Source organism: Nomascus leucogenys, chromosome X (assembly GCF_006542625.1).
Source record: "Nomascus leucogenys isolate Asia chromosome X, Asia_NLE_v1, whole genome shotgun sequence".
Taxonomy (NCBI): Eukaryota; Metazoa; Chordata; class Mammalia; order Primates; family Hylobatidae; genus Nomascus; species Nomascus leucogenys.
In genome coordinates, this window is record NC_044406.1 from 127828187 (window position 1) to 127900275 (window position 72089).

Sequence of the window (72089 nt, forward strand, 5' to 3'; positions counted from 1 at the left end):
AATTAACATACAAATGATCTTACGTAGTTACTCTGATTTTGTGTGTATGACAAAAGCACTTAAAATCTACTCTTAGCAAAAGTAGAGTCCAAAGCAATATTATTATAGTTCTCATGTTGTATATTAGATCTCTAAACTTATTCATCCTATATATCTGCCACATTGTATCCTTCAACCTATGTCTCCCCTTTCTCCCCATCTGCCAGCCCTATCCCTGGTAATCACCTTTTTATCTTTTCCTATCTGGCTTATTTCACTAATCATAATGCCTGCAGGTTCATCTATGTTGTTGCACATGGCAGGGTTTTCTTCTTTTCAAAGTTGAGCAATATTGTCCTAAAAAGATAAAGAAAGTGTAAAAGAAACTTTATCTTAAAAAGACAGAGAAACTGTGGTGCTGTACATAGCACAATGTCTTTACCCATTCATCCTTTGACAGACACTTCAATTGACTTCATAGCTTAGCTATTGTGAAAAATGCTGCAGTGAGCAGAGGAGTGCATATATCTTTAGGAGGTGGTAATTTCAATTCCTTTCCATATATGCTCAGAAAAGGGCTTGCTTAGTCATGTGGTAGTCATATTTTTAACTTCTTTCGGACCCTCCAAAAAGTTTTGCACAATGGCTGCAACAATCTCTACATTCCTAAAAACAGTGGGCAATGATTTCCTTTTATTCACGTCTTGGTCGACACTTACTATCTCTTGTCTTTTGATAATAGCAATCCTAACAGGTGTCAAGTGATGTCTCATTGTGAGGTTGATAGCAATCCTTCATTTCCCTGATGTTTAGTGATGTTTAGCATCTTTACATATGTCTGTTGGCCATTTTTACAACTTTTTTAAAGAAACGTCTACTGAGGTCCTTTTACACGTTTTTAATTGGATTATTTATTTATTTTTTTGCTATTGAGTTTGTAAAATATATTTTGGCATTAATCCCGTACCAAATATAGAGTCTGCACATTTTTCTCCAATCTGTAGGCTGCCTTTGCATACTGTTGATTGTTTCCTTTGTTGTGCAGATGCTAATAAGTTTCACATAATCCTATGTTTTTAATTTTTGCTTCCTTAGCTTGAGTTTTTAGTGTGATATCCAATCATTGCCAATGCCTCTGTCAAGGAGATTTTCCCCTAGGAATTTTATGGTTTCATATTTTCCATTAGGTTTTTTTAAAATCCATTTTAAGTTGACTTTTCTTTGTTTTATAAGTGTCCAAATTCATTCTTTTGCGTGTGGAAATTTAGCTGTTTCAGCATCATTTATTGAAGATACTATTCTCTATCCATTGTGCCTTCATAGTGCACTTGTCAAAAATTAGTTGACCATATATATTCCAGCTTATTTCTGAGCACTCATGGTCTGTGTGTCTGTTTTTATGCCAATACCGTACTTTTTTGATTGCTATAGCTATGAAATATTATTTTAAATCAGGAAATATAATGACCGTAACTTTAAAAAAATATGCTTTTATTATTTTGGGTCTTTTATGGTTCTATAACAATTTTAGAAGTATTTTTTTCAAATTTGTGAAGAATGGCATTGGAATTTTGATAGAGATTGCTGAATCTGTGTATTGCTTTGGGTAGTATGAATGTTTTAACAATGTTGATTCTTCCAATTCATGAACACAAACTATCTATTCATTTATTTGTGTCATTTTTCAATTTCTTTACTTAATATTTTGTAGTTTTCAGTGTACACATTTTTCACCTTCTTGTTTAAATTTATTCCTAAGTGTTCTTTTTATTTTATTTTATTTTATTATTATACTTTAGGTTTTAGGGTACATGTGCACAATATGCAGGTTTGTTACATATGTATCCATGTGCCATGTTGGTTTGCTGCACCCATTAACTCGTCATTTAGCGTTAGGTATATCTCCTAATGCTGTCCCTCCCCCTCCCCCCACCCCACAACAGTCCCCGGTGTGTGATGTTCCCCTTCCTGTGTCCATGAGTTCTCATTGTTCAATTCCCACCTATGAGTGAGAACATGCAGTGTTTGGTTTTTTGTCCTTGCGATAGTTTACTGAGAATGATGGTTTCCAGTTTCATCCATGTCCCTACAAAGGACATGAACTCATCATTTTTTATGGCTGCATAGTATTCTACGGTGTATATGTGCCACATTTTCTTAATCTAGTCTATCGTTGTTGGACATTTGGGTTGGTTCCAAGTCTTTGCTATTGTGAATAGTGCCACAATAAACATACGTGTGCATGTGTCTTTATAGCAGCATGATTTATAGTCCTTTGGGTATATACCCAGTAATGGGATGGCTGGGTCAAATGGTATTTCTAGTTCTAGATCCCTGAGGAATCGCCACACTGACTTCCACAATGGTTGAACTAGTTTACAGTCCCACCTGCAGTGTAAAAGTGTTCCTATTTCTTCACATCCTCTCCAGCACCTGTTGTTTCCTGACTTTTTAATGATGGCCATTCTAACTGGTGTGAGATGGTATCTCATTGTGGTTTTGATTTGCATTTCTCTGATGGCCAGTGATGATGAGCATCTTTTCATGTGTTTTTTGGCTGCATAAATGTCTTCTTTTGAGAAGTGTCTGTTCATATCCTTCGCCCACTTTTTGATGGAGTTGTTTGTTTTTTTCTTGTAAATTTGTTGGAGTTCATTGTAGATTCTGGATATTAGCCCTTTGTCAGATGAGTAGGTTGCAAAAATTTTCTCCCATTCTGTAGGTTGCCTGTTCACTCTGATGGTAGTTTCTTTTGCTGTGCAGAAGCTCTTTAATTAGATCCCATTTGTCAATTTTGGCTTTTGTTGCCATTGCTTTTGGTGTTTTAGACATGAAGTCCTTGCCCATGCCTATGTCCTGAATGGTATTGCCTAGGTTTTCTTCTAGGGTTTTTATGGTTTTAGGGCTAACATGTAAGTCTTTAATCCATCTTGAATTAATTTTTGTATAAGGTGTAAGGAAGGGATCCAGTTTCAGCTTTCTACATATGGCTAGCCAGTTTTCCCAGCACCATTTATTAAATAGGGAATCCTTTCCCCATTGCTGTTTTTGTCAGGTTTGTCAAAGATCAGATAGTTGTAGATATGCGGCATCTGAATGGGCAAAAACGAAGCATTCCCTTTGAAAACTAGCACAAGACAGGGATGCCCTCTCTCACCACTCCTATTCAACATAGTGCTGGAAGTTCTGGCCAGGGCAATCACGCAGGAGAAGGAAATAAGGGTATTCAATTAGGAAAAGAGGAAGTCAAATTGTCCCTGTTTGCAGATGACATGATTGTATATCTAGAAAACCCCATTGTCTCAGCCCAAAATCTCCTTAAGCTGATAAGCAACTTCGGGAAAGTCTCAGGATACAAAATCAATGTGCAAAAATCACAAGCATTCTTATACACCAATAACAGACAAACAGAGAGCCAAATCATGAGTGAACTCCCATTCACAATTGCTTCAAAGAGAATAAAATACCTAGGAATCCAACTTACAAGGGATGTGAAGACCTCTTCAAGGAGAACTAAGTGTTCTTTTAGGTGCTATCATGAATAGAATTGTTTTCTTGATTCATTTTTTAGATAGATCATTATTGTCAGCACATATTTTTGAATAAATGAATGGGCATGCCCTGTGCTAAATGTCTTAAAAACATTTTCTCTTTTAATCTACAAAAGAACCTCATGAAGTGCTATTTATGTCCTCTTTTTATATATAGGAAATCTAAAGCTTAAAGATGTTAAGTAGCTTTTCCCAGATCTTAGAGCTAATAAGTGACAAAATTGGAATTCAAACTTATGCAATAGAACATCACACCTTATACCCTTAACTATTATATTGTACTGTAGTTATTTGGAGATTGTTTGATATATTTTGTATCAATAAAATGCAAATGATATGGGTAATTCATTTAAAAGAACATTATGGATATAGCTTAAAATGCATATGTGTGAATATGTATTCTGCAAAATATGGAATTCACATTCACTAGGAAGGGTAGTAACCTTGAGGAAAAGTGTCAGAGAAGCTGTATAATCTCCTTTCAGGTTAAATTGGCTGCCTCTCAAGAGTATAAAATATCTTTCTCAGGAAATGCAAATTCTTCCAAATGTTTTGTGCATACATTCCCTATAAACAGTTTGAATTGTGTTTCTAGTGACCAGCTAAAAGGAACATACTGCGTTAGTAATTAGTTTAGAGCACAAAAGTGTAGTAGTGTTTCTTCAGTTAAATGCCCCTATATTTTATGGTTTCATAATTAATTGTTCAATGTGTATGTTATCCCATACCTCAGACTTTTAGTCATTTTTTTTAATCTGTGAATTGTTTAGATGACTGCTTTATATCAAATTTTCACCCTTGGAGGAGGCTCTTTATGGTAGTGATTGAAAGTATAGGTTTAAAGACCAGAATATGAATCCCGTTTCTTCCTGTTACTACTTGACCTTGACAAGTCATTTCACCTACGTGATGTTCAATTTTCTTATTTACAAAATAGAAAGAAACAACACAATAATACCTATTGTTCAGAGTGGTAACACTAAAATGACACCAATAGTATGAACTACTTGAAATAGGGTTTGATATATAGTAAGAGGTCAGTAAACTGTCCCTGTAACATTTTCTCACCAAATGCCCAAGAAAAAATGAGCATTTAAGCTTTAACATGGTGTTTCTTAGGTTCATTCTCTTGGAATTTTGTTTTAAAGGCAAATCAGTGGTATCATAATAAAATGCGTATTAGTTCTTGAGCCAGAAGAACAGGATTCAACTCTTGGCTCTACATTTTAACAGCTCTGATTTTGAAGACTTTCATGCTGGAGCTGATTATCTTAACATTTACATTTTCCTTGTTAAGGCACAAGTAGCATGTTTAAACATATGGTTTAATTTTTTAAGATTTTGAATGTTTATTCCACATGCCTCATGAAAGGGCTAAGTGTTTTGGGGAACTTGAACCCCACATTTGGTGGTGTGTCTGACGGTGCTCATCCTGGAATCGCTGAGAGTGTTTTCATGTAGGATACAACTTTCAAGAGAACTATATAAACAAATACTATTATAGGTATCTCTCTTTTTTCTCCTGCAGATATTTAGTTGAGTCAGGAGGAAAATCTGTTTAGGCATGGGTGTTTATTAAGAAAGCTATAAACTTAAAAGGATGTCAATTCAATTCTGTGCTCAACTGTTGGTTACAGTAACAGTGGTAATTAACTGGCATTATCAAAGAGCTACATTCAAAACACATGTTAGAGAATATAATCTTAAAATTATCGCTGCTCAATATTCACCAGAAAAAATCAGCTGAGATAAATAGTCCTCGAGTAGACTTGTTATGAGGATATATATCCCATCTATTACTCAAAACCTTCTAAAAAGTTGCCATTACTATCTTCAACAAGCAAATAATTAATTACCAGGCTCATTTTGTCTGAGAACTGCACAGAACTGTTTTTACTAAGCTTTCCTTGGGGATTTCATTTTATAGGCGGGAAATTTAAAAAAAAGCAGCTCTTTTAAACTCCTTGTTTCATGTATTATAAGGATGCTCATTACATTACAAGGTATGATCTGTGGAAAGACCCTTCAGATGAATTCTTATCTGATATCAGTGCCAAGTGCAGTTGTAACACTGAACAAAATTGATCTGGGCACTCTGAACTTTAACACTAGCCAGATTTTCTTTTTTACTTTGACTTAGAGCTTAGTTTATCTATCTATCTATCTGTCTGTCTGTCTGTCTGTCTATCTATCTATCTATCTAATCTCTGTCTGTCTGTCTGTCTGTCTGTCTGTCTGTCTGTCTATCTATCTATCCATCCATCCATCCATCCATCCATCTAGCTAGCTTAGCTAGCTAGCTGCAAATGCAAGCTTCATGAGGGCAGGGACCTTGCCTAACTCCTTTAAAACAGTACTCTCAGCACTCAGCACCTACAACAGTGTTTGACAAGAAATAGGCTCTCAATAAATTCTTAATGCATAATTAATATTTTTTGGTCCCCATATCTTGAGTTTCCAACTCCTCAGCTCCCTTGTTTGGATGTGCTGGTGTGAAGACCCCTCTATAATTAATGAAAAGGAATTTAGTAGAAAAGGCAAAGGTTTTGGAATGAGACATACCTGAATTCAAATTTAGTCTGTGCTACTTGTAAGTCTGTACAAGTTATCTAGAGATAACTTTCTGAGATTCAGTTTACACATTTGCAAAGAAAATCTGAGGGTGATATCTACCTCAAAGAATTCCTGTGAGGTTTCAATGAGATGAGATATGCAAAGGATCTAACCCAGTGCCTTGAACATACAGAGTTGGTGCTGCTCAGTAGATATTAGTTTGTTTTCCTTTTGTTAAATAATAAATCTGTCTCATTTTATGCTCTTATTTTATCTATCAATAACATACTAGGTAGATTTTTCTCTATAGGCAGGTTCATTTATTTGAGAGTATAGTGAAAGCAATTGTATTGGAGTTTTCATTAAGCAGTGTTTGTTTACATTTAATGTCTGAATGTAGATTGCAGATGCATGTAAGTATCTCTTGATAGGTAAGAAATTAATTAAAAAAATCTCTCGAGCTCATTAATATGTTGTCTAAGTAATAACAAAGTTTGTTTACGTCATCTACATTATCCTCAAATTGTCTGTATATTTAATGGGTCAAGTGAATGGGATGGAGTCAGTGTCGCTTTGCTAAAAGATTTTTAGATTCATTTAAAATACTTCCAGAAATTGAAATTGGGTGACTTTCTATTTAAGAAGTATCTACTTTCTGCCTAGAGAAAACCCTGTCATAATTTTCAAAGGTGTCATGGGTTGAATTGTGTCCCTCCAAAATTCATACGTTGAATTCTTACCCCCAAGCGCCTCTGAATGTGATCTTCTTTGGAGATAGGGTCTTTACAGAGGTAATCACGTTAAAGTGCAGTCAGGATGGTGCACCCTTATCCAATATGACTGTCATCCTTTTAAAAAGTGGGAAGTTAACAGATAGTCATGTATACGTGAGAATACCATGTAAGCATAAAGAGATTATCCACATGCCAATGAGACAGGCATTAGATAGATTCTTTTCTCACAGTCCTCAGAACAAATGAACTCTGTCAACATTTTAATTTTGGATTTCTAGCTTTCAGAACTGTGACATAATAAGCTTTTCTTTGTGGCACTTGGTTGTGGTGTCTCCAGAAAACTAATATAATATATTCACCTTCTGTTTTCCCTGTGATATGATTTGTATTTTCCACAAATGTACAAAGACTTCTAGATTGATTCAAAGTGACTCGTTTTGTTCAAAATCCTCTACCGTTTAGTGGCTTTTGTCACCTATCCCAATGATACTGTCTGTTGTGAATACTGTTGGAATCTTACCCAGATCATGTTTTCTGGCCAGTGAACCCATTTTTTATCTGCTTTGGGTACTGTCTGATGACAGCTCACAGGTGCACCCTTCTCCAGGCTATTGCTCACATCTAACTTGGAGTCTTCATGCCCTAGTGATTAGATAGCATCTGTCCTTAGGACTGATGACAGATTTCAGCAGGGACTGACACAAGGTACAAAAGGCTGCCTCCCTTTCCTCAAGGTGGGACCAACTCCAGTTGAATGTGGTGCTCCAGAGCTTCTCCATGGTACCAGAGGGGGAGCCAGTCTCTAATGGAAATGACATTTTTCTGAGTTTCCTTCACCCTTTCTCATCCAGTTTTCCTCTCTTCCCTTCTCCTGAGAGCAGCTCTCTCCTCAATAAATAAGTCACTCACATAAGAACACCCACCTCAGGCTTTGCTTCTTGGAAACTAGAGCTCAGGCATAGCATCTATCCCAAACGTTTCTGACATTCTGCAAGTGGTCTTTGCAATCTCCTCCAAGTTTCTAGATTGTTAGGTTTTGAGGGCTAGTTTTACTTTAGGAAATACAAAATTATTTAGAGTCACTGTGGGGGATAAAATGTGTAAGAAACTTAAATGGCACTGTTGCTCCAGTGCTAACAGCAAAAAAATGGCAATAAAGCAATGTCTGATTATTGAAAAAATATTAAACTGGGAAGTGTAGCTTTCTGCTTAAATGCCAAACTCCTGATATATGTTGAAAACAAAGTCTTGTTACTTGCTCTGCTCTACTTTCTGTCTCCACTATTTCATCACTATTAACTTGCCATTTCTAAAAGCATTTTTAAATGCTTATAAAATGCTATTAGCATATTACAGTCTTCTTTCTTTTTATGTTACAGGAGAAATACAATATGTAGTAGTAAGATGAGCGACAGCTCAGTAACATACCTGGAAGATCTCTGTCTTTTTCAGTAGGAATCAATCTTGTCACTTTGCTTCACATACTTTCAAAAAGTTCTTCCAACCTTTAAATTTCAATTATTTCCCAGCTAAGCAATTACCCTCCTTAAGCATTGTTGATAGTTTTCAAATAACTTTGAATGTCTGACAACAGATATAAAATAAATATTATTTGGCATGTTTGTCATATTTTAAGACATTTGAAAATAAAAATGTGCATGTTTTTCTTGTATTTATATAATCCTTTTAATTGTTGCTAATACATGGTGTTCACTTGAGTACACGTGTGGTAGACTAGTTTCAAAGTGTCTTCCTAGCCAACAAGCCGTCATCACCTCTTAGAGTTGCCACTTGGTCTAGGGTGATGAGCCTTCTGCCACCAAGTTTGCATAATAGGAGTCCAACCTTCAGCCATTGTTGATTAGACCGGGAAGAGCCATCTAACACAAACTGGACTACTTGGATTATCCTCTGATTTTGTAATTTGGATAAAGAAATTCTAATTCGCTATGGACTATTAAATGCAAGGATTGTAAACAATTTGACTCATGTAATGATCATCTCTATCATGTAGAGCAAGCCCCAGTGCTTCTAGAAGGCTTCACTGTGTTCTGATGTTACTTTCCATGAAGCTCCTGCGAATCCTTATACAGCAAAATATAGTTGTTCCTCTTTTCTGTTTCTCTTTCAGGGGATGAGAAAGGTGATTATAAACTACATCTACATGTGTAGTTGGGGATGAAAGATTTGAACTGTGCACACCAGAGGGTCCTGATCTGAAAAGGTGAGAAGCGACTAATGTCAAACTTATATAATGTGTTCCCCCCACATTTATTTTTTGCTAAACTGCTTTGTGATTTGTGATTTGCAACCTAAAATTCATGCGATGCTTCTTACAAATAAAGTTAAGTCAACAACAACAAAACAAAAAATTACAGAGTAGAAGGCAATTATAAAATATATTAATAATTTTAAAAAGCACAAAACAATAAACAATAGCATCACATCATACAGCATACCTTTTGATTAACCAACCTAAGTCTTTTTGCTTGAACACATCTGTTACAGGAGAGATATTGATTTACAAGGAAATCTATTTCATTTATAAACAGTTGTAATTGATAGAAAGTTCTTTGACCCTTTTTTCTATTAAATTATGCTCTGATCTCTACAGCAAAATTTTTTTGACCTGTTCTGCCCTTTTGATCTATGCAGAAAAAGGATACCACATTGTTGACTTGATCCATTCAGATTTTAGAAGCCAACTGTCTGTACCCCACAAGTCTCGGGTTTGCATATCCACTATTGCTGCTCATAGCTCAGCATTTCTACACGTTTCACTCTCCCAGACACAGCCACCTGCTTGTACCTGCTTATGCATATAAAGGTCTATGCTTTAATATTCTTCATCAGTTTAGGAATGAAATCTGAAATAAAGTGAATGTCTTATACTTGTTTATCAGTTCATATATAAAATCACAGCTCTGTCTTAGTGCTTATGTTTCTTTGCTGGGGACAAGTTCATACATATCTCAAATGGTTAATGGGAATGTACAAGACTTTGCTCATTATTCTAACATCCTCCTTAAATCCACACTACAAATGTGTGTCTACATTTTCATGCATATTTTGTCATACACTCAGACAATTATTGCACTCATTTCGCACATGAAAATTGATGTGTCTTAAAATTAGCCAAGCTATTAGCAAATGTAATCCTTTATGTTTACCCTCCTGGCAGTGAGAAATAATATACTGGATAATACCTTGGTAAGAGGAAAATAATATCTAGATGACATTTCAGTTCCCCTTAAATTATTTGCCAAATTATAGGTATTCATTCTGAAAAATGACTGGGATGGTGTAATTGGTGTATCTTATTTTTCCCCCAAGGGGAAATGAACAAATCAATATGTCAATGTAGTAGACACAATTGTGGAAACAATTATGTTTTTTTTTAAGATAAATGATGCCAATGTTGGTTCTCATACTGATCCATCCAAGGTCTTTTATTTATAGAAACCATAGCAGTTTTAATAAGGTGATGGTATAAAATATTGCTCTTCAGTCAAAGAACAATTATATTTTCAAGTGACACTTTCTATGTATTTCGTGACACTAAATAAAGTGTCCATTGTTCAGTTTGTTTCTAAACTAAGATATGAAAAGCTTTCAGAAATGTAACACTGATTCCATTTATTTGTTGTTGTTGTTGTTATTGTTACAAAACAAATTATTTCTTTTGTTGTCGGAGACCTAGACAGTAAATGCTTTCAGAACAGGGATTGGGCCTATAATCTCTAGTAAGAGAGAAAGACAAAGTAGGCCCAATCCCTGTTCTGAACTGTGCATGGTACAAAGGAGCTGCATAAGTGATCTCTGTTGGCAGGTGGATGAACAAATAAGTAAGTACTGGGTTATTGCCTTCGACTCAAAGAGTAGATAGTACCCAGCATATTTTAAGGGTTGGTGTGAGAATAATCTTGGTGTCTAAGACAGGAAATCTAATGCCTAGAATGTATTATAAAGCAAAAGCCCTGGGAGCTGTGACCAGTAAGAAATTATTGGGTCTGTTAGAAAGCCTGCTCAAAGTAAGCCTTTGTTATCCCTAAAAGAATAAGGATCAGTAGGGAGGGGGAGGGAACAGTACAGAGTAAAAGAACAATGGGGGTCCAAGGCGGGTGGATCATCAGGTCAGGAATTTGAGACCAGCCTGGCCAACATGGTGAAACCCCATCTCTACTAAAGATAAAAAAAATTAGCCGGGCGTGGTGGTGCATGCCTGTAATCCCACTACTCCAGAGGCTGAGGAAGGAGAATCGCTTGAACCCAAGAGGCAGAGTGAGCCGAGATCGTGCCATTGCACTCCAGCCTGGGTGACAGGGCGACACTCCCTCACAAAAAAACAACAAAAACAAAAACAAAAAACAAAAACAAAAAAACAATGGGGGTGAAGGGGATGCTATAAACATAGCGTGTAGACTTTAAATATTTGTTAAACAATAATGCTTAATCCACACAAAGTCAAATCATTAGTTAATTAAATTCTGGCAAATATGCTATAATTTAGTTTAAACAAACTAAAAAACAATAAAAAAAAAACTGGTCAAATCCAGAAGAAAGTCAAGCATAGGGAAAAGTGTGCAAAGTTTGGCCAGAAAAGTCTCTAATTCTGATACTAGTTCTTATACTGTGTAACTGTTGAACAATTAGTTTTCCCATCCTCAGTCTCCTTTTTCTCCTATTTAATCATGTGAATGGGGTTGGTTGATTGCCAAAGACCCTGCCAACTCTGAAATGTCTTGATGCTATATTGTTCATTTGCTAAACATGATTGACTAATACATTGAATTGTTTCTCAATGTAGTTACAGTCTGAGACAGAGAACAGGGCAGTCCAGAATCCAGTGATACACACAACATGAATATGTGCTCTTGCATATTAAAAGAACACTTTCTGAGAGAGCTAAAGTATCTTCTTATGACAAAAGTTAAGATGGAGTTCACACACTTCCTCACTTTCTTTCTGTATAAGTAATTCAATATCATTTTCCAGAAAGCAGTAAAAAGTGGACATGGGTGTGGATTTTTATTTGATATATTGTACAACTGAGAAGTGTAATAGTGACTTTTGATATCTAATATACATAAGATAATAAATGGTTCAAACTTAAATAAACATGAAAACAATAAAACCCACTTTTGCTTATCAAACTATTCTAAATAAATTTAGATTGTTTTTAGTATTCTAACTTAGGCATTCCTTTTCATTTTCTATTAATTTGATTTTACCAGTATGATAAATACGGTCTCTAAGAAAGGCGCAGTGTAGAATGAAAAATTAACATCTCCACCTCTCACTTCCTGTAGGGAGAGAAAAGTATTTTAACTACTCATGACTGGTTAGTAGCAATTAATTGTTTTTTCCCTACTGACTGAGTTGATTTAAGTCTATGATTGTTGATAATGCTGCCAGTGGATTTCTATTCAAGGAAAAGATTTCCTGGAATTAATTTTCTTTAATACAGTTTCTAAGATTTAAAGAGACTTTTCTGCTTAAGTAGCGCAGTGTCCAGTGACGTCTACCAAAGCTTTTTTAATTAAATAGTTCAATTAGAAAATAAACAGACATTGCCTTCTGCTTTCAGAAGATACACTTATAAAGGGAATTTTGTAATTATTCTGGAAAATGTGGTGTAAGGAACTTCCAGGTAAAAATGGCAAAATGATACTGCATCATAGAAGCTTACCCCCCAATCAAGAAAGAAAACTAATAAAAGTAACCATTGTAAATACTTGAGGAAGAACAGTATCAACTAAACAAAGAGTAGCTACAACTTTAATCCATATGTTTATAAAACTGCTTGCCAAATAAGGAAACAAATATTCAACATTCAGTGTGAAGGGCATGCCTTGTAATTCAGCCCTCATTCTGCGCCCCAGCTTTGCTGAGTCAGCAAAATTCTAAAAATTCCCCTGAATATTCCAAAATTCTCAGAGAAAAATAGTGGGAAGATGTCCTTATTTTTTCTTTTCTTTTTTTTTTTTTTGACTATGATATAGTAGAAACGGCTGCCGGGGAAGGAGACACAGAATAGGGAAAATGAAAAACAGAGTTGAGTGGTAGAAACAAAGATTCTGAGACTGTGCACCGACTTAATTGGAGTTACGACTGGAAGATCAAAAAGACTCAGTATGAGACTAGAGTAGACTTCACAACTATTTAGAGTGAATCTCGTACTTCATATTAAATTTTAAAAAATTCCAAAGTTAAGACAAGCCCTGAGACTCTACCCAGGACCATGCCGGTTTGTTCTCAGTTGTGTTCTTCACTCTCTCCATGTCCTCATGGTACAGAAAAATGAATAAAAAAACAGAAGCTCAGCCCTCAAGTTGGAGATTGAAAAGAACAGCAATGTAGGCCCAGGAAAGTAACAAAAGTCCAGGAAAGGAGTAATTGAAGAGAAGAAATAAATATTCAACCCTAATATTATATCAAACTACAATTCTAGACAGAACCAATATGAATGAAAAAAGTGAAAAGAAATCACAGGGCAACTATTTCAACAGACTAGGTGATACAGTACCCCCACTCCCACTGCAAAAAATAGAAACAAATAAATAAAAAGAGTTGAGCTAATTGGGATATTTGCTCTTGTTTGTTTGTTATTGAATCATGTGAATTTTCTTATATATTTCAGGTATTAGTTTCTTATCAGATGTGTCATTTGCAAGTATATTCTCCCATTCCGTAGGTTGTTTGTTTGCTCTCTCTCTCTCTCTAGATATAGATTTATATAAAACTTCTGCACAGCAGAAATATATATATATACTGTTCAACTGTATATAAATATACTGTATAACTGTATACATGTATATATATACTGTGTAACTGTATACATGTATATATATACTGTGTAACTGTATACATGTATATATGTACTGTGTAACTATATATGTATATATGTACTGTGTAACTATATATGTATATATGTACTGTGTAACTGCATATATATATATATGTACTGTGTAACTATATATATATGTACTGTGTAACTGTATATATATACTGTGTAACTGTATATATATATATACCGTGTAACGTGTAACTGTATATATATATAACGTGTAACTGTATATATATATATATACCGTGTAACTGTATATATATATATACCGTGTAACTGTATATATATATATATATATACTGTGTAACTGTATATATATATATACTGTGTAACTGTTTATTTTTTTTTATATATATATACTGTGTAACTGTATATATATATATTATATATACTGTGTAACTGTATATATATATATACTGTGTAACTGTATATATATATACTGTGTAACTGTATATATATATATATACTGTGTAACTGTATATATATATATACTGTGTAACTGTATATATATATATACTGTGTAACTGTATATATATATATACTGTGTAACTGTATATATATATACTGTGTAACTGTATATATATATATACATACTGTGTAACTGTATATATATATATTGTTTTATATATATACTGTGTAACTGTATATATATATATATACTGTGTAACTGTATATATATATATATATACTGTGTAACTGTATATATATATATATATACTGTGTAACTGTATATATATATATATATATATACTGTGTAACTGTATATATATATATATATATACTGTGTAACTGTATATATATATATATATACTGTGTAACTGTATATATATATATATATATACTGTGTAATTATATATTATATATATATACTGTGTAACTGTATATATTATATTTTTTTATATATATATATACTGTGTAACTGTATATATATATATATATATACTGTGTAACTGTATATATATATATACTGTGTAACTGTATATATATATATATACTGTGTAACTGTATATATATATATATATATACTGTGTAACTGTATATATATATATATATATACTGTGTAACTGTATATATATATATATATATATATACTGTGTAACTGTATATATATATATATATACTGTGTAACTGTATATATATACTGTGTAACTGTATATATATATATATACTGTGTAACTGTATATATATATATATACTGTGTAACTGTATATATATATATACTGTGTAACTGTATATATATATATATATACTGTGTAACTGTATGTATATATATATATACTGTGTAACTGTATATATATATACTGTGTAACTGTATATATATATACTGTGTAACTGTATATATATATACTGTGTAACTGTATATATATATATACTGTGTAACTGTATATATATACTGTATATATATACTGTGTAACTGTATGTGTATATATATAATATATATATACTGTGTAACTGTATGTATATATATATATACTTATATCTGCTGTGTGGAAGTTTTTCATTTGATGTAATCCCATTTGTCTATTTCTGCTCTTGTTTTCTTTTCTGTACTTTTGTAGTTTAATCCAAAAATTCTTTTCCTAGACCGATGTCATGGTACTTTTCCCCTATGATTTTTTTCTAACAATTTTGTAGTTTCAGGTCTTACATTTAGATCCTTAATCCATTTTGAGTTAAGGGTCCAGTTGATATAAGGGTCTAGTTTCAGCCCTCTGCTTGTAGTTATCTAGTTGTTCTAACACAATTTATTGAAGAGGCTGTACATTTCCCATTGTGTCTACTTTGCACCTTTGTCAAAAATCAGTTGACCATAGATGCATAGGTTTATTTTGGGGCTTTCTATTATGTTCCATTGGCCTATGTGTCTGTTTTTATGCTAGTACCATTCTGTTTTGGTTATTATAGTTCTGCAGTATGTTTTGAAGTAGATTGTATTCTATTCAATCATAAAAAGAAATGAAATCATGTTATTTGAAGCAACATTAATGAACATGGAGGATGTTACATTAAGTGAATTAGTCCAAGCACAGAAAGAGAACTATTCCATTATCTCATTCATATGTAAGTTCTAAACATTGTTTTCATAAAAGTAGAGAGTAGAATGGTTGTTACCAGAGGATAAGGAAGAGAAGGAGGAGAGTGGATGAGGTAAGGTTGATCAATGAGTACAAGGCTATGTTACATAGGAGGCATGCATTACTTTGTTCTATTGCATAGCAGTGTGACTAAAGTTAATAATAATGTATTGTATATTTCAAAATAGCTAGAATAGAGATTCTTGTATGCTTGAATCACAAATAAATGATAAATTTTTAAGGTGATGGATATAATAATTACCCTGCTTTGATCATTACAAAATACATACATATATCAAAATATTATGTTTTAATCCATAAATATGTACAATTTCCAATTATAAATTTATAAAACAGAGTGGAGCTAGAATGTGAAAAACAAAGATCTCAATTTAAATGAAACAAAGTAAGAAATACAAGGAAAATTCTCATAAGCACTTCACAGTTTAGAAAAAAATAAGAAGAACCTGTATCTAGTAAAAGAAAGCTCAAGTATTAGAAGACCAGAAAAGACATAGTTAAGAATAACATAACTTTGGGAGCTGCAGTGGCTCAGGCCGGTTGTCCTGGCATACAGGGAGGCAAGACTACATGTTTGAGGCCAACCTGGTCACCATTGACAAAAAAAAAAAAAAAAAGAAGAAGAATAACATAACTTTTATATAGAAAAGCCTTGAGGTAATCTCAGTGAATGCAGATAAAAAGGAAAAATGATTAGAGTACTAAGAAATGAGCCAGAAGATATGAAAGGCAGAGAAAATATATGGGAATTACACAGAAATATATTTAAGGCAAATTTTTCTGAAATAAGAAAATCAGTATTCAACCACATTCATTTATCAAATACATATTACTTATCTACAGTAGGTCTGGCTCTGTTGTAGAGGCTGAGGAATTGTAGTACTGACAAGGAGGTTAAAGTCCCTGCACTGATGAAGCTAACCTTCTCCTGAGAAAAAGTATAATAAACGAGTAAACACAAAAACAATAAAATTTTACATGTATAAACTAAAACACACAGTGTGTTGCAGAAACTTTTCAAACAAGATGTTTGAATATTTAATCTAGTTCAGTTATTTAATTCATAAGATAAAAATATAATTTTTTAGGCATCCAGGCTAGAAAAGCAAATCATGTGTAAGAAGAAAATATCTGGTTGTTTCGTATGTTTTTCAACACAAATCTCAAGTCCAGAAGATCATGAAAGTGTATTCCTAAATTTTTGAGGGAGAGAATGTGAGAATCAAGAATATTATACCAGAAAACATGTCATTCCAATATCAGGCAAACAGGTAGACATTCTCAAAAATGAAAAAAGCTAAGACAATACAGCATCTTCAGAAGCCCTTCTTTAAAATAATCAAGCAAACTCTGTTTGATGAAGAAATCCATAGCTAATTAAGAGATTAATGAAAATAAAGACCTTAGGAATGAAGAAGCTGGAGTATGGGTTCAGTTAGATTTGGATCCATTGAAACATAGAACTAATAGTAAAGAAAAATGTGGAAATTATAATCAGGAAATAAGATATGCATATTAGAAGTTTTGACACTATGTAAAATTAATGACATCATTCACAAAATTTGGAAAGTGGGGAGCCAGGGAGATAGGATAAAATTTGAAAAAGCTAGCCAGGTGTGGGGGCTCACGCCTGTAATCCCAGCACTTTGGGAGGCTGAGGTGGGCGGATCACGAGGTCAAAAGTTCAAGAGCAGTCTGACTAACACTGTGAAACTGCATCTCTGCTAAAAATACAAAAATTAGCCTGGTGTGTTGGCATGCGCCTGTAATCCCAGCTACTCAGGAGGCTGAGGCAGGAGAATCGCTTGAACCCGGGAGGCGGAGGCTACAGTGAGCCGAGATCGCACCACTGCACTCCAGCCTGGACAACAGAGCGAGACTCAGTCTCAAAAAAAAAAAAAAAAAGTTAAAAAGCTAATGCTCTAATCTTTCACAGTGAGCAATTAGTACTGTACAAAAATTAAATATTTAAATAAAACTAATGACTCCTATTTCTTCATGTTGTTATAATCTATTTTATTACTTTTCGAGGGATATTTTAAAAAATACTATCTCTTGTGGTAAAGAAGCATGTATCTGAAGTGAAACATTTCCAAAAGTTTCTTTACCTTTTCATAGATTCAAGTAAAATTGTACTTCTGATTTTGCTTATAAAATAAAATGCTATTAAATTGTGTGTACACATTTTATTTTATGTGTATACACACATATACATAGTGTATAATTTTATGTGTTTCTCTGTTTATATTTCTGTCTGGCTATAATGCACAGAAATATGTGTGGAATAATATGTTTGCAAATGCTGATGCAAGTTATTTGTGTAGTGGGATTTGGAGAGATCTTTTTTTTGTGAGGAAATGTAAGAATTTGTGTTTTTTAATCCTAATGGTGTTAGCACATCATTTTCACAGAAATGCTAAATGAACTTGTTTTCTTAAAAATATAGCATGAAATAAATGTAAGAATGGTGTTCTCGTAGTCTAGATATCATAAAAGTGTAGACATCAAACTCGAACTCAGGAGGTCCGAGTTTTAGTTTGATATCTGCCTCGACTGAGCTGTGTGACCATAGGCAATGCATCTGAACTCTACAGAAATTAGTCTTCACATTTATAAAGTGGTTTATTCTAGCTCTAAGATCACTATAACTTGAAAGAATTTGCCAGTAGCTCATTTAGCCTAAATTGATCCCCAAAAAAGATCATGAGAGAAGGGTTTTTGTGTAGGTGGGTTATTTTAGGATGTGATGATCCTAGTGTATGGGAAGAGAGTCCAAGGACAGTTCAGTGGAAGGGAGGGGAAACTAATAGAGACATATGATATCAAGTTGGTTATGGCTGTAGGCAACTGGGGTTTCATCCCACCAGGAACCTCTGAATGGTTGTATAGAATGCAATTCAGAATTTTTCACCCAAAAGCAGAAAAAAAAGCATTTATCCACCAGTTTCAACGCTATATTGGACAAGTGTTACCCTGCTGGTAAGACTGACATTTAAAATATAGGATACACAGTTGAATTGGAATTTCAGATAAAAAACTCTTTTTTACAATTTAACAACAAATATTGTATGGGACATGCATATACTAAATGTATAAAATTTAAATTTAAATAGGCATCATGTATTTTTATTTGTAAATTCTAGCAAGTCTATACATGAGATATTAACATGCTCATACTTTCGGTTGTGCATGCATGAGTGCAGATGTCTTGTCCCATAGCATCAGAGAAACACCACTGCAGAAAGCAAGAGGAACACAGTTCAGTTTCAGGTGCAGCTAAGATGAAATGCATTCTGTATATATGTGTACAAACTGCCTCAGTAGCAATGAAAGTTTGGGTCAGGAAGAAATTACACAGGGCACAAGGGTATATATGTGGAGATTAGACAAATTAATCAATGTGGATGTCTTTTATAATCTGAATATAATAAAACAAAATATGAGGTGATATTATTATTATTTATTATCACTGGCTTGCTTTAAAATGTGATTGTTTTGGTAGGGATCAGATTATTCAAGTTGTAGGGGGGTGTATAAATAAGTATAAGCTAATTATATTAAGAAAGAATAAAAACAATTTTGCTTCTGGCTTTTAGGTAGGAACTTCTAGCATACTTGCTTACTCAATGTCTTTTTTCATGCACAGTTGGTTTGACTATTTGGTCCAAATTGATTTGCTCTTGATAAAGCATAGTATTTTTGTGCTTACCAGGAAGTTACTCTAGAATCATATTTTATTTGTTTACTATTATTATTATTTTAAGATAGGATCTCACTCCTGTTGTCCAGGCTGGAGTGCAGTAGCATGATCTCGGCTCACTACATCCCCAACTCCCCGGGCTTAAACTATCCTTCCATCTTAGCCTCCCAAGTAGCTGGGACCACATACGCACACCTCCACGCCTGGCTAATTCTTCATATTTTTAGTAGAGATGGGGTTTCCCTATGTTTCCAGTCTTGGCATCATACTTTTTAATTGGATTGATATGGTTGTGAAGAGACTTTGCAGTGTCCCTAGGATTCAGTAGGAGACTAAATGGTAGTAAGAGACTAAATGGTAAAGTCTCTTCCCTATAATTGTTTTTGTTTTTCCTTTTGGCTGTCCACCTTCCAATTAGCACGCTGTTGTTTTTTTTTTAATTGTGCTTACTTAATATCACTTTATTCAGTCTTGGAGGGAATAAATTATTGTCCTTTCCTTATGAATACACAACCATTGCTGTACAGTCAATTTTCAGGATGAACCCTAAATTACCTCTGAACTCACTGCATTCTGCTGCTGCATCCATTGTTTTCTCAAAGTATATGACTTACAAATTTCTGTAGAAAAATGCCTTTACTGCCTGGCCTAGGAGGTCATTCTGCCAGGAAAGCTGTCTTTCTCTCAATTTTATTTTTCCTTAGCAAGGTTTGTGCATAGTTTCTTTATGGACTCTCCACTCTGCCAACCCTTGAGTGCTTTGTCTCTTCTACAGAAGTATGGTTTTCTATCCTTATGATCTGAAAACCCTCTCTTGTAGCAATGGCTTGCAAGTGGTAAATTTTGCAAGTCATTAGGCTAAGCCATTAGGCTAAATTTTGGAGTATAAGAGGCATTAAGTCGTAAGAACATTTTTTGTTTGTTTGTTTGTTTGTTTTATAATCAGAAAAGTAGCCTCAGTAAGTCGAGCTGAATCAACTATAAATGATGTGTATTTAAAATTCAAATCTAATTTCATAGATAACTTAGAAAATATTCAGTGTAGAAGCTAAAAAAGTCCAATTATTACAGAGCGTCTGTCCTGAGCCAATAGATTTTGCAACATACATATTGCCAGTAAAATGTCTTTTATAGACACTGTTACATATTTCTGCATTTATTGTTATTTAATCGTCAATGAATTATGCCCCCCCAAAGTAATTTTTTTAGTGAGAGAGCATTGGCCTCCGGTGCAATAATTATGCCATTTTATCATAAGGAATCTATGTGATAGAATTTTTAAACTAGAAAGTCCATTATTTATGTCAGCTTATTACCACATCTTATCAGCTTGGTTTCAGTGGTGAAATTAGGGTATATTTTATAACTAGATGGATGTAAGATTGTAAGAGAAGGCCCATGTGTAACCATATTGTACACTGCCTAGCATCCTGCAATTCATTAGTGCCCATTAATGCATGGGTATCCTGGAAATAAATAGACAGCTATTGTAAAATGACACATTTTATAAATCACTGCAGTATAAACTAGATGAGCACTTTAAAATAGCTCAATAGATATTGGAATTCCAAATCTGTAATGCCAGCATGGCTTTGTGTCCATGGAACACAGCAGGTTGATATATGGCTGCTCTCCTGGTACAGCACAATATTATTAACAGGCTTTCAGGGGCATGCCTTGGCTGAATCCCTTACCTTTGTCCCCTACTTGGCTGCTGATTGGAATTATTCATTGAAAAGTGGGGAAAAATGACATAATCTGCAGCTGACCCTTAGCTGTCTATTTCCTGACATGGTGATGTTTTATCTTTTACCTCTCACCCATTTCATATATATATATATATATTTATATTTTACATTCCTCTCTCCTTGGCTCCATTGTAAAGTCTCAACTATCAATATTCTTAGTATGTTTGGAAGTTGGAATTATAGTATACATGCCATCCTTTAGCTTTTTAAAATTTAGCATCACCGCATGAAGATATTCTTAAATATTCACCCAAAGTAAGAATCTGAACTGTTGTCTAGTACTCCATCATATATCTATTCCATTTGTTGTTTTTCCACTTTCTTAAGACAAAGTCCTAAAAGCAGTATGTCCAAGTATATATATGCATGTATTTACAGCTCTAAATATATTTTGACAAATTGCCTCTCAAATATTTCACCAGTTTACATCTAAACCAAGGTCTTGGAGGTGCGTACTCTTCTTTAGTTCCACCCACCAAGACAATGTTTTAAAAAGCCAGAAGTTTCAGAATAAAAACAGCTTTCTACACAAGGTTAAGATAGTGCACAATTTGGTTTAATCCAGAAAACGTTCCCAAATAACATCATCGTTGTAATCATCTTAGCCCTGGTTTCTAAGTACAGCCCTGTTACTGAACCTGCAAAACTATGTTTAGTATATTTGAAAAAAAAGTACAGCAAGTATTTTGTGTCCTATAGGACGTTAGCTATAGGTTGGAAAGACGTTCTCTGGAGTCTTTTCCTTGTTTTATCAGGTTAGCCTGACAGCTACCATGGGGAGCCTCATAGAGCTATCCTAGAAATTGCTATATTACACCAAGTTTTAGCAATATTCATTTTTGATCTTAGAAATATTGACTAAATACCTACTCCATGATAGGTTATGGGATGTAAGAATGGATCACAGTTCTTACATATAGTCCCCCTTAAATAACTCACTGTCCAGTGGAGAGTGTAGTTATGGAAACTGATTTAGATAATACAAGGTAAGTAAATGAACCTGTACCTAAATGCTCTGGGAGTTCTAGAAATAAAGTTGGAGAGATTCATTTTTCCTTTGTGCCTAAACTCCCTTTACATGGAAAATTTAAAAAACATACATATTACTATAACCAGCTCCTTATCTGTATTTTAAAAATACAGTTTGTTGTCTTTCTCTTTTAAGCCTATTAAATTGTGAGGGAGGCAATCATGACTAATTTGTACTTTCCTAAAACCACTGACAACACAGGCAAAAAAGCCCCACCCTAGCCAGTGTCAAAGTAGCCATTTATTGTTAAGAGTTGCATTAATACTATGCATATTCTACCTTGATAAATAATTTATGATAGAATGTAATGTTCATTTTAAAAGTAAGTAAATTCTTTCACTGGCATTGAATTAGTGAGGTTGAACTATATCATATTTTCTAAGGTTGGACTTAGAAAATATTTTGGAGGAAGAAATGACATACTCACTAAAATCAGTCAATCATGTGGGCCAATGAGAAATCTTTGTACTTATGTCTGGAAATATTTATGAAAACAAATATTTTCAAAGCTTTAAGAGACTATATATATATATATATATATATATATATATAGTCTCTTAAAGCTATATATGTATATATATCTGTAAATAACTTAGTAACTCAGTTGACCTTTTAGTCATTAATTTTTAAAATATGTATTGAGCACCTACTATGTACCAGATAGTGTTTCAGTCACTAGGGAGCCCATATTGAACAAGATGAACAAGGAACGTGTTCAACTGGAGTTTAAATTCCACTTGGGTGACATCTATGACCAGCAAACTGAGGGACTGAATATGCAAATAAATAATGGCAAGACCATATGTGAAAACAGAACTATGACTCACAACCTGAGGCATCTTGCTTAGAAAACCAACCCCTTAACTCCAATAAGCAGCCCAGGAAGCCAGCTAGCTCTAAGTCAGACTTCTAGGAAGTCAGGCTTCTATCTTTAGTAATAATCCAGAAAGCAAAACTACAACTTTTGGAACAATTGGCCCCAAAAGGCCAGGACTTTACTAATAACTAACAGTTTCCCTATTTTGTTCTTGCCACCAACTTAGAACCAATCAGAGAAAGCCAAATAGTCACTCATAACCAATCACGTAGGGCCTCCTTCTTCTATTCTAATTAACCTGCCTCCAGCTTTCTCATGCCAACAACCTCCAGTCAGGCATACCTGTAGCATCCCCCCTTCTTCCTCTATGAAGCTTCCCCACTCTTCTGCCTGCCTTTGAGTCTCTGCCAAAACACAAGTGATGGTGGCCAACATCATTGCTACAGCAAGATTTGAATAAATAGCCTTTACTTTTATCATTTAGTTGGTCTTTGTTTCCAAAAAACAAATAAATGAGCAAGATAATTTCCAATAATGACAACCGCACTGAAGAAAACTCATATAAATGATGTCACAGAAGGTGATGGAGGGGGGATAGGGGATAACTTAAAGTAGGTGATCAGGGAGTGATTCCTTGTGGTGGGGTTTGAGCTGATCTGCATAACAGTAATGAAGGAGCTTTCTAAAAGTCTGTCTCAGAGACTTCCTGGCAGAGGTACCAGCCAGTTGAAAGGCCACGAAACAGGAACAAGTTGGCATGTTTAAGGAACCAAAAAGTGGGTCAATGTTCCATAACATGGTGAATGAGGAGAGCAGTTGGAGATAAGGACAGAGAAGTACATAGGAACCAGTTCAAAGAGGGCCTTGTTGGCCCCTTCATGAATTTTGATTTTATTGTAAGAAATCCAGAAAGCCACTCAAGCATTTTATGTATGAGAAGGAAACGATTTAATTTTAATTTTTAAACATCTTTCAAGGTGTGTGTGAAGACAAGAGTGGAATCAGGGAGACTGCTTGAGAAGCTCAGAAATAATACAGAAGGGAGATGACTGGTGGCCCAGACCAGTGTTGTAGCAGTAGAGATGGAGAAAAATGGTTGGACTTAGAAAATATTTTGGAGGAAGAAATGACATACTCACTAACGAATTGGATGTGCAGTTTGAGAGAGAGAAATGAGTGAAGAATGAGTCTTAGCATTTTTTTGCCTTTTTTGTTTTTTTGGCTTGATCCACTTGTTGGATGGTAGTATCGTTTACAGAGATACTAAGCACTAGGTATGAAGTAGGTTTCAGGAATTGGCAGGGAGTGGCAGGATCAGAATTTCTAATTTGTTCATATTAAGTTTAAGATACCTTTAGAAATCCAACTAAAGAGCTCAGTAAAATAGTTTGGAACTCAATAAATGTCTCAGGGCTGAAAATCATTCGTTCTGCCACCTACTGGCTGTATGATTTGGGGCAAGTTATTTCACCTGAGTTTCTTTTTCTTCATTGGTAAAATGGAAGTAATGAGAGTTTATGGGGAGATTGTAGGTGTATCTGTTGGGCTTCATATTACTTTCTTCAATTTAGTTTAGGAGTTACTGGAAACATTTTCTGGATTTCTTCAATAGTTTAAGTGTAATACCTAGTATTTAGTTGTTGTGGGAAGTCAGGGACTCTGAACAGAGGGACCTGCTGAAGCCATGACAGAAGAACATAAATTGTGAAGATTTCATGGACATTTATCACTTCCCCAATCAATACTCTTATAATTTCCTATACCTGTCTTTACTTTAATCTCTTAATCCCATCATCTTCGTAAGCTGAGGATGTATGTGGCTTCAGGACGTGATGATTGGGTTAACTGCACAAATTGTTCCTAAAGCATGGGTGTTTGAACAGTATGAAATCTGGGCACCTTGAAAAAAGACCAGGATAACAGCGATGTTCAGGGAACAAGGGAGATAACCATTAGGTCTGACTTCCTGTGAGCCAGGCAGGACAGAGCCGTATTTCTCTTATTACCGAAAATAGGTAAGAGAAATATCGCTGAATTCATTCCCCAGTAAGGAATATTAATAATTAACAGCCCTGGGAAAAGAATGCATTCCCCAGCAGGGCCTCTAAAATGGCCACTCTGGGGGCATCTGCCTTATGCAGTTGCAGATAAGGGATGAAACACACTCTGGCCTCCTGCAGCGCCCCCAGGCTTGCTAGGATTAGGAAATTCCAGCCTGGTGAATTCTAGTCAGACTGGTTCTCTGCTCTTGAACCCTGTTAAGATGTTTATCAATGACAATGCATGCACAGCGGGACATGAAACTTAATTAGTAGTTCTAGTTTCGCCCTGACCTTGTGATCTTGCCCTGACCTTCTGCCTTGTGATCTTTTGTTGCCCTTGAAGCATGTGATCTCTGTGACCCACACCCTATTCGTACACTCCCTCCCCTTTGAAAATTGCTGATAAAAACTTTCTGGTTTTACGACTCAGGGTGCATCACGGAACCTGATGTGATGTCTCCCCTGGACACCCAGCTTTAAAATTTCTGTCTTTTGTACTCTTTCTCTTTATTTCTCAGACCAGCCGACACTTAGGGAAAATAGAAAAGAACCTGCATTGAAATATCAGGGGCTGGTTTCCCTCGATATTTAGTGATGTGAGTTTTCATCATTTTTCTGTCTTTCCAAAAGCTGTTAGAAAAACTGCATTGTCGGCTACTGAACAGTCACAATGTTAAACTCGAAGTCTTTAATATTTCTTTTTAAAAAATTATAAAAAGTATAAACCTCTCTCCAACTGAAGGGTTGCACTAGATAAACTGACTAACTAGGTAACAAAATTGATGTAGGATTTCTTGTTGACTCTGACATTTTTTACAGAGATGAGCATCATTTTGACCCTTTAATCCCAGAGCTATGAATGCTGGGAGCACAGAAGACTTCCAAGGTCCAGAGACATGCAAGGGTACAATGCTTATGAAATTCTAGGGGCTATGTTATTTAGATAATCACTGTATCTCCTCAGGAAATATCAAAATGGTTGATTGCCTTAGGGACTAGTGCAAGGGACACAAGGATTTGTGCAGACAAGACTTGCCAAAAAGGAGACGCTTTGCTACAATCATTTCCTTTTTAAATTTTTAATTGTTAACTTTTGTGGGTACATAGTAGGTATGTATATATGGGGTACATGAAAAGTGTAGATACAGGCATGCAATGTGTAATAATCACACCATGGAGAATGGGGTATCTGTCTTCTCAAGTAACTATTCTTTGTGTTACAAGCAATCCAGTTATAGACTTTAACCTATTGTAAAATGTACGATTAAATTATTATTGACTATAATCATCCTGTAGTGCTATCGAATAGTAGGTTTCACTTATTCTTTGTATTTCTTTTGTATCCATTAACAATCCCCACCTTCCCTCGTCCCCCAGTTGATTTTCTTGGCTTCTGGTAACCATCCTGCTACTCTCTATGTCCATGACTTTAATCATTTTGATTTTTAGATTCCATGAACAAATGAGAACATGCAATGTTTGTCTTTCTGTGACTGGTTTATTTCACTTAACATAATGATCTCCAGTTTCATCCATGTTGTTACAAATTACAAGATCTTATTCTTTTTTATGACTGAATACTACTCTATTGTGTATATATACCACATTTTCTTTATCAATGCATCTTCTGATGGACAATTAGGTTGTTTCCAAATCTTAAGTTATTGTGAACAGTGCTGCGACAAACATAGGAGTGCAGATATCTTTTTGATATACTGATTTCCTTTCATTTGGGTATATAACCAGAAGCAGGATTGCTGGATCATATGGTAGCACTATTTTTATTTTTTCGAGGAACCTTTAAACTGTTCTCCATAGTGGTTGTACTAATTTACATCCTCACAAACAGTGCATGAGCATTCCCTTTTCTCCACATTCTCTCCAGCGTTTATTACTGCCAGTCTTTTAAATAGAAGCCATTTTAACTGGGGTGAGATGATACCTCTTTGTAGTTTTGATTTGCATTTCTCTGATGATCAGTGATGTTAAGCATCTTTTTATATACCTGTTTGCCATTTGTATCTCTTTTTTGGAGAGACTTCTATTCCAATCTTTTGTCCATTTTTGATAGGATTATTAACATTTTTTATAGAGTTGTGAACTCACTCAAGAAGTTTTTACACAGACCAATGTCCTGGAGAGTTTTCCTGGTGTTTTCTTGTAGTAGTTTCATAGTTTGAGGTCTTAGATTTAAGTCTTTAACCCATTTTATTTCATGTTCATATGCGGTAAGAGATAGGGGTCTAGTTTTATTCTTCTGCATATGGAAATCCAGTTTACCCAGCACCATTTATTGAAGAGGCTCTTTTCCCAGTGTATGTTTTTGTCACCTTTGTCAAAAATGAGTTCACTGTAGGTGTGTGGATTTGTTTCTGAGCTCTCTATTCTGTTACATTGGTCTATGTTTTTAATGCCAGTACCATGTCTGTTTTTATGCCAGCACCATGCTGTTTTGGTTACTATAGCGCTGTAGTATAATTTTAAGTCAGGTTATGTGATTCCTCCAGTTTTGTTCTTTATGCTCAGGATAGCTTTGGGTATTCGGAGTCTTTTGTGATCCACATAAATTTAAGGATTTTTAAAAAGTTTCTGTGAAGAATGTCATTGGAATTTAGATAAAAATTGTATTAAATCTGTAGATTTCTTTGGGTAGCATAAATATTTTAGCAGTATTGATTCTCCCAATCCATGAACATGGAATATCTTCTCATTTATTTTGTGTGTCCTCTTCTATTTATTTTGTCAGCAGTATATAGTTTTCATTATAGAGATCTTTCACTTATTTTATTAATTCTTAGGTATTTAATTTCATTTGTGGCTATTATGACTGAGATTAACTTTTTTATTTTCAGATTGTTACTGTTGGCATGTAGAAGTGCTACTGGCTTTTTACGTTGATTTTGTATCCTGCAATTTGACGGAATTTATCAGTTCTAATAGGTTTTGGTGGAATCTTTACGTTTTTCCAAATATAAGATCATATCATCTGCAAACAAGGATAATTTGACTTATTTCTTTCCAATTTGGATGCCCTTTATTTCTTTCTGTTGTCTGATTTCTCGAGCTAGGATGTACAGTACTAAGTTGAATAACAGTGATGAATGTGCACATCCCTGTTGTGTTCCAGATCTTAGAGGAAAGGCTTTCAGTTTTTCCCCATTCAGTATGATACTACCTGTGGGTCTGTCATATATGGTTTTTATTATGTTCAAGTATGTTCCTTTTATACCTAGTTTTTGAGGGCTTTTATTATGAAAGAATATTGAATTTTAGTAAATGCTTTTTCAGCATCAATTGAAATGATCACGTGGTTTTTATCCATTATTCTATTGATGTGATGTATCACATTGAATGATTTGCATATGTGGAACCACACTTGCATCTCAGGGATAAATGCTACTTGGTCATGATGCATGATCTTTTTAATATGTTGTTGAATTCAGATTGCTAGTATTGTGTTGAGGATTTTTGCATCAACATTCATCGGAGATATGGACCTGCAGTTTGCTTTCTTTCTTTTTTTTTTGGTGTATCTTTATTTGGTTTTGGTATCCGGATAATGCTGGCCTCATAGAATGAGTTTGCAAGTATTCACCTATCCTGTATTTTATGACATAGTTTGAGTAAAATTGGTGCTAGTTTTTTAAATGTTTGGTGGAATTTAGCACTGAAGCCATTTGATCCTGGGCATGTCTTTACTGGGAGAACTTTCATTATGGCTTCCATCTTGTTACTTATTATTGGTCTGTTCAGGTTTTGGATTGCGTTCTCATTAAATCTTGGTAGGTTTTATGTCTCTAGGAATTCCTCACTTTCTTCTGGATTTTACAATTTATTGGCATATAGTTGGTCGTACTAGCCACTAATAATCATTTGAATTTCTGTGGTATTAGTTGTAATGTCTCCTTTTGAATTTCTGATTTTATTTGTTTTGATCTTCTCTTTTTATTCTTAGTAAGGCTAAAGGTTTCTCAATCTTGTTTAACTTTTCTAGAAACAATCTTTTTGTTTCACTGATGTTTTGTATTGTTTTCTTCATCTCAATTTTATTTATTGCTGCTCAAATCTTTATTTTTTATTTTCTTCTACTAATTTGGGGTTCAATTTGCTTTTGCTTCTGTAGTTCTTTAGCATGCATCATTAGGTTACTTATTTTACGTGTTTTTTTTAAATGTAGTCACTTATAGCTGTAAATTTTCCTCTTAATACTGCTTTTACTAAATCCCATAGATTTTCCAGGTATTTAAAAGGACTTAGTGTTGTGATCTAAGCCATATCTTCATTAGGAGGCAGCACAAGCCCAGTAATGCAGTGGTTTTTGTAGAATCATAAAGGTACTACCTTGGTGGGCTTGGATAAGATCTGGAAGAATTATACGGATTAGTAGGTAGGCATTCCTGTTCCAGGCCGCCTGAAGCTAGGGGTGGAGTGACACAAGCACCCTGTGGCTGTCATCACTGGGACTGCACTGCATCAGACATAAACCCAGCTTCCTCCTAGCCTATGTTCACTCAACACCATGGGGCTCTACAATTAGCAAGTGACAATGCCAGCCAGGCCTGTCTCCTTCCATTCAGTTTGGCCAGCTCCTCAAGGCCCTGGGCAGGTCCAGAGATGTTGTCCCAGAGCCAGGGACTACAGCCGAAAACCTTAGCAGTCTACCTGATGTTTTACTGTACTATGGCTGAACTGGCACTCAACTCACAAGTTTCAGTCCTTCCCACTCTTTCCTCCTGTTAACAAAAGCAAAGAAACTTCACCCTGTGGCTACCACCACCACATGCCCTTGGGGAATACTGCCAGACTACCACCAATGTTCTCTTAAGGCTGAAGGATTCTTAAGTCAACTTATGATGAATGCCGCCTGGCTTGGGACTCATCTTTCAGGGCAACTAGCCTCCCTCTCTGGCCTATGGCAGGTCAAGAAATGCCATCCAAGTCCAAATCCTAGAATACAGGGCTCCAAGAGCCCACTTGGTGCTCTAACCCCCTGTTGCCAAGCTGGTATCCAGGGTACAAGACAAAGTCCCTTTTACTTTTCCCTTTACTTTTCTCAAGCAGAAGAAGCCTTGCCTCATAGCTACCACAGCTGGGAATGTGTTAATTCTCATTTGAAGCCAGGAAGTCTCAGAATCTCACCCAACATTCAATGTAGTACCTGGATATCACTGCTGGTTATTCAGGGGCCGAAGGCTCTTTACTTACCCAGTGATGAATGCTGCCAGGACTGGGTTCTTCCCTTCAAGGCAGAGGGTTCCTTTCTGGCTCAGAATGTGTCTAGAAATGTTGTCCAGGTGCTAGGGCCTAGAAAAGAGGCCTCGTGGCTCTTACCATTGCCCCATCCTGCTGTGGCTGAGCTAGTATCCAGGATGGAAGAAAAAATCCTCCCCACTTTTCCCTCTTCTCTCCTCAAGTGGAAGGAAGGGGTCTCTTTCAGAGCCATGAGTTATGCAGACTGGAGTTAGGGGAGGAGGTAATGGCAGCACTCCTTCAGCTGCCTTACATGGTACCTAAGTAGATTAAGTGCCCCCAACCCAGTACACTGGCTCTGGACCCAGTTTATCTTTACTACTCCCCTACAAGTTATAATTCTTGTGACCTAGAATGCTTTTCAAGTTTATTTAGGACCCGACAGCATTTTAACCCATGGTGGCAAGGCCTCTGGGAACTCATGTTTGGACTACTGGGATCAGTGATTTGCTTGTACCTAGGGCTCATTTAAATGCACCCTCCATGGGTAGATGCTAGCTGAGTTTGGTCTAGTTTTCCTCTGTGCTCTAACAGGGCAGAACTGAGTTGAATGCCTCACAATTGCTGTGCGCTCCCTTCCCTAGCACACAGAAATGCTCTCCACACCTCACTGCAGCTTCTTGGTTATGGGGAAGGGGTGGTGTTGGTGATTCAAGACTAGTTTTCCTACCTCTTCTATGCCTCTTTCAGTGATACGAAGTTAAAACCACATACTGTTAGTGCTCACCTGATTTTTGTTTTTTTATGAAGGTGCTTTTTTGGTGTAGGTAGTCTATAAATTGGTGTCTTTGTCAGGGGGATGTCAGTGGAAACCTTCTATTCCACCATCTTGCTCTACCTACTACCCATTTCCTTTCAAATATAATAAAATTCCTATTAAAATATTTCCATTAATATTAATAGAGAATAATATAAATTATTTGATAACAATATATAGTGTACTGATTATTACCATACTTCAGACACTATGCTAAGCAATTTACATGGATTTTCTCATGTAATCCAACTTTTTGAGATAGATGCTATTAGACTGTTCATTTTACCTGAAGAAATTCTTTGAAATGTTCAGGAACTAGTCCAATTCACTGAGCCGGTTAGTGTTGGATCCATGATTTAAATACCTCTACTGCATTGCAATCAGTAATACACAAGTGCCAACCTTTCCTACCCACACACAAAGCTACAGATTATTGTCACAGCCTTTATTAATGCTGTGCTGAGTTAATTTTAGGTCTTGAGCACATTAATAAATAATATGAGGAGAAAAATAGTCCAGGGAAAGGAATAGGTCAAGAGGAACCAGTCAATAGAAAAACTGGCATTGTGCAAGTTCCTGGATTTCAAGGATAAAGCAAAGGAATTAGCAGTCATCGTTATTGTAAGGATTCAGGATTCAAATTGGAGTTTTCTGACTCTAAATGCAATTATTTTTAATAACTGTTAGGCTTCTGTATTAGTCAATTCTCTCACTGCTCTAAAGAAATACCTCAGACTGGGTATTTTATAAGAAAAGAGGTTTAGTTGCCTCATGGTTCTGAAGCATGGCAGCATTTGCTTCTGGGGAGGCCTCAGGGCCTTTTACTCATGCAAGAAGGCAAAGTGGGAGCAGTCATGTTACATGGTGTGAGCAGAAGCATGGTGGGTGGAGGCACCACACATTTTTAAACAGCCAGATCTCGTGGAGAACTTACTTAACATCAGAAGAACGGCACCAAGAAGATGGTGTTAAACAATTTATGAGAAACCACCCCCAATCACCTTCCACCAGGCCCCACCTCCAACAAAGGAGATTACAATTTTAGATAAGATTTGGGTGGGGACATAGATCCAAACCATATCAGCTTTTAAAATTCATTGGAGAGGTTATTTGGTCTTTGTTGGCTAGCGTGGGAACACACCCTTCATTTGAAACATTCTTTCTATGGTAGCTTATATTTGGCATTCCAAAACACCTATTCATAAACAAACTTAGAAAACAACAAAATGATGCTTGTATGATGAAGAAGCATTTCTCTCATACAAACATATTTATGCACACTTTATGCACACATACATTCAAAGGGTTTGATTTTCCAGCTTTGAAGTTGGTAGTCAGAACTCTTGAAAATTATTACTTTTTTATTTAATTTTTTCTTTCTTTCTTTCTTTCTTTCTTTCTTTCTTTCTTTCTTTCTTTCTTTCTTCTTTTTCTTTCTCCCTCTCTTTCTATCCCTGCCTCCCTACCTCTCTCCCTCCCTCTCTTTCTTTTTCTTTCTTTCTTTCTCTCTCTCTTTGTTTTCTTTCTTTCTTTCCTTTCTTTCTTTTCTTTCTTTCTTTCTTTCTTTTTTCTTTCTTTCTTTCCTTCCTTCCTTCCTTCCTTCCTTCCTTCCTTCCTTCCTTCCCTCCTTCCTTCCTTCCCTCCCTCCCTCCCTCTCTCTCTCTTTCTCTCTCTTTCTCTTTCTTTCTTTCTTTCTTTCTTTCTTTCTTTCTTTCTTTCTATAGGTTTTTGGGGAAGAGGTGGTGTTTGGTTACATGAACAAGTTGTTTAGTGGTGATTTCTGAAATCTGGGTGCACCCATGGCCTGAGCAGTGTACACTACACCCAATGTGTAGCCTTTTATCCCTAAGTTACATTCAGTTTATTTTCAAAACATAAATTAAATTTAAGAAATAAGAATCATGAAATCAAGAGGAATATTGAATAAGGTTAGCAGTTGAACTATAGATTTTTGTCTCTGCAGAGCTGTTGTCTGTTCTTCATCCCAATGAAGTCATTATAATGCTTATTGCTTCAAGCATTTTGATCAAGATCCTCACATGTTGCAAACAGCTCAAGATTCTGTTTGTAATTCTTTGTTTAAATAAATGTCATTCTGTTCACACAGTTGCTTTGATGATTTTTTAAAGGTTTTTTGTATGTTTCCAGCTGAGCCCTTTTCCCTGAAAAGCTGGAGGCCTTACTGAATGTCTTCACAATATTTTACCTCTGCCCTGACAAGCTGTCAGTTGCTGTGTTGATGTCTGTATTTTATCTCTTTTTTTCTTCCAAGAAATATTGGCAAACTTTCATTTCTGGTTATGAAACATTTTAAGACAAGGGTGTAACACAGGTCACTTTGGACTTTAAGGTGGACAAATAAAGTTGTTTAGAAAATAGTAGATAACTGTATTTTGATCTTGTATCAATGAGCTTAAAGTAAATGGAAAGTATAGAAATAAGTCTCCACTAAGGCAGTGATCAAAATCTCATCAGGGTGATGGTTGCATTTGTGGCTTTCAAGTCTCAGCAATGTGGTCAACTCTTTTAGAAAGGCTTCCTTGAATCCTGAAAAACCTGTATGCCTTCTTCATGCTTCCATGATCCTGTGGCCCCACACCAGGTATAGCCTCTGTGATGACACTTAGTGCTTTATTATTGTAGTTTATTTTTTTCTTAATTTTTTAAATTTTAACTAGTTGACCATCTGTAGATAAATCTGACTACAAATCTGTTTTTGTCATCCTTTTCTTCTCTGTGTAGTAGAAAAGATTTCAAATATATTAAAAATTGTAATAACAGCCAACACTTATATAGTACTTACTATGCGTAGAGTACTATTAAAAGTTCTTTTTGTGTATTAACTTGTCTGACCCTCAGAACAACCTTATGAGGTACATGATACTACAAATGAGAAAAGTGAGGATCAGAGAGTGAATAAAATGCCAAAGAACACATAATAATTAATGGTGCAACTGAGAGTTTGATTCCCCTGAAGGCTAGTTCCACATTCTACAATTGTAACCAATACATATGCTATATTTCCTGTCTAAAAAGTACAAATACAAAAATCAATTTTAATACATATATGACATATTTAAGACAGCTATATTTATATATTTAACATGTAACCGTATCTGCTCCAGATTTACTTTCATAAAACAACAAAATGCTACCAATGAAGTTGACATCTCCTCTATGTAGCTCTCTATTGTCTCTTGTTAGAAGTAAATACTACTCAGAAGTTGATGTGTATGTCCTCCACAAATGAGTTTACAACTTACCAGATATTTATGTGCTCATAAGCAATTTACAGTATTTTTTTGTTCAAGATTTACATAAATGGGGTGAGGTGGCCAATACGGTTGACTAGAAGCAGCTAGTGTATATGACTCTCATAATAATGAATGGAAGTGGCGAGTTAATACATCAGCTTCAAATGAAACATTCAGAAACTTACCTGAGACTAACCAAGAAAAACAACTTGACCCACAGAGAACAGAGAAAGGCAAGGCAGGATGATGGTCCACCCAGGAGCAACATGAAACCAGAGGAACTTTCCCCACCCAGCGAAGTGGTGAGTGAATGTGCATCCCCGGGAACCCATGCTTCTCCCACGAATCTTTGCAACCCTTGGGTTAGGAGATACTCTCGTGAACCCACTCCACCAGGGACTTCTGTCTGACACACAGAGCTACATGGAGTTTTGGCACATCAGCGACTCAGGCACACGAGGAGACCCGGGAGCTTTAGATACCTGAGCATTCTAGGCTTCCTGACAAAAGTACCTGCAACTCCAGCAGAACAGGTGGTTAGACTCCCATATATACGCCTGGGAAAGAGGGTAAATCCAGAGAACTGAGCAGTGACAGTCTGCAGGCCCCACTTCCGTGGCACCTCACAGGATAAGACCCATAGGCTTGGAATTCCAGCTAGCCAATAGTGGCAGCATTGCACCTCCCTTAGATGGAACTCTCAGGGGCAGGGGTGAGCCACAATCTTTGCTGTTTGGATGACTTAGCCATTCCAGCCTTTGTGCCTTGGAGAGTCTAAGCTGACCAGGGGTGGAAGCAGTAGCCCAGAACAGTATAGCTGCTCTCTGAAAGCAAGGCTGGACTGCTTTTTAAAGCAGGTCCTTGATCCTGTTCCACCTCACTGGGCAGGACTGCCCAACCAGGGCCTCCATCCAGCCCCTGACAGTGTTCTCCAGCCAACAGAGATTTGAAACCATACTGGAATGGAGCTCCTTGAAAGAGGGGCAAGCCGCCATCTTTGCTGTTTGGGTAACTTAGCCATTCCAACCTTTGGACTTTTGAGAGTCTAAGCTGACTTGGGGTGAACACGGTCCTCCAGCACAGCACAGCCACTCTGTGAAAATGTGGCCAGACTACTTTTTAAAGTGGGTTCCCGATCCTGTTTCTTCTTACTGGGTGGGACCTCCCCAAGTGGAGTCTCCAGCCACCACCTATATATGTGTTTAGGCCAACAGCAGATCTGGATGTCCCTAGGACAAAAATCCCAGAGGGAGGGGAAGGTTGCCATCTTTGCTGCTTCACAACCTTCACTGGTGGTACCTCAAGGTGCTAGAAAATTCATGGTGACTAGGGACTGAAGCATGTCCCCAGCATTCTGCAGCATTTCTACAGAAACATGACCAGACCATCATGTGGTTGCCCATTCCCTTATCTCCTCACCTGGCAGGTCTTCCAGGCCTGGGCTTCCAGCCACCTGCCTTCTGGAGTTTTTGAGCCAGTAGCAGTTTAGTGACTCCCTGGACAAAGCCTCCAGAGGCAATGTAAAGCCTTTCTGACACTGCATTTGTCCTGGAACTGCCCTTGGACTAACAAAGGAGCAACAAGACTAAGCACCTTATCCAGACTTCCCAGTCGAAGCTGCAGTCTACCCAAGGAGGGGAGGCCAGTTCATCTTCCATGAGTCTCACACATTCCCCACTGCTCACTGCACATCACCAGGCAAGGAACCCTTGAATTGTGCCCACAGCACAGACCCTCCAACCTGGGCTGATTGTGCTGAGTGATTGTCAACCTGAATTTCTCTGTGGTGAAGTCCCCGGGAGACAAGCAAAAGACCCTTGGCCTCAACCACTACTAAGGTCTCTTCCTTTGCTGTCTCCAAGTTGGGAAAGGAACATAAACACTGAGATTATCCCAGGGCTGCAGTGGACAGCCCAGGCATGCAAATCCATGGCCTAGGCCCAGGACTCAAGGGAGAGAGAAATCCACACTTTCAGAGCATTGAGAGGGAACACAGCTATAACCGGGAGAAAACATAGGGGAGCCACACAAATGAGCAAAAGTCTACCAACATACCAGTATACTTAAGTACCACCTACTAAATAACACCCCAAAGCTTCAACACCAAAAATACCTCACTAACATACCTCTCCTCTGAAACCAGACAAGAAGTCAGCTTCAAATAAAGATCCTGCATAAAGCCTTGACCTGCTGAAAACATCCAGAAAAGAAACCTATTGACTGTACTTCATCTACACTACAGTTAAACACCACACACAGAGATAAGAAAGAACAAATGCAAGAACTCTGTTAATTCAAATGGCCAGAGTGTCATATGTCCTCAAAATGATCGTACCAGTTCTCTAACAAAAGTTCTTAACTAGGCTGAACTAATTGAAATGACAGAAATAGAATTCAGAATATGGATAGAAACAAAGAACATGGATATTCAGATGGATGGCAAAACCCAATTCAAGGAAAATAAGAAGCAAAATAAAGTGATACAGAAGATGAAGAATGGGATAGTCAGTATAAAAAAGAACCTAATGGATCTTACAGAGCTGAATAACACAAGAATTTCAAAATGCAATCACAAGTATTGGTACCAATACTATTGAAACTATTCCAAAAGATATAAAAAGAGGGAATCCTACCTAAATTATTCTATGAAGCTAGTATTACCCTAAAATAAAAACCAGGAATAGACATAACAAAAAGAAAACTACAGATCAATATCCTCGATGAATATAGATGCACATATGCTCAACAAAATACTAGCTAACCAAATCCAACAGCATATCGAAAAGATAATAAACCATGATCAAGTGAGTTTCATATGAGAGGTGTAGGGTTGGTTTAACATATACAAGTCAATAAATGTGATATACCACATAAACAGAAGTAAAAATAAAAACCATATAATCATTTCAATGGATTCAGAAAAAGAATTTGACAAAATCCAGCATCCCTTTATAATTGAAACTTTCAGGAAAATCTGCATAGAAGGGACATACCCTCTGGTAATAAAAACCATCTATAACAAACGCACAGCCAACATTATACTGAGTGGGGGAAAGTTGAAAGCATTTCCTCTGAGAACTGAACTGAAGACAAGAATGCCCACTTCCACCATTTCTATTCAACATGGTACTGGAAGTTCTAGCCAGAGCAATCCGATAAGAAAAAGAAATAAAGGCATCCAAATCAGTAAAGAGGAAGTCAAATAGTCACTGTTTGCTGATGCTATGATTGTATACCTAGAAAATCCTAAAGACTCATCCAAAAAGCTCCTAGAACTGATAAATGAATTTAGTAAAGTTTCAGGATACAAAAATCAATATACACAAATCAGTAGCACTGCTATACACCAACAGCAACCAAGCTGAGAATCAAATAAAAAACTCAACCCCTTTTATATCAGCTGCAGAAATAAAATAAAATACTTAGCAATATACCAAACCAAGGATGCGAAAGAACTCTACAAGTAAAACTACAAAACACTGCCAAAAGTAACCATAGATGACACAAACAAATGGAAACACCTCCCATGCTCGTGGATGGGTAGAATCAACATTGTAAAAATGGCCATATTGCCCAAAGCAATCAAATAAATTCAGTTCAATTACCATCAAAATATCACCATCATTCTTCTTGGAACTAGAAAAAGCAGTTCATATGGAATTAAAAAAGCCTCAGCATAGACATAGCAAGAGTAAGCAAAAAGAGCAAATATGGAGGCATCACGTTACCAGACTTCAATCTATACGTACAAAGCTATAGTTACCAAAACAGCATAGTACTAGTATAAAAATAGATATGTAGACCAATGGAACAGAATAGAGAACCTAGAGATAAAACCAAATACTTACAGCCACCTGATCTTTGACAAAGCAAACAGAAACATAAAGTGGGAAAAGGATACACAATTCAACAAATGTTGCTGGCAAGCCACATGTAGCAGATTGAAACTGAATCCTCATCTCTCACCTTATACAAAAATCAAGATGGATGAAATACTTAAATCAAAGAACTGAAACCATAAAAATTCTAGAAGGTAACATCCAAAAAAACTCTTCTAGACATTGGATTATGCAGAGTTTATGACCAGGAAACCTAAAACAAATGCAACAAAAACAAAGATAAATAGATGGGACTTAATTAAACTAAAAAGCTTCTGCACAGCAACAGAAATAATCAACAGTATAAATATACAACCCACAGAGTGGGAGTAAATCTTTGCAAACTATACATCTGACAAAGGACTAATATCCAGAATCTACAAGAAACTCAAACAAATCAGCAAGAAAAAAAATCTCATTAAGAAATGGGCTAAGCACACGAATAGGCAATTCTCAAAAGAAAATATGCAAATTGGCAGCAAACATAAAAATTCTCAATATCAGTAATTATCAGGGATATGCAAATCAAAACCACAATGCAATACCACCTTACTCCTACAAGAGTGGCAATAATAATAATAATAATAAAATGGATGTTGGTGTGAATGTGGTGAAAAGGAAACAGTTTTACACTGCTAGTGGGAATGTACACTAGTACAATCACTATGGAAAACAGTGTGGAGATTCATTAAAGAACTAAATGTGGAGCTACCATTTGATCCAACAATCCCACTACTGGATATCTACCCAGAGCAAAAGAAGTCATTATATGAAAAAGACATTTGCACATGCATGTTTATAGCAGCACAATTCACAAAAGTAAAAATATGGAACCAGCCTAAATTCCCATCACCCAATGAGTGGATAAAGAAAATGTGGTATGTACATGTACCATGAAATGCTACTCAGCTATTAAAAAAAAACATTCACTGCAAGCTGGATTGAGTTGGAAACCATTATTCTAAGTGAAGTAACTCAGGAATGGAAAAACAAACACCATTAATTATCACTTCTAAGTGGGAGTTAAGATAGGATGCAAAGGCATAAGAATGATATAAAGGACTATGGGGACTTTATGGGAGGGGTGGAGAGAGAAGTGAGGGATAAAAGCCTACACATTGGGTTCAGTGTACCCTGCTCAGGTGCACCAAAATCTCAAAATCACCACCAAAGAACTTATCCATGTAACCAAACACCAACGTTTCCCCCCAGAACTGCTGAAATAATCATAATTAGAAGAAAAGAAAAACAATTGCAAAAAAAAAAATGCACAAACACATAAAAACTTCCTACCTTAACTTTGTCCACCTACTTTATAACTTTTTCTGTTTCAATTTCTATTTACATTGTTTCTATTCATATTTATATTTACATTCATATTTATATTTTATTGTCTATGTCGTGAAAAGTTTTTGCAGGTATTGTTTTAGATTCGTTTATTATTTAGTCTTTTTATTTAGGATAAGAGTAGTTTACACCTTCCATTTACATTGTTATAATATTGTTTGTTTTTCTGTATATACTATTACCAGTGTGTCTTCTACCTTCAGGTGTTTACTGATTGCCCATTAACATCCTTTCCTTTCTAATTGAAGTATTTCCTTTAGCATTTCTTGTAGGAAAGGTCTGGTGTTTGAAGAAATCTCTCATTTTTTTTTTTAATTTCTCTAAGAATGTCTTTATTTATCCTTTATGTTTGAAAGATATTTCACCAGATATGCTATTCTAGGGTAAAAATGTTTTTCCTTCAGCACTTCAAATATGTCATGCCACTCTCTGCTGGCCTATAAAGTTTCTACTGAAAAGTCTGTTCCCAGATGTATTGGAGCTCTATTGTATGATATTGGTTTCTTTTCTCTTTCTGCTTTTAGAATCCTTTCTTTATCTTTAAATTTTGGGAGTTCGATTATTAAATGCCTTGAGACAGTCTTCTTTGGGTTAAATCTGCTTGGTGTTCTATAACTTTCTTGTCCTTGGATATTGATACCTTTCTCTAGGTCTGGGAAGTTCTTTGTTATTATCCCTTTGAATAAAATATCTATTCCTATTTCTTTTTCTACCTCCTTATTAGGGCCAGTAACTTTTAGATTTGTCCTTTTGGGGATATTTTCTAGATCCTGTAGGTGTGCTTCATTGTTTTTGTTTGTTTTCTCTGTGTAGATTTAAATAGCCTGTCTTCAAGATCACTAATTCTTTTTTCTGCTTGATCGATTATGCTATTAAGACTCCAATGCATTCTTTAGCATGCCAATTGCATTCTTTAGCATGCCAATTGCATTCTTTAGCATGCCAATTGCATTTTTCAGCTCAAGAATTTCTGCTTGATTCTTTCAAATTATTTTGATCTCTTTGTTAAATCTATCTGATAGAATTCTAAATTCCTTCTATATGTGATCTTAAATTTCTTTGAATTTCTTCCATGTGCTATTTTAAATTCTCATCTGAAAGGTCACATATATCTGTTTATCCAGGATTGTTCCGTGGTGCCTTATTTAGTTTATTTGGTGAGGTCATGTTTTCCTGAATGACGTTTTTGCTAGTATTCCTCAGTGTATGGGCATTGAAGAGTTAGTTATTTACTGTAGTCTTCACTGTCTGGGCTTGTTTGTACTGAGGTACTTATTGTAATATTCACTGTTTGGACTTCTTTGCATCTGTTCTTCAGAAGGCTTTTCAGATGTTTGGAAAGTCTTGGGCATTGTGACCTAAGCTGTTTCTGCTTTAGGGGGCATCCCAAGGCCAGTAAGCACTGTTATTCTTTCTGGTCTTTAATAAGATCTGGGAGAATTCTCTGAGTTAGCAGCAAGAGACTTTCATTCTTTCCCCTTTCTCCCAAATGAATGAGCCAACTAAAGCTGGGATGGAGTAGCCCAAGCACCCCTGTGGCTACCACCATTATGATTGTGCTGGGTCAGACCTGAATCCGGCATAGCACTGGGTCTTGCCCAAGGCCTAGTGTAATCAATCCCTGGCTACTGCCTTTGTTTGCTCAAAGTCCGGGGGCCTACGATAAGCACATGCCAAAACCAGCCAGGCCTGTGCCCTTCCCTTTGGGTTGGAAAGTTTCCTCTCTGGGCAGGCACAGAGATGCTGTCCCAGAGCCAGGGACTAGAGTCAAACGTCTGCCTGAGAAGTCTAGTTGGTGTTCTTTTGTATTGTGACTGGGCTGGCACTCAAACCACAAGTCCTTCCCAGTCTTTCCTCCCCTTTCCAATGGCAGAGGAACCTCACCTCATGACCCCTGCCACCACAGATCACAGGGAATACTTCCAGAATACTGTGGATATTCTTTTAAGGCCCAAGGGCTCTTCAGTCGGGGTGGGGTGAATGCTGGCCTGGCCTGGGACTCATCCTTCAGAGCTATGAGCTACCTTTTGGCCCAGGGTAGGTCCAGAAATGCCATCTGATATGGTTTGGCTGTGTCCCCACCCAAATTTCATCATGAATTGTAGCTTCCACAATTCCCACATGTTGTGGGCGGGACCTGGTGGGAGATAATTGAATCATAGGGACAGTTTTCCCCATTTTGTTCTTGTGGTAGTGATTAAGTCTCATCACTTCTGATGATTTTATAAGGGGTTCCCCCTTCACTTGGCTCTCATTCTCTCTTGTCTGCCACCATATAAGATGTGCCTTTCACCTTCTGCCAAGATTGTGAAGCACCCCCCAACCATGTGGAACTATGAGTTCATTAAATCTATTTTTCTTTGTGAATTACCCAACCTCAGATATGTCTTTATTAGCAGTATGGAAACAGACTAATACAGTAAATTGGTACATGGTAGTGGGGTGCTGCCATAAAGATACCTGAAAATGTGGAATCGACTTTGGAAGTGGATAACAGGGAAAGGTTTGAACAGTTTGGAGGGCTCAGAAGAAGACAGGACAATGTGAGAAAGTTTGGAACTTCCTAGAGGCTTGTTGAACGGCTTTGACCAAAATGCTGATAATTATATGGACAATGAAATCCAGACTGATGTAGTCTCAGATAAAGATGAGGAACTTGTTGGGAACTGGAGTAAAGATGACTCTTGCTATGTTTTAGCAAAGAGACTGGCGGCATTTTACCCCTGCCCTGGAGATTTGGGGAACTTTGAACTTGAGGGAGATAATTTAGGGTATCTGGTGGGAGAAATCTCTAAACAGCAAAACATTCAAGAGTTGACTTGTATGCTGTTAAATACATTCAGTTTTAAAAGGGAAACAGAACATGAAAGTTCAGAAAATTTGCAGCCTGACCATTTAATAGAAAAAAAGAAAATTCTTGTGAGGAGAAATTCAAGCCAGCTGCAGAAATTTGCGTAAGTAAGGAGGAGCCAAATGTTAATTGCCAAGACAATGGGGAAAATGTCTCCAGGGCATTTCAGAGACCTTTGTGGCAGCCCCTCCCATCACAGACCCAGAGAACTAATAGGAAAAAAATGGTTTACTGTGCTAGACCCAGAGCCTTCCTGCTTTGTGCAGTCTCTGAGCTTGGTCCCTTGTGTTCCAGCCATGGCTAAAAAGGGCCAACATACAACTCAGGTCATTGCTTCAGAGGGTGCAAGCTCCAAGCCTTGGTGGCTTACCCATAGTGTTGGGCCTACGGGTGTACAGAAATCAAGAAATAAGGTTTGGAGGCTTCAGCCTAGATTTCAGAGGACGTATGGAAATGCCTGGATGTCCAGGCCACAGGTATGCTGCAGGGGTGGAGCCCTCATGGAGAACCTCTGCTAGGGCAGTGTAGAAGGGAAATGTGGGGTTGAAGCCCCAACACAGAGTTCCCACTGGGGCACTGCCTAGTGAAGCTGTAAGAAAAGGGCCACCATCCTCCATACTCCAGAATGGTAGATCCATCGGCAGCTTGCACTGTCCTCCTGGAAAAGCCATAGACACTCAATGCCAGCCCATGAAAGCAGCCAAGAGGAGGGCTATACCCTGTAAAGCCACAGAGGTGGAGCTGCCCAATGCCAGGGGTGTCTACCTCTTTCATCAGCATGACCTGGAGGTAATACATGGTGTCAAAGGAAATCCTTTTGGAACCTTAAGATTTGACTGCCCCACTGAATTTTAGACTTGCATGGGGCCTGTATTCCCTTAGTTTTGGCCAATTTCCCCCATTTGGAATGGCTGTATTTACTCAATGCCTGCACCTCCATTGTATCTAGGAAGAAATTAACTTGCTTTTGATTTTACGGGCTTATATGCACAAGGGACTTGCGTTGTCTCAGATGAGACTTTGGACTGTGGACTTCTTAATTAATGCTGAAATGACTTAGGACTTTGGGAGACTATTGGGAAGGTATGATTGGTTTTGAAATGTGAGGACATGAGTTTTGGGAGGGGTCGGGGTGGAATTATATGGTCTGGTGTTGCAGGAAGTCAGGGACCCTGAACAGAGGGACCGGCTGGAGCCACGGCGGAGGAACATAAATTTTGAAGATTTCATGGACATTTATCCATTCCCAAATAATACTTTTATAATTTCTTATGCCTGTCTTTAATCTCTTAATCCTATTATCTTCATAAGCTGAGGATGTACGTCACCTCAGGACCACTGTGATAATTGTGTTAATTGTACAAATTGATTGTAAAACATGTGTGTTTGAGCAATATGAAATCACTGCATCTTGAAAAGAACAGAATAACAGTGATTTTTAGGGAACAAGGGAAGACAACCATAAGGTCTGACTGCCTGCGGGGTCGGGCAAAAAGAGCCATATTTTTCTCCTTGCAGAGAGCCTGTAAACAGACGTGCAAGTAGGAGAGATATCGCTAAATTCTTTTCCTAGCAAGGAATATTAATATTAATACCCTGGGAAAGGAATGCATTCCTGGGGGGAGGCCTATAAACAGCTACTCTGGGGGTATCTGTCTTATGCAGTTGAGATAAGGACTGAGATACTCCCTGGTCTCCTGCAGTACCCTCAGGCTTGCTAGGGTGGGGAAAAACTCTGCCCTGGTAAATTTGTGGTCAGACCAGTTCTCTGCTCTCGAACTCTTGTTTTCTGTTGTTAAGATGTTTATCAAGACAATATGTGCACCGCTGAACATAGACCCTTATCAGTAGTTCTGCTTTTGCCCTTTGCCTTGTGATCTTTGTTGGACCCTTATCAGTAGTTCTCCTTTTTGCCCTTTGAAGCATTTGATCTAATCCCTGTTCTTACACCCCCTCCCCTTTTGAAACCCTTAATAAAAAACATGCTGGTTTGAGGCTCAGGTGGTCATCACGGTCCTACCGAAATGTGATGTCACCCCCAGTGGCCCAGCTGTAAAATTTGTCTCTTTGTACTCTTTTTCTTTATTTCTCAGCTGGCCGACACTTATGGAAAATAGAAAGAACCTACGTTGAAATATTGGAAGCGGGTTCCCCTGTTAGTCTGGCTGTGTCCCCACCCAAATCTCGTCTTGAATTCCCACATGTTCTGGGAGAGACCCAGTGGGAGGTAATTGAATCATGGGGGGGCAATTTTTTCCTGTGCTTTTCTGGTGGTGGTGAATAAGTCTCATGAGATTTGATGGTTTTATAAAGAGGAGTTTCCATGCACAAGCTCTCTCTCTTTGTCTGCTTCCATCCGTGTAAGACATGACATGCTCCTCCTTGCCTTCTGCCATGATTGTGGGGCCTCTCTAACCATGTGGAACCATAAGTCCATTCAACATCTCTTTTTTTTTTTGTAAATTGCCCAGTCTCTGGTATGTCTTCATCAGCAGTGTAAAAATGGACTAATAAACCTCCTTTGGTCATACTGGTACTTAAGGTGAAAGACAAAGTCCCCTTTACTTTTTTGTCTGCTTTTCTTAAGGAGAAGGACTTTTACCCCATAACCACCAGAGCTGGTAATGTGCTGTGTCTCTTCTGAAGCCAGCATGTCTCAGAGGCTCACCCAAGTCCCTCGACATAGTACCTGGGTATTGCTGCCTTTTATTTGGGGCCTAAAGGCTCTCCAGTTAGCAGGTGATGAATGCTGACAGGACTGGTTCTTTCCTCCAAGGCAGCGGGTTTCCTTCTGGCCCAGAGTGTGGCTAGAAATGTCATCCAGGAGCTAGGTCCTGGAATGGGGTCTTCATGACTCTGACCAGTGCCTTATCCTGCTGTGGCTTAGCTGGTATCCAAGATGGAAGACAAAGTCCTCCCCACTCTTCCCTCTCCTCTCCTCAAGTGGAAGGGATGAGCCTTGTTTTGTAGCCAGGAGGTGTGCAGTTTGGGGTTTGAGGAGGGGTAGTACCAGCATTCCCTTAGCCACCCCAGCTGGTGTCTTAGTAGGTCACATGCTCCTCCAGTCCACTATCTCTGGGCCTGGTTCAGTGCTAAGACTCCTCTAGAGTTGCGGTTCTTATTGCCTAGACTGCCTTGCATGTTTACTTGGAGACACAGAGCACTGGAGCCTTCAGTGGCAAGGTTTGTGGGAACTCAAGTTCAGAATGCTGGGATTAGCATTTCCCCTCTGGCTAGGGCTGGTTTAAATGCTCTCTCAGTGGGCAGATATTAGCTGACTTTGGTCCAGTTTTACTTTCTACTCTAACAGGGCAGCACTGAGCTCAATGCCTCACAATTGTTGTGCTATCCCTGCCCCAGTGCCCAACATGTGCTCTGCACTACACTGCCATTCCTGGGGGTAGGGAGGAGTGGCATTGAATATTCATGACTGTTTTTCCCACCTTCTCAGTGCTGCTTTCTCTGACACAAAGTTAACACCAGGTACTATGAGAGCTCATCTTATTTTTAGGTTTTATAAAGGTGGTTATTTTTGTGTGTCGATAATTTTTAAATTGCTCTTCTTGTTGGGAGGATGATTGGTGATGCCTTCTATTCTGCCACCTTGCTCTGCCTCTTTCCTAGGCAAGGACTTTAAATCAACTATCTTAAATATGTTCAAGTAGCTAAAGGAAACCAGGAAAACAATGCATGAGCAAAATGAGAATACCAATAATTAGATATTATTATTATTATTTTTTTTTTGAGACGGAGTCTCGCTCTGTTGCCCAGGCTGGAGTGCAGTGGCGCAATCTCGGCTCACTGCAAGCTCCGCCTCCCGGGTTCACGCCATTCTCCTGCCTCAGCCTCTCCGAGTAGCTGGGACTACAGGTGCCCACCACCACACCCAGCTAATTTTTTTGTATTTTTAGTAGAGACGGGGTTTCACCATGGTCTCGATCTCCTGACCTCGTGATCTGTCCGCCTCGGCCTCCCAAAGTGCTGGGATTACAAGCGTGAGCCACCATGCCCGGCCGATATTATTTTTTAAAAAGCAACAAATTGGCATTCTAGTGCCAAAATGTGTAATAACTGAAATGAAAAATTCGCTAGAGAAGTGCAACAGCATATTTGAGCATGTATAATAAAGAATCAGTGCACTAGAAGATTGAGCATTTGAAATTACCACATTTGAAAGGCAGAAATAAAAGAATGAAGAAAAATTAACAAAACCTAAAGAACTTGTGTAACACTATCAAGTAAACCATAATACCTATTATTGTAGTCCTGAAAGGAGAAAAGAGAAAAGGAAGCAGAAAGAAATATTGAAAACATAATGGCAATTTCTTAAATTGGTGAATTACCTACATCTACACATCCAAAATCCCCAATGAACCACAATTATGATAAAAATACTAAAGTTTTATACAGAAATACATTATAATAAAACTGTCAAAACCCAAGGACAAAGATAAAATCCTGAAAGTCTCCAGAGAGGGGAACCTTGTCATGTGGATCATCAATACGATTGAGAGCAAATGTCTCAGCAGAAACCATGGTGGCCATAAGGTAGTAGGATAACTTGTTGAAAATACCTGAAGAAAATTAACAAATAAAAATAGTGACAACAATTAAAAATACCTTTCGAATGAAAATTTTATAGCAGGCAACACCCTGCTTTAAAAATAATAAAGTTATGACATTGCCAGGTAATCAAAAGCTGAGAGAATCTGGTACCAGTAGACCTGCCCTACAAGAAATGGTAAAGATAATCCTTCAGGTTGAAGTAAAAGGGCAGTAGGCAGTAACTTGATGTTGTACAAACAAATAAAGATATCTGAAAAAAAGTAACTACATAGGTAAATGTAACAACTATTATTATTAAATTTCTGGTTGGTTATCCCATTTTTTATTGTCTGCATGATTTTAAAGACAAATGCATAAAAATAAGTGCAAATCTATGTGATAGGACATAAAACATATAAAGATGTAGTTTGTGACAATAACAACAAAATAGAGGAAGTGTGGAGCTATCCAGCAGCATATTTGTTGCATGCTATTCAATTTCTGCCTCCTCAAGTCAGTGAAACTGCCAGGCTCCTTTTGGGATAATCTTTCCAGTTCCATGGCCTGGCACACGCCTCCAGGCCAAAACGTGGGATGTTAGTAGGGCTTACGTTCATTTTCCTTTCCTAATGTATCACAGATTTGTACTACATTTTATCCAATAGCTGAGAATAATGGCTTTGTGTATTTCATCCCATTTTATAATTTTTAATAGTGCATCGCTGTTCTACCGCAGTGTGTACAGGAACAGTTTTTTTCTTTTTTAACATATATACATATATATGTGTGTGTGTGTTTGTATGTATATATGTATACACGTTTGAAATGCACCAGAAAATTTAGTAATAGCTTAGAAACTATGAGATCTTTTGGCCCTTTGCTTTTTAAATTTATCTATTTTTAATATACGATTAATATAGCTATCTCACATAATGTTCAATTTGAAATAAGTAGCCAGTGCTGCATTTTTGAAATTGCTAGAAGACATTTAGCAAAATGACTTTTAAAATTATTTTAAATCATTTTTGATAATTCAAATTCTATTTTATTTTGATGAACAATTGACTACAATTCTAGTCCCAAGTCTAAAACTGTCCCTCAAGTTTTGAATTTTTGCTACTTTTTTCTTCATTTTAAGAAACGACTTCCACAAACCTTCTTGAGGTTGTGGCATCTGTAAACATGAAAGACCTAATTAAAATTCAATTGTAACTTTTGCCGGTTTGCATTTTTCTTATCTTTTATGCAATTTGAATCATACTGTGCATACATATATAAAAAAATCCATATTATGAGAAAACACACATTTGTTGTGGAGATTACTTTTTCAAAAGGCAGTTTCTAGCAGCTGCAGGCACTCACGCTTTTTGTGCCATTCACACGGTAATTTTACTCTCATCAGAAATACAAAGCTTGACTGGAAAAATATTAGCCCGGTTATTCTATAAGCCTGTCAGGAATTATGCATGTAAAGGAATATTTCCCTTAAAAGCAGGTGCTAATTGTAAAGTTAATTATTTTTACATTTTTTAAAGATTTTTCTTAAAAGACAATTATATACCTAATAAAATTCAATCCATATTATTGTTTCACCCAATATATTTGAACCAAGTTCTTACTAGGTGCCACGTACTATGCTAAACACTGGGGGTGTTATAGAACGAAGATCACAATCAATTCTTGCTTTCACAGGATTTAGTTCAGAGAGTAGTAGGGATAATCAGATGGATAAATAATAAAGAAGTCAACCTGATAAGTGATTCAGTATAAGAAGCTCTGGAAGCCAGTGAAACACAGAGGGGAAAAATACCAATGCTAATTTGGGGAATCAGGTAAGGCTTCCTAGAGAAGGGGACCACTGATCTGAGATCAGAAGCATGAGATGTTAGAAATCAAGTAATATGACATACAGAAAGTGAAAATGTTTCAGCCAAAGAAGGTAGCATATTCAATGTATTGGAAGTGTAGAGAAGCAAAATATGTTTGGGGGAAATGCAAATGTCACTCTGTAAAAGAGGCATGAATACTGTGATTGAAAAATGATGGGGAATCAAGCTGAAAAATGTCAAGGCCCAAATCGTGAATGATTCTTTATAGTACATGAAGGAGTTTAGGCTTTTTATATAGGCAGTGAGGAACAGTGTGTGATTTTCAAAGGGAAGTGATTTGTTCTGAACTATATCATAATTCAAAAATGATGACAGGTGAATAGAAAAATGCATTAAGAGTAGAGATAATAGAACAGGGGCAAGAGGCGTTAAATTGAAATAATTGATTTTTTAAAAATTCCTACTGAGTGTGGAAAGTAAGAAAGAGGCAGTATCTATAATGACATCCGGGTTATTCACTTGGATTACCAGATACACAGTCTTGTCATTCACCAATTTTTAACACAGGAAGAGAGCCACTTTCATGCAAAAGAGATTATGGCTTGAATTTAGCCATTATAAGATATTTATGGGATACTCAAATGGAGCTGTGCCTTAAATTTTCAGGAGTCTTGAGGTTAGTACAGGAGCTGGACTGTGCACGGATGTTTGAAGTAGGTCACAATGTGTTAATCAAAGTCATTGGAAGTGTGGTATTATTTTGGGAATATGTAGAATACAAGTTAAGAGGACAAGAACTGATCCCTAAAATAATTACAAAATGTAAAGTATATTCAGTGGAAAGCAGGAGTTCATTTTTAAAAGAAATGAAGATTTTTAAAAAGGTCTCATTTATTTATTGCCTTGGTCTCATTCATTTGCCTTCTTTACTTCCCATAGACAGCCATTATCATGATTTGTCCACGTATTCTTTTATTGCACTATAGTTTCTAGTTTTTCCAATTTACAAAAATTGTTTCAAATGTGTTGTTCTGAAACTTTCCTTTTTGCACATGGTGGTTTCACCATTTATTTTTGTTAACACATGCAGACATAGTTTATTTACTTTTATTGTACAAATACATGACAATTTAATTAACCACTCTTTATCATGGCTTCCAGTTTTTCACTCCCAAGAATTAAGACTGAATGTCTTTGTGCCATTTCTTTTTTATATATGCAAGGCTTTGTTTTCTGGGGAATACAATTAGAAATCGATTTCTTGAGTCATGAGGTATATGTATTTTAAATGTTACTTGCTATTGAATTTTTTTCTAAATACTCTGTGCCAATTTATTTACATTCATACCAGTTACCATTTTCTAAATACCTTTAAAAACTTGTTTAGGTCCAACTTTAATATTGGCCAATCTAATGAGAGTAAAATTTCTCATTTTAATTTTTTAGTTAACATTTACTTAATTATTATAAGATTGATGATCTTTTATACATTTAATGATATGTATTTACTCTCTGTTTAACTGTTTCTGTGATCAATTCGTCTTGTTTGTCCTTTATATATTTTCAATACTAATTGTTTTGTTATACATTTATTGCAAATACCTTCTCCCAGCCTGTGGTAATCTTTAACTTTTTTATGGTATATTTCTTGGGGGGTGGGGGTAGACTTGTTATAAGAACTTATTTTGTATTCCAAGGTCAAGTATATATGTTATATATTTTTATTTAATTGCTTAAAATCTTTTTGTCTTATGTAGTTCTGGGATCACTCTATAATTTATTATTCACATGTGAAGTGATAAAAGTTTATTTTTTTTCATGTAGATAATCTATTGTCTTAACACCAAATTCACAAATATGTCTGGATGTGATTCTGGGCTCTCTATTCTGCTCTATTTATTTATGTAACTATCTTTGTATCAGTTCTACAGTGTCTTAATTGTTGTAGTTGGATGGTAATTCTGTATATATGGTGTAGAAAACATCTCCTCTTTGTTGCTCCCCATCTCAGAAATTTGTGAGATGGCCTTTATATTATAAATGACATCATGGTTTTCTGAAGAAATGCAATACGGTTCATACCTAAAACTCACAAGATATTGCAAAAGTATTTCAGAAGTTAAAACAAAATAAGCTTTTCAACAGTTAAATAGTATTTTATAGAACAGCAAGCTTTGTTTACATGAAGTTGATCATGGCAGTCAATACCAGCAATACGCTTACTATGTGTCAGGTCATTTGATGAGAGCCTTGAACATACTATCTCTTTTAAACTTCACAGTAACACTATTTGACGCTAATCTCCCATTTTACAGATTTTTTTTTTTTTTTTTTTTTTTTTTTGAGACAGAGTCTTGCTCTGTCGCCCAGGCTAGAGTGCGGTGGCGCGATCTCGGCTCACTGCCAGCTCCGCCTCCCGGGGTTCACGCCATTCTCCTGCCTCAGCCTCTCCGAGTAGCTGGGACTACAGGCGCCCGCCACCACATGCTGCTAATTCTTTGTATTTTTAGTAGAGATGGGGTTTCACCGTGGTAGCCAGGATGGTCTCGATCTCCTGACCTCGTGATCTGCCTGCCTTGGCCTCCCAAAGTGCTGGAATTATAGGTGTGAGCCACCGAGCCCAGCCTTTACAGATTTTTTTGAGTCAACTCTAGTCACCTGCAGCCAGTGGTAGAACTGCTTATCTACTACATTCAAAGCCTGTAAAGTTATTGAGCACATGTTACTCTGTTGAGCCAATGGTGTGCTGCCTGGCTTCTGGAATTTCAGCACTATTACTCTAGGAGTCTTTATATTCACTTTTTGAAAACCTTACTCTTTTGGCCTTCCTGGGGCTGACCGCTTTGACTCAAAGCATGTAATTTGTGGCAGAAAACCAGAATTATAAAACTACTGCGAGAAGTCTAGCACAGTAAAACAAGGGCAGAGTCACTCAAGAAGACTACTTTCAAGAATTCTGATTTACTCATTTTGGTGGAGACAAAGTAAGTTATTGCACTGTAGGCAAACCACGTGCATCTCTAATGTTGATCAAATGTCATTACTAGATGCATGTAAGCATGACACGTAGTATACCATACTTTCCCTTCCTATGCAATGGTTTTGACCAAAAGCTTTTAGAGCATACCCCATATTTTCTGTGGAATTTCTGTCTTATTGTACTTTTCTCTGAAAAGATAGCCAGAATAATTTGTGAAATTTGTCTGACTTTATTTTGATGTCTAAGAAATAAATACACATACATTATTCATCTCCAAATAGTATATTTCAAGATCTGCTTATTTGTTAATGCATCTGAGAAATAGTGCTCTAACAAAGCTATTAGAACAATGGTTTTATCAGTCTATTTTTTTAAATAAAAACAAAAGTGGCCAAGAGACAGACAAAGAGAGGTGGAGAGAGGTTGCAGTGTTTTTTAAGAAACGTCAACAATAGATCACTTTAGATTTATGGGCCCAATTCCCAGAGACCTATAACTAGATAAAGTTAGACTTATCATCTGCTTCAAACTTCTGCATGGTCTTCTCAGGAGCTGAAATGGTATGTGAAAAATTGGTTCAAGAGAAATATAGCTGCAAACCATCTTACTCAGAATATACCTATCGAAGTAGCTTTATTTTGTAGAAAGAAGTGAGGTGTATAATAGGACTTATATCAAGAAAGAATTGACTGTAGGAATTTTAAAAATAGATTTTTGAGTCGAGCAGTGCTTCTAGCAGTGTGATCCCTTGACCACCTGGATTGTAACGGCCTGAGAAGGAATATTGAAAAGGAAGATTTCTGGATCTCTAACACCTTAGATCATTTTGAGGCATATTGAAGTTTAAGAACAGCATCTAAATTAGAAAGTCATATACACATTGGACTGTTATAGAGCCTTCTTCCCCTGTTTTTTTTTTCAATAGCAGATCCCCTGTTCAACTTTCAGAGAAACCTGAGCTTCAGTGGGGAATAAATTATCCCCAAGACAAAGAAAGAGACAGCCTTGATTTTTGCCTTGCCCATACCCTTCCAGACCACACAATCGGCTCTGCTTATATAATTGATATTTTAGGGATATCAGTTTGATATTTAAAATTTTGTTTTTCTTGTGATAATATTAGAGGATTATTTACAGACCTACCAATTTTATAATAATCCCATGAAGTCCACTAGATAATTTCTTGTGAATCTAGACCAAAATAAAGGTGTCTTAGCAGGTAAAATACAAGGCATGCTCATTACATCTGAGATCAGAGAGATCAGAAAGCAGTGAAAAAATTGTCAGAGCAAACTTGTTTTGTGTTTAATTAATCATATCCTTATATTTAAGTTTTAGTCTCCATACATGTTGTTAATATTGTTGCTTCCTTGTCAGAAATAGAAACACAGGATGATAATAATGCTAAAAGACGAGTTAATGGGTGCAGGAAATCAACATGGCACATGGATACATATGTAACAAACCTGCACATTGTGCACATGTACCCTAAAACCCTAAAATATAATAAAAGATAAAAAATAAAAAGAAAAAAAAATTGTTTAGTAAAACAATAGCAACAACAACCACAACAAAAAAAAATAAAGCATGAAGTCACTATTTGATTGGGTGTGTGTGTGTGTCTGTGTGTTTGTGTGCTTGCACATGTATGCATGTGGTGGGAAAGTGGGAAAGGAGTGTGTTTATCTTTACCTGGATGGTGAAGTAGAGATTTCCAGATGCTCGATGGTTTCAGTGAGCTGTGGGCCTTCAGGAGTGACAGCTAGTACTCACAGAATTCTATCTACATTATCTAATTAGAGTATTTGCATGTTAAGGCTGGATTAGATGCGGAGTCCATCTCATCTCTGACTCATCAGCATCTTGAGTGGGAAAAGAGGCAGGTTAACTGTGAAGCGCATGCAGCTTAAGCTTCACAGACTCTTAGACTGGCCCTGTGAGTTCTGGATGTTGTTGGGAGCTGCAGAGTGTTCTACATTGAAAGGAGAATGGAAGTGGCAATCAGGAAGCACTTTCATGCAAGCATTTCTGGTAAACAGCCTAAAGCGATTTTTGAATTTTCAAACATCAGTAATTTCTTTATTTTGAATAAATGGCCACATTCATACTTATTTCTTATTTGTGCCCTTGTTTTCTTTTTTTTTTTCCTGGTGTGCTTTATTTCTTTTTTTAAATTTTTTTATTATACCTTAAGTTTTAGGGTACATGTGCACAATGTGCAGGTTTGTTACATATGTATACATGTGCCATATTGGTGTGCTGCACCCATTAACTCATCATGTAACATTAGGTATATCTTCAAATGCTATCCCTCCCCCCTCCCCCCACCCTGCAACAGGCCCGGGTGTGTGATGTTCCCTTTCCTGTGTCCATGTGCTCTCAGTGTTCAATTCCCACCTATGAGTGAGAACATGCAGTGTTTGGTTTTTTGTCCTTGTGACAGTTTGCTGAGAATGATGGTTTCTAGCTTCATCCATGTCCCTATAAAGGACATGAACTCATCATTTTTTATGGCAGCATAGTATTCCTTGGTGTATATGTGCCACATTTTCTTAATCCAGTGTATCATTGTTGGACATTTGGGTTGGTTCCAAGTCTTCGCTATTGTGAATAGTGCCGCAATAAACATACGTGTGCATGTGTCTTTATAGCAGCATGTTTTATAATCCTTTGGGTATATAAAATCTAAGAAGATTATTTAAGATTTGGGCCCCATAAAAGTGAGATTTTCCCATAAATAACAGGTTATAGTGGAAAGAATGAATTCGATAGATTGAGGTTTAAATACAAGCTCTAACAGTTACAAATTGTATGTCTTTGTGCATATCATGGAGTGTCTTTAAGCTTCCTTAATTTTGATGAGGATAATGCCCTCTCAATACTTCTGAAGTGTATGAAGTGTGTGCATATAGTGTGTGAAACACCAATTAGGGAGGCCAGTGAGTGGCAGTGAAGGTCATGGCATTCTCACAAAGGAAAGTGATAGCCAAATTGTAGCAACTTAATAGAAAGGACATGACTGGCACAGGAAAACCACCTGACAAATAACAAATAAATGTCACAAGTGACCAGGATCCTGAACTACAGAGCCACAAAATACAAAACCACCCATGGCTTGACAAATAAATGTCACAAATGACCAGGATCCTGAAATACTAGATCCACAGCACCTAGAACATGGGTAGCACATGCAGTAGGTTAATGAATAGTATTGAATGGTTATGAATGGCTGTGAAGGAAACCTTATTACACCAATTTTCTCATATAAAGGTATACTTGAGCCTAAGCTATCAGAGAAACACTTCGACTAATTAGCTTCATCCCCATTCATGAGCAGTTATTTGTAATTGTATAGGTTTCTTGAAAGTGTATATGTCTATACAGGTATTTCTATCAAAACCATGTAAATGTATAAATAACTTTTAAAATATTCAGAGTTTGTTTTGGATACAAAATGCATAAAGCCACATATATCAAAATATATTTAGATGCTTTGCAGTTTTCAACATACCCGCTATTCATGTCATGTGTCTTCCATGAGATCTTTGAGAAGACAGGTCTTACTGCATTTTATCTTTTGCTTATTTTCATCCTTCCTAAAATTCTTTCTCATCCAACTTTGAGGTGTGCTTAATGAATGACTTTGATTTTTTCAGTATTGGAGAAGTGAGAGCAAGAAAGGAACCAACACTGATGAAACACCTTTTCTGTGATAAGCACATTACAGACACAATTCACCCTCACCACAGCCTTGTGAGCTGGGTTTTATAAAAGGTTACATGTTTTCCTGTTATAAAAGAATTGAATCAATAATAAGAAAATCAACTTTATTAAAATAAGAAATCTACTAAAAGAACACTTTTTAAGATAAGAGAAGGCAGAAAAAAGACCGAAGTCAAAAAAGGAGGATTGAAAATAGAAAGACTGGTCCAGTTAGAATCTGAGGGCTTGAGACTCAGAAAGTGGTAAAATATGAGGTATATGGCAGGTCAAGTGGATCTTGAATATATGCTAAGAGTCAGACAAGAGGTTTTACCCTTCCCATGCAACTTGAGCCTCATCAGACTATTTTTCATCCTTCTAGCACATTATGCTTTAGATTCCTATGATCACACAGCTCATTCTACATGTAGTTAATTTTTAAAATTTCTTTGCAGTTTTGAGAACTTATTCACCCTTCAGCGTTCTAGTCAATTGCTACGTGTCCTTCAAAGATTTCCTTAATGTCACTAAGCACTTATTCAGTGTCTGTTCTGTGATCTCTGTGAACATTTAATTTACAGCTATTTTAACCCACATGTCAGCTGGCCAGTCGGCAATAGTTACAGACATGCCTATGACCACAGGCACCACATAAAAGTGCTGTCCTCCTCAATACAGATTCAGGGAATGCCTTCAAGTTTTATCTCTGACCACTGCCCTAAACACCCAAGGTTTAGCCTTCTATTTCTTTCTCCTCATCCTTAGGTTCTTGACCAGTTTGACTTTAAATTTTGAGCTTTCACTCTTCTTGTTTTGCCATATAGAGATTTGGTGTTCCTGTATTATACTGTTTACCTTTGCATTGACCTGGTAACTCAATAGGATGCATCTCTTCCTGAGGTCCATGCCTGACAACGTGCTTTGTCTCTAGTTTAGGCTCCTGAGATTCTGTAAGCTAACTCTCAGGGGCCTTCTCTGAGCAAGAAAAGAGATTAGGCATGGAATTCATAATACTCAATAAAAAATTACTAGTTGATAGTGTAAAATAAATTAAATCTCAGTTGTTAATTATTTTCTTACAATCCTTGATTTTCAGAAATGCCAAAAATGGAAATATGAATATATTGATATATGTTATAATATATGTTGAACGAATTTGTGCAACTAGAAACAAATCCATTTTGAACTGTTGTTAAAATCTTTTAAAAAGCATTTATTTAAATGCATTTTTATTCTAAATCTATAGCCATAGTAGAGTGGCTTTTCAATTTAGCAGCCACACTAGAACAACTGGTCAGCTGGAGTATTTTCCTGAAGAGTTGTGATTTGAGAAAACTAAAGAATGGCTGCCAGCAAAGCGCCTTGTCCATTTCCTTTATATGACCTCATCCAAATGTGAGTGAGCTTTACTACCTTAGAAACAAATTGCTCCCCTTATCTGAGCAACCCTAAGAATATCCAGCAACTATGAAATACATCTAAAATACTGTCAAGAAGAAGACATGATGCTTTTCTTGATTCACAGGATTAAGAAGGTCATGTGTTTATAGACCTCCACTCTAGAAAAAAACAATTGTATAAACTTTCTCTATTGTACTGTAACTAGGCCAGTCAGAAGATTCTGACTGGGCTTCCTAACAACTGGAAGCCACACTCAAAGAACAGCATGTATAGCAAATAAGAAAATATGTTACTAATTCAGCTACTGAATTAGTAATGAGGGAAATGACTTTGCAAATGTAGATTGCTGAAGTTACAAAATGACTTTTTAGGCAAAGGCAAGTTATAATTTTCTGATTCTTAGAAGGTTTAAAGATATATTTGTCCCAAGGTCTTTTTGGGTATTACCATTTTGTTAATGTGTTTCTCCCCTTGGGCAAGTGACTAAATCAAGTATATACTTTTAGATCCATAGCTACTTTAAAACAAAACAAAACCAAAAAAAAAAATGCTGCTATAATTCTGGTCTTTAGATTCTCTTCACTCTTTTAATTTTGCAATGCTTTGACAAACCAACAACTGTGCTGTCAAGTTTAGAATTTAAATAGACTTTCACAAAAAGCTTCACGCACACCAGCTGTAATGTCAGCAACCAGCTCCATCTTTATTTTCCGTCTTTTAACAGAAAGCATAGACTCAAGATGGCTCTTGCCAGCCACAGCTTGAGAGGTAGGCTGTACGGGTGGTGCTTCCCATCTGTGCAAAGCCAAACAGAATCACAAGACAGAATGTGTGGCGGAAGAAGCATCTACATTCTCCAAGAAGCTGGATTGATACTACTTTTGGGGAAAAGATTGTTATTGTTTTATAATGGTCCTTGTTATATAATGCAATTTTATGACACAAAATGTAGTGCAATTTTATGACACACCATTCAGTCACTGAGCACAAACACATACTGATAAAAGCAAAAGCTGTTACCAGTCCTTTTCAGAATTTGGAATATTTGTGGAAATTCCAAAGGGTCATACTTCTTCACTGGCCTGGTGAAGGCACAAAGGAAGACAAACAGAAAACACGGAAAAATTGAGTGGGTGACAAGCCTACAATCCACTGCTGGATGAAGTTTGCCGAAGGAAAGGATACAAAAAGACAGGAGTGCAAAAAGAATTGAGGAAATAAAGGAGATACAATAGTGAGAGGAAATTCAAAATTGCCAGTGATGTAAAAGTCCTTTTGAGAAACTCAATTAGAAAAAAAAAGAACAAATGAATACATTTATAAATGTTGAAGAGGAAAATTGAAACAAAGCCTTGAAAAGGCAAAAGATTATACACAGACTTTTGTACTGAGGGAAGGGGGAGACTGGAAAACATTAAAATAGGTGGAGCATCCCCATTTATACTTGTAGAAATACCTTTTAACTTGGTACATCGTAGAGAACAAGAAATTGGTGGTTATATGGATGCAGTATCGCTGCCAAATTGTTCTCTGCAGGATAGTCACTCGTAGCTGATTCTCTCTCAGCCACCTTTTCTGCATCCTGCTTATAGGCCTGCAAACTTTTGTTTCTGTCAAAAGTTTATTTTCATTGGGAAGCTATGGTGTGGGTTATCTTCTTTCTAATAATAGTTCCTAAATGCTTTAGGGACTGTTATTAGTCCCAGTATTACCATCCTGGGATGTCCAGTATGGTAACCACTAGCAATGTGTTCCTCTTGAACAAATTGAAATGAGCCAAAAGTGTAAAATATTCAGTGGATTTTGAAGGCAGTATAAGAATAAGAAGATAAAATATTTATGCTTTTTACATTGATAAATTTGAAATTATCACATTTTGATATCAAATAAATTATTATTACTAAACTAATTGCACTAGTTTTATTTTCTTGTTTTAATGAGGCCACTAGAAAATTTAAAATTTTTGTGTTGCTCATATTCATGGAATACATGATACTATTGAACGGTGCTGGTATAGAACATAAGGAAAGGAGAATTTCATATTTCTGTAAAGCATGGGCCCTATTCTAATTCAGATGTTACATCCTTGATGTAAAATATAGCATGTTCTTTATTGACATGGTTTTACCCAGGGGAACACAAATTAGAAAACAGTTATTTTGTGAAATCAAATACAATCATTTTTGTAGCAAGAAGATCTTTCATTTATTGAAGTTTCATTATTCAAGTGTATATTGTAAAGCCAACAAAAGAGGGAAGGGCTAAAAGTAAACACTTTCATTTCATTCACCAGTAGCAGGTTTATCTTGACATCTTCATTGTGAATTTGGCCTTTCTGTTTCATCTATTTTTTTCTTTCTAACTGGCAATGTCTGCTGAATGGGGCATAGCAATAATCATTAAGCTTTGATTAAAATGTGGGACTGAGCTCATTAGGAACTGTACATTTCAAAGTCATCCAGATGTGCCCTAAATGACATGAGCAAACAGGTCTGAAGGATTTGTTGAAAAATCTGTTCAGGAGCTGGTTTATGGGCATTATCTTACTTTAGCTGTGTACATCTGTATTCATCGATAGCATTCCTGAGTGTTGCTAGGATAAAGTTGAAAGAAGAACATTATCTTTGTAGTGATACCCTAGTGTATCATATACATTTTATATTTTGGTGAACCAAGAACCATGCTGTCAGTGATATGGAAAACCTAGAGCTTTGCCATTTTTCACATGCAAGAAAATTGTTTCCTTGTAAAGCTCACAATACCTTTGAATTCAATGTGAGACTTTTTATACAGAATGCATCTTCTAACTATGTATGTATTTTCATTAAAATGCTCACCTCCAGGCACAAAAGTAGATAAATGTATTAAAAGTTATTTGCATACAACTAATATTTAATTTGCCTTTACTAGTGGAGGATGCACTCTGGGATACCAAGAATAGAGGTCTTCATGAAATTTATAATGTAGTTGGAGAAATCTACTTTATGCCCGTGGAAAATTAATTATTAGTATTGGCTCTAAATGCTGAGGACAAAATGGATATTTGAGGAGCGAAGCACTGCTAGAAGTCACAGGAAAGTGAATTCATTAACAAGACAATGTGCGGTAGTAAAATTGAACGAGAATTTTGAGTCTAGAGATCTGGGATTAAGTTAGGGCTCCATTGCTTCGAAATATGAGAAGACCTCACTTCCCTTAGCGTAGGTACCCAAGGCTGTTTGTCCTTTGAATGTATCCTTCTATAATAATATTCTGCTGGACACTTTTCAGATCATTTTGCTTCTGAAAGTATCACTAATTGAAGGTTATGTGTGTGGCAGACTTTACTGAATACTAGAGAGTAGAGATGAGATACATATCAGAGGAAAACCATAAAATACATAATAATCAACATTAATTACCCTCTACTTGTAAAGTCCTCTGACCTTTTTCAAAGGTTATTTTTAAAATTTATTCTTTGGATACAGCATCTGATCATATTGTTAGCCTCTCTTCTGTCTTCCCCTCAAGTTCTTCCTTTTCTTACCTATTAAGTTTTCCATTCCCATTCCCAAAGTCTCCTCATTTCTATGTCAGAGCAATTTAGTTCTACTTTTGACTCCTCCTTAGCTCATCCTAGCCTTAATCCTGGAGAAGGGTGTGTTCAGGTGGGTGGCAGAGGGGAAGTAGCAATAGAACTAAAAAGGCAAACAAAGCATGTTTGCCAGTGATGGTTATCAGCATTCTGCAGTCATCTTTTACACACACAATTTTCTTTACCCCCAAAGCGGTAAATGACGCAACTTTGGTTTTAAATACTGTACATGATTGGATTCTTCAGTCAGTTTAATTGAATTGCACTTCACTTAGCATAACCCACGAAATTAGCATAAATGGTGGTCACAAAGTTTAGTAAGAAAGGATCACACTTTCTAGGCTTTTTTTCTTCTTCTGTCATTCTATTCCATGATTTGCATAGTTCCCATCATCCTTTGCAAACAAGATATAGACTAAAGTGCATTGAAAAGGCCTCCTTTTTGATTCTAATCCAAATGGAAAATTTCTAAATAATTCTTCCCTGGAGATTTCTAAATTAAAACTTACTCTAGGACATTCACCAGCTGTGCCTACTAGTGTTATCCAGGTCCCAACTTCTTTGATTGTTTTACCTTGTCATGGGATCAGAAGTTGGATGCCAAAATTGCTTCCTTTAGTCAGTTTGAATAGAGAAGGCAATATAAATTTATAGTAATTTTGCCCACTATTTTTATCTTTCCCAAGAAATCTCATTTAATAATCACAACAATTCTATAATGTTGGACCTTCGATTAGTCACATTTTACTAATGAAGAAATTGAAGCTCTGAGCAGTATTTAGTGTCACACAACTGGTAGGTGGAAGAGCCAGAATTCAAAATCAGGTGTGTCTGAATGCAGAACCCATACTCATTAATTCTGCCTGTCACTGGATAAGATGGGAAAGGCTACATGGGGAAGATGGCATTTGAGCTTGTTTTTGAATAATAATGAACAAGATTTTGATATATGGGGACACATGCAGATGGAAGCCCAGAGAGAACATTTCAGACTGAGAACACCACAGGAGGAAAGGCATCATCAGGGGATGATGCATGGTAGAAGTCTGTGGTGACACTTCCAGGAAATTAGTTAGCAACAAGATATTTTTCATCATGAACCTAAGATTACTGGTAAGCTATATTTGAATAGCCACTGCCAACTACAGTCTTATATATGATTTTACAGCTTCAGAACTTGGCATATTAAATAACTTCAGGACAGCAGATGAGGCTTATAGCTATTTCTTGTTCATAAAAGATTACACTTGGAGTCGTGAGGTGAACTTAAAAAACAGGATCAGTTAAAATCAGAGAAGCCTAGAAAACACTAAAATTTTAAGGAAAAATTAAATTTTGCTTTATATTAAATTTCATTATAGAGCAAATGAATTAGAGAATTCCAATGTATTTGACAAATATTGCCATATTCCCTTATCTAAATGTACTTGATGTGAGAACAATTTTTTTGACACATCATCATCAACACTGATTTTAACCAGATGTCATTGTTAATACATGTCCACTGATATTTTGAACAAAAATGACTAAACTCAAACATTTTGTTAATGATTGTGAGCTATCATCATAAACTTCAATCATTTTTCCTGGTTATTATGCAATGATGGTTTGTCTTTACATTAAGTAGCCTCAGAAAATATCCTTTACTTTTTTCCATGACATATTTATGATTTTCCTGTATTATTCATACTAGTCAGGCTGTCAGAATCCTCTCTTTACAACCCCCTTCTACGTTCGATCTACTGCAGCTTATTAAAGCTTATTATAATTCTGTCTAATGTTAAACTGGCTCTGAATAAGAGCCTAGCATGTTCCTTCATGAATAAACTTTCTGACATTTCTTTTGGCTGCTGAAGGTTTTTGCTTGTTTGTCTGTTTGTTTACATCCGGATTTGCATTTGTGTTCTGAATACCTAAGGAAGCTAGGGATATGGCAGCTGGAATTGCTATAGGTATTCAAAAGTAGAACTGTTACAAATACTTTTAAGAAAAGCTATAGCAGAGAATCCTTTCAAGGAAGGCACAAGAAATAAAGAGAATGAATATTTTATGTGTGTTTCACATTAAATCAGCTCTGAAGCATTATAAAGTAATGTTTTTAAATCATAAATTTAAAAATGTTTAAAGTCATGAAATAAATATAGAATATGTATCATGTGAAAATAGGAAAAAGGAAGCACCATATTCCAAAGGTAGTCCAGCACCTTTGGTTAAGAGCGTGCACTCAGGAACCAGACTCACTAGATTTAAAACTGGGCCTCTCTACTTTCTAGCTATGTGACATTGAAAATGTCACTTCATATCTCTATGTCTCAGATTCCACATCTGTAAAATGGGTATAATTTAATCGTACTTTTCTCTTAGGCTTATTGGGAAGATGAAATGATTTAATATATATGTGTATAAAACAAATAGAACATCACTTGGTATGTAGTGAATGCACATTTAAATTAAGCCCTTGGAAACCCAAGAGCTGTTTTACATTTCCTTTTGTTTGTCCTTCTAATCTTTAAACAAAGTCTGTTCTATGCAATTTATGTAATTGTAAAATATTATAAGCTCTATGAAGTTAGGGATATTGCCTGTCTTGTTTGTGACTTTAATTTGGTGCCTAGCATAGTGCTTGGGAGAGCAACAAAAGCCCGGTATATATTTGCTGAACAAATGAATGAATGGATTATGGTCGAAAACTCATTTTAGGTGTACTACAAGATGTTGCTGTTACAGACAGAGTAGAGAAATTAGTTTTGCTATACTAAAAAGTAAAGTGTCAGTGCTGGCAGGGCCAGATTCAATTATGATGAACTTTGTGATAAATGCCTCGTTCTTTGGAAGACTATTCCTTGGTATTTAACTTGGCCCGATGATGTGTTAATGCCAAGAGTATGATGAGCTAGAAGCCATATTATAATAAAATTATTCATTTTGATAAAATAGATGAAAACAGTACAAGTAAATTATATAGGTTCTGTTGTGACTTAAAATATTCCCAATATATAGGGAAAATTTTTGGAAAGTATATTGAAAATTACAGTACATGGAAATTTTTAGGCAGTTTCTGTCTGATATCACCACAATTTGGTGAAGAGTGTTTCTTTTTAGTCACTCAAATGTATTAACATATCTGCCTATCAAAATACCACAAATAGTTAAAATCATAAAAACAAGACTAAAAAATTTTTGCAATGTATATAAAATCCAAGGTATAAAATCTTAATAAAAGATTTGTGTAAGAAAAAAAAGCTCATATAGAGAGAAAAAAATGGGCAAAAGATATAACAGGGAGGTACAAAATAGAAACACAAATGGTCAATAAATCTCACTAGTCATAAAAATGCAAATTAAAACAAGAGATACATTTTCTCCTCTATGGAATTGGCAGGGTTTTTAATGACAAGTATGCAGTGCTGACAAAATCATGGGGAAGTGAACACTCTTACACCCTGCTGGTTGTTGTGTAAATTATTACAATCAGTCTGCAGGGCAATATAGCAAAATTAAACATCTAAAAAATGTTCATACCCTTTGTCTCAACAATTTTACTTCTAGCAATATATCATATAAAAATAAGTGGATATGTAGGCACCTATAAATGTGCAAGGATATTTATCATATAATTTTATTCTAATATTGAAAAAAATGAAAGCAACTTAGATGTTGGTTTGATTGCCTTTGGACTAGCTAAATAAATTGATATGTGTTATGTTCCAAAAATATCATATAATAACACAAAATTTGTAGCTAACTGACATTTATTATTATTTGCTACTTGTCTTATTTGCATTATTTCATTTACTCTTTATAACAGGAGTAAAGGCTAATTATTTTTCCATATTGTAAATGAGAAATTGGATAAACAAAAAGAACAAATGACTTGCCCCCAAATTCAAAACTAGGTCTAGTTAAGAACCCAGGCTCTTAATATTATACTATAGTACAGATATCTGGTAGCTTAGAAAAAAGTGAAAGAGCAGGTTGCCAAATAGTACACAGTTATGATATTATTTTTATTGTAGCTATCAATATAGATATATAATTTGGTAGTGGGGTTATAAGGGATTTTAATGTCATACTTTTGCACATATATTTTCTTCAAAAATATGTTTGTTTGTATAATTTTTAAAGTTATATTTTGAAATAAATTTACTTGCTAAACTTAGTTACTATGTCTTTAAAATCCTATTTAGGAACTCAATAAAAATCAAAGAATGTTCTAGGACTAGAAATAAGTGTGTGTACACGTGCATGCACATGTGTGCATACTGCAAGTATTGTAATGGAAACTAGTAAGCTTATTTATTTTGTCTTTTTTGAGATGCAGTCTTGCTCTGTTGCCCAGGCTGGAGTGCAGTGGCATGATCTCAGCTCACTGCAACCTCTGCCTCCCGGGTTCAAGTGATTCTCCTGCCTCAGCCTCCCGAGTAGCTGGGACTACAGGTGCCCGCCACCATGCCCGGCTAATTTTTTGTATTTTTAGTAGATATGGGGTTTCACTGTGTTAGCCAGGATGGTCTCGATCTCCTGACCACGTGATCCACCCACCTTGGCCTCTCAAAGTGCTGGGATTACAGGCGTGAGCCACCGCACCCGGCCAGGAGCTTACTTTTTTATTCAGTAGCTAATAATTTCCAGTAAGATTATTTCAATAATTGAAATTGAACAGAACAGTTCTATTCTATGACTTGTAAAAAAGATGTGCCAGAAGTGAATATAGTTAATTGGAGTATGATTTTATATAGTCAACACTGGACTCTGTTTCCAATTTGTCCAATGTTTACCAGAATCTGAATATAATAATTTCATAATAATGATAACAGTGAAATCACTGTCTCTCTTTTGATAATTTAGTTGCCGAAGAGATCATTGTAACATTTAACTCATACATTTGTCAATTCGTGTTTATGTAGCATCTGCTATGTGCCAGATACAGAGAAATAGAGACATGATCTCTGCCCCTATCAGGCACACTGTCTGGTGATAAAAAGGCAAACCTATCATTTAGTAAAATATATATTATAGAAAATTGAATAGAGATCAAATGAATGACATTCATTTTTCTATTCTGATGTGGTCATTGCCTGCCAAAAAGTATCCTAGATACCGGAGAACACAACAGCAAGTAAACATCATTTTTTATCCCAAGTGCTCACGGTCTAGTAGGGTAATCACAAAATGATTAACACAAAATCGGTTTTGTAAAAGGTGTGGTGGAGCTTGCACTAATTGACTCGATGGGAGAAGAGCTGAAAAACATTTGTTTCACCTTTGCCAAGCAGAATGTTCTGAAGTGACAAAACTGTCCTCTTGAAGATATTTCTGAAAGCAGTTACTATTTACTGGACTCACTCTCCTTTCATTTTGTTGGCTTGATATGATATACTTGGGACCAACTCTCTACCAAGAGTGGTCATATTTTATGTAAAACTTTGGCAAATTTCAACAAACCACCTCTCTGTTTGCTGCAAAAACTACAATCAGGCAAAGCATGTAATATTATTGCCTGCTGTATTTCAACACCATATCCATGCATTATTACCTAAATCTGTGCCAGGTTCTCCTCTTCACATTCCAAAGCTGCCAATGGAGATAGCACAGTATCACAGTTATGTAGTCCAAAATGTTCCTTTCAATCTTGAAATCACTGAAGCATTTCCCTCTTGGAGTTAGAAAGTTAAAAGCAAAAAAAAAAAAAAAAAAAAAAAAACCATGTTAGTAAAGCTGGAAATCAGTCATATAAGTGGGCTTGACCTGGTGATCTAACACCTAGACTTTTAAGCTGGAGCTGTAAGATGCACAGGACTTCTTCAAGAAACTCTTTAGGAAAACCCTCAGTCACAACATTGGCTATATGAGGCATGAGAAACAATGGCATTGAGGGCTAAATTGCTCCATTTGGAGATATTCTATGCAAATCAAGACTCCCCCACCATTACTTACCATCTCTGCGCCTTCCTGCAGATCTCAGCTATTGCTTCTAAACAGTGAAATAGTTGTGATGATGAGTTAGAAACAGAAAACAAAATAAAAATTATTTACATCGATATCATTTGTTGTATAAACTATTATAAGAGGAACACTCTCACTTCCTCTAGTCTTGCTTTATCTCCTTGCCATCAGAATGAGCTTTCTTATTTTCTTTTTTTCAACTTTCATTTTAGGTTCAAGGGTACACATGCAGGTTTGTTATATGGGTGAATGCATGTCATGAGAGTTTGTTGGACAGTTTATTTCCTCAGGCAGGTATGAAGCCAGGTACTCAATAGTTATTTATCCTGATCTTCTCCCTCCTCCCACCCTCCACCCTCCACCCTCTGACAGGCCCCAGTGTATGTTGTTCCCCTCTATGTGCCCATGTGTTCTCATCATTTAGCTTCCACCTATAAGTGAGAATATGTAGTATTTATTTTTCTGTTCCTGCATTACTTTGCTATAGATAAGGGCCTCTAGTTCCATCCATGTTCTGCAAAGGACATCATCTCATTCCTTTATTTTATGGCTGCATAGAATTCCATAGTGTATATGAACTTTTTCTTTATCCAGTCTATCATTGATGGGCATTTAGGTTGATTTCAAGTCTTTTCTGTTGTGAATACTGCTGCAGTGAACATAGGGGGGGCATGTGTATTTAGGATAGAATGATTTATATTCCTCTGGGTATACACCTAGTAATGGGATTGCTGGGTAGAATGGTAATTCTGTGTTTAGCTCCTTGAGGAACTACCACACTGCTTTCCATACTGGTTGAACTAATTTATATTCTCACCAACAACATATAAGCTCTCTCTTTGCTCCACAACCTCGCATCTGTTATTTATTTATTTATTTATTTATTTTTTACTTTTTGATGATAGTCATTTTGATTGGTGTGAGATGGTATCTCACTGTGGTTTTTATTTGCATTTCTCTAATGATCAATGATATAGATTTTTTTCATATGCTTATTGGCCACATGTAGACCTTTGTCAGATGTATAGTTTGCAAACATTTTCTCCCATTCTGTAGGTTGTCTGTTTATTCTATTGATACTTTATTTTGCTGTGCAGAAGCCCTTTAGTTTAATTAGATCCCATTTGTTGATTTTTTTCTTTTGTTGCAATTGCTTTTGGTGTCTTTGTCATGAACTCTTTGCCCATTCATATGTCCAGAATGATATTGCCTAGATTGTCTTCCAGGGTTTTTTACAGTTTGGGGTTTTACATTGAAATCTTTGATCTCTCTTGAGTTGATTTTTGTATATGGTGTAAGGAAGGGGTTCAGTTTCAATCTTCTTCCCATGGCTAGCCAATTGTCCCAGCACCATTTACTGGATAGCGGTTTCTTTCCCTATTGCTTGTTTTTGTCAGCTTTTCCGAAGATCAGATGGTTGTAGGTGTGTGGCCTTATTTTCAAGCTCTCTATTTTGTTTCCTTAGTTCAACTACGTTTCTGGCTTTGTACAAGTACCATCTTGTTTTGGTTACCATAGCCCTGTAGTATAGTTTGAAGGTGGGTTGCATGACACCTCCAGCTTTGTTTCTGTTTTTGCTTACGGTTGCCTTGGCTATTCAGGCTCTTTTTTGGTTCCATATGAATTTTAAAATATCTTTTCTAGTTCTGTGAAGAATGTCATCGGTGGTTTGATAGGAATAGAATTGAATCTATAAATTACTTTGGGCAGTATGGTCATTTTAGTAATATTGATTCTTCCTATCAATGAGCATGGATGTTTTTCCATTTATTTGTGTCATCTCTGATTTCTTTGAACAGTGTGTTGTAGTTCTCATTGTAGAGACCTTTCACCTATATGGTTAGCTGTGTTCCTAGGTATTTTATGCTTTCTTATTTTCAAATGTATTTTTCAGATTGGTAAAATTTTCAGACTCATCAATCCATTTTCCTGGGCAATAAAGTTCAAAGTTTTTGTTGTGTTACACAAAGTCCTTTATGCTAACGTCTCCAGCCATCACTCTCACCATTCCTTTTCTTGCACCACAGGCTCCACCTACCTCTCTATTTCTGGGACAACTTACCTAGCATTTATTAGTTAGCTTTATCATTAATTTATGCTCATTCCAAATAAAGGTAATCTTTTGACCTTTGTAACTGTACTCTCTGTCTACACTAATTTAACACATTTATTTCTAAAACATTGATATTCTCTATGAAACTAAAAGCTTCTTAATGGGAATGTCCCCCAACCCAGTATCTTTAAAAAATTCTCCTAGTACTGTACCTACAACACAGTTGGTACTCAGTAGATTTTTATTGAATGAATTAATAAATGCCCTGAGAAAATATTGATAGAATCCAATGATTTGGCATAAAGTGATGTCCATACAGAGAAAGAATGAAAAATTTTTGAATTTGTTCTGTGTAAGCAAAACTCTGATGAAAAAGAGGTAAAGGTCATATTAGAGTATGTTGAGGCAAAATATAGTCCTTTGAGAAAAATTCAAAATGTAGTACGACAGCCAGAGAAAATAGACTGTAATAGCTCTATTTTTCCTTTTGTACATAAATTTTTTCATGTTTAGAAAAAAGAACAGATAAATTTAAAGGATAATGATTTCGGAAAATAGTGAAAATAATTGCCGCGTATTACTAAGGAAGTAACAAGAAATAATCATCTGGCAACTGGAACTCAGCTCAAAGCTTATTTTTCTTCACACAATGCAATTTTTCTGATGTAATTATGGCAGGATATTCCAAAATGATGTTCTCTCTATTAAATACCACATACACGTAACAGGGAAATCCAATTCACTCCTTTAAATGCTTTGGTATAATAAGATTGGGATTCTAAAGAAGAAACTGACTCTTTATGAAGAGAAAGGAAAACCAGCATTTTTTTTTTTTCCTCAAATATTGGTGAATAGAGCCACTGGTGAATTGTGCTGTAAGTCCCCAAAAGATAAGGTTCCTGTCTCTGTGATGCCTGCATTCTAACACCAAAACAAATGAACAAGTTTCAAAGGTGATATTTTAAAGTTCTTATTGTACGCTTCTCTCTTTTGTTGGTACTATTTTTGAATGCACAATTGACTCCCTCCTAAACTGGAGTACTTCATGGAGAACTTTGAGTGCAGGAGGATACCCAGCATGTAAATAAAAGCTGGCAATGCTCACAAAGAATAGTGAACAATATTCTAAACCTGACAGTGGGTTTACTGGATGGAGAAAAGAGAGAGGACTTGATCTGGATTTCACAGAAAGGGTCTGAAGAACAAAGGAGCCATTATTTATCCTGACCTTCAGTTCAGCATCAAATATTGACAACACATCTATTTTATGTCATTCACAGTATGTGTGCCAGGAGTAGAGATAAGCACTATAAATATATCCATTGAACAACTTCATCTAGAGTAAGTACTGTAGAGCAGGTGTGTTGCCTAAAACTCTTGGAATTACCTATGTACTAGAATAAACCCCAACTAGGCCATGGTAAATGAATTTAGGAAACAAGTGTTTATCTATTACTCAACAAAAAAAGGATTAAATATATACTATAAATAAGGCATTGGTAAGTAATGTGAGCAATACAGGTCAAAAATGTTGACAACAATAATTAAACTCAAATTGCCAAGCTACCACTTGTGCAAGTCCAATCAATGCTAGATGCTATAGACATGAGGCTGTGAGAAGACTGAGGGAGTCCCTTCCTCCAGAGAACTCATGCCTTTATGCTTGCCTTATTATGAAGAGACAGTCATCCATTAATTTCACAATAATTTATTGAACACCTACTATTTTAGGCTCTGAGAATTCAGTAGTAAACAAAGTAGACAAAAACCTTGCCTTCCTTCTAGTGGGAAAATGTAGGGACCAGCTCCACAGGGTCGGTGGGTCTCTCCCCGTGTGCGCAGACGAGAGAGTGTAGAAATAAAGACACAAGAACAAGAGATAAAAGGCAGCTGGGCCTGGGGGACCACTACCACCAAGTCATGGAGACTGGCAGTGGCCCCAAATGTCTGGCTGCGCTGTTATTTATTGGATACAAAGCAAAAGGGGCAGGGTAAAGAGTGTGAGTTATCTCCAATGATAGGTAAGGTCACATAGGTCACTTGTCCACTGGACAGGGGGCGCTTCCCTGCCTGGCAGCCGAGGCAGAGAGAGAGAGGAGACAGAGAAACAACTTACCCCATTATTAGAGACTTTTAGTACTTTCACTAATTTGCTATTGCTATCTATAGGGCAGAGCCAGGTGTTCCAGATGGAACATGAAGGCGGACTAGGAGCGTGACCACTGAAGCACAGCATCACAGGGAGACGGTTAGGCCTCCGGATAACTGCGGGTGGGCCTGACTCATGTCAGGCCCTCCACAAGAGGTGGAGGAGTAGAGTCTTCTCTAAACTCCCCCAGGGAAAGGGACCGGGAGACTCCCTTTCCCGGTCTGCCAAGTAGCCGGTGTTTTTTCTTGACACTGAGGCTACCGCTAGACCACAGTCTGCCTGGCAATGGGCGTCTTCCCAGACGCTGGCATTACCACTAGACCAAGGAGCCCTCTGGTGGCCCTGTCTGGGTATAACAGAAGGCTCGCACTCTTGTCTTCTGGTCACTCCTCACTATGTCCCCTCAGCTCCTATCTCTGTATGGCCTGGTTTTTCCTAGGTTATGATTATAGAGCGAGGATTATTATAATATTGGAATAAAGAATAAGTACTACTAACTAATGATTAATTATATTCATATATAATCATATCTAAGATCTATATCTGGCATAACTATTCTTGTTTTATATTTTATTATACTGGAACAGCTCGTTTCCTCGGTCTCTTGCCTCGGCACCTGGGTGGCTTGCCACCCACAGGAAAAGATAAGCAAATAGCTTGGTAAAATATGTAGTGTGTGGCCGGGCGTGGTGGCTCACACCTGTAATCCCAGCGCTTTGGGAGGCCGAGGCGGGCAGATCATGAGGTCAAGAGATTGAGACTCTCCTGGCCAACATGGTGAAACCCTGTCTCTACTAAAAATACAAAAATTAGCTGGGCATGGTGGTGTGCGCCTGTAGTCCCAGGTACTTGGGAGGCTGAGGCAGGAGAATCACCTGAGCCCAGGAGGCGGAGGTTACAGTGAACTGAGATCGTGCCACTGCACTCCAGCCTAGCGACACAGCAAGACAATGTCTTAAAAAAAAAAAAAAGTAGTGTATCACTCTGTGACATGTAGGGAAAAATAAAGTAAGGAATGAAGAGAAATGCAGGTTGGAAGCTTCCCCTCAGCCCCAGAGGCATAGGTAGGTTAGAATCCTGAGCAGTCCTGGTCCTCTTGTGATAGTTATTGTAAACCAAGCTAATGGGCATAAAGTCATTTGTTTTGATGATCATCAGCTAAATGATCAAATGAATGTTGACAGTGAAGGGAGGGGTTATCACGAGATATGCAAAGACTTCTAGGGCATCCTTTCAGTTCTTCTAACTATGGGGACTTCTGAGACAGGGCAATTGTAACTAGATTAGCAATCATCTGCTGGACTTCTGCTATGAAGTCAGGAGAAGCTTTGAGAGGAATGCCCTGATCCAGATCCCACTGAAAACAGGGATTCCCTCTTTGTCATATTCAAAATGTCTGGAAGATAGAATATTAGGTATAAAACTGCAATGGCAGTTTTCTCAGTGTGGCTTTTTACTAATATTATTTAATTTAAA

At 36.6% G+C, this 72089-nt stretch overlaps 1 long non-coding RNA gene across 1 annotated transcript; it reads right to left on the bottom strand.

Annotated features, from left to right (window-relative positions):
- Positions 1-16092: 16092 nt before the first annotated feature.
- On the bottom strand, positions 16093-32081 carry LOC115833250. The gene is made up of 3 exons (XR_004028682.1): positions 32003-32081; positions 25408-25414; positions 16093-16103 (listed from the first exon to the last, which is right to left on the bottom strand). It is a non-coding gene; the product is annotated as an uncharacterized LOC115833250 (long non-coding RNA).
- Between the last annotated feature and the right edge of the window lie 40008 nt (positions 32082-72089).